Source organism: Bombina bombina, chromosome 2, assembly GCF_027579735.1.
Source record: "Bombina bombina isolate aBomBom1 chromosome 2, aBomBom1.pri, whole genome shotgun sequence".
Lineage (NCBI taxonomy): Eukaryota > Metazoa > Chordata > Amphibia > Anura > Bombinatoridae > Bombina > Bombina bombina.
In genome coordinates this window covers 1,217,617,297-1,217,689,385 of record NC_069500.1, presented here as the reverse complement: position 1 = coordinate 1,217,689,385, position 72,089 = coordinate 1,217,617,297, and the positions used below count along the sequence as shown (strand labels likewise).

General features: G+C 38.2%; 1 protein-coding gene across 2 annotated transcripts; it reads left to right on the top strand.

The window, feature by feature from the left end:
- Positions 1–13,164: 13,164 nt before the first annotated feature.
- SRD5A3 (steroid 5 alpha-reductase 3) lies at positions 13,165–56,936 on the top strand. 2 transcript variants are annotated; one of them, XM_053703960.1, is made up of 5 exons: positions 13,165–13,435; positions 16,971–17,122; positions 43,148–43,336; positions 52,419–52,547; positions 56,657–56,936. In XM_053703960.1, exons 1-5 carry the CDS (start codon positions 13,221–13,223, stop codon positions 56,914–56,916), a joined length of 945 nt encoding a protein of 314 aa, XP_053559935.1. In that variant the 5' UTR covers positions 13,165–13,220; the 3' UTR covers positions 56,917–56,936. The 2 variants fall into 2 exon arrangements, with proteins under 2 accessions (XP_053559935.1, XP_053559936.1); XM_053703961.1 differs by lacking the exon at positions 52,419–52,547.
- Positions 56,937–72,089: the final 15,153 nt, after the last annotated feature.

Sequence of the window (72,089 nt, the reverse complement as noted above, 5' to 3'; positions counted from 1 at the left end):
AAGAAAAAAAAGACTTTATTATGTGAGTGTAAGGGCTAATAGTCGGTACCCACCTCTGTAACAGAGGCAGACCAGGATTCATCTATGATAGCTGAGAACTTTGAAATCTCGCAGCAGGATCACTTTTATGTATACTCTAAAATGTTCCCTATTCTTCCTATCATCATAGTGAATTCCTTATCCAAATCTAGGTATAAGGTCAAATTTTATAGTCAAGGTCTAGACTGGTGACGTGGAAGTAGTCACCACTAGTTAAGACAGGCCATAACACTACACCATACAACATGCAGCCACACCAAACCACAACTAAAAAAAAAAAAAAAAAAAAAAAAAGGGGGAGGGAAATGACTAGAGAGAGGGGGATTTTTATTCACCGCTCTCTATCTCCAGTTACCAAATGCCAAGAAGAACTATTTCTGAGTTCTTAAATGGGAAAATCAAGAAATCAATTTCCCTTTTTTGAAATGTTTTTATAAAAAATGCCCATTTATTAAAAAATGTTCTTATATACGATTCTTTGTCAATATTTGTATCTTTTTGTTCTAGTATGCATTGTTTTTTTAGATAATTCTTGACTTCGATAATGGTTGGCAAAGTTCTCATTTTCCATTTTTTACAGATCAAGTATCTAGAGGCCAAAATAGAGAGATTTACTAGTTTTTCATTGCTCCGAGCGCTACTGTTAATATTTAAACATAGAATAATTTGATATAATGATAGAGTAGTTATTTCAATTTTCAGGACATTTTTAAGCCAGTATTCCAATTTATTCCAAAATCTTCTAATCTTGGGGCACTGCCAGAACATATGTATCAAATCTGCTGCAGGGCAGTAACATTTGGGGCATTTATTGAATTGTTGGTTATGCACTCTGAGGCCTCTCTCCGGGGTGAAATAAGCCCTATGAAGGAGCCTAAGATGCGCCTCTCGCCAGGTAGCCGAAATGGTGGTAGATGCGACTTTATTAATCGATAACTGAAGAGTTTTTGATACAATATTACTTTGAGGTATTAGAGAGGTCCAGACCGTTGCCAACCCTTCCAGAATAGGGGTGGCTTTACTGGCACTGAGTATGCGATAACACGGAGCAATAGACATAAAGTCATTTTTGGCTAAAGTTAGCCAATTTTCCATCTTACCCAGCGCCCAGCACCAGTCAGCTTCTCTAACTAGTTCAGCGGTATAATGTCTTATTTGCAAATATGCAAAGAAATCTTTATTAACAAGATTAAATTCAGTCTTCAATTCCTCAAAAGACTTAATACACTTTCTTTCGCTATCTATCAGAGAGGAGATCTTAACCAGGCCGTTGTTGTGCCATCGATTAAAGACAGCGGAATTTATCCCTGCTTGGAATTGTGGGTTTCCTGTCATGGGAAGATAATTTGAAGCAATACTGGTTATTGCCAAGAGTTTAGTTACTTTCCACCATGCTTTTATAGGATTATATATAGTTTTAAATCTTTTGATTTTCTCTGGAAGCTTCTTTGGCAGACAATGGATTAAAGCCACTGGAAAATATGGTTCACAGATATTAAGTTCAAGTTTATTATTAAGAATATAATTCTTAGTGAAGATCCAGTCCATTATTATACGTGCTAAGAAGCTGAGATTATAAAATCTAATGTTTGGCACTGCTATGCCTCCATACTCCCTTGGTGCAGTAAATTTGGTAAAAGATATCTTGGATCTTTTCCCTTGCCATATAAATTGTATGAGTGCAGTATTAATTGAGCGAATATCTTTTTCCAACAAGATTAAAGGGACGTTCTGCAGAATGTAGAGGAGCTTAGGAAGAAGAGTCATTTTAAACAATTCTGATCGGCCAGAGATAGATAATGGTAGATGCTGCCAATCCTTTAATTTCTCTTTAATGGTAATTAGTATAGGGGATATATTCAGCTTATATAAGTCTCTAAAGTTAGTCGGTATATGAATCCCAAGATACTTAAAGGAATCGGAGACCTCTTTAAATGGGGTATTTATGATAGAGCTATTATTTTTCCTCAACCAGAAAATCTCAGATTTTGATTTATTCACTTTGTATCCTGAGAAAGAGCTAAAGTGGTCAGTTATTTGAAGAAGTCTTGGTATGTTAAGCTTTGTGTTAGATAGATAGATCAAAAGATCGTCGGCATATAGTCCAATCTTTATCTCATAGTTCCGCATTTTTATGCCATCAAGAGATTCCCTTAGCATGATTGCGAGAGGCTCAATAGCTATATCAAAAAGAAGCGGAGAGAGAGGGCAACCCTGGCGCGTCCCCCTGTCCATTGGGATCGGGGATGAAACAGTGTCATTTATTATCAATCTTGTTTGAGATTGATTATGCAGATTATCTAGAAATATAGGGAAGTTTCCTTTAAGTCCGAAGTTTGTTAGAGATGTTAATATATGATTAAATGTCACTGAGTCAAACGCCTTTTCTGCGTCAATTGAAAGAATGGCTAAGTCCAGGGTGTCCTCTCCCCCCGCTTCAGAAGAGGGGAGGTTCTGGATATAATCCAGGGTAACAAGAAGTTCTCTATTTTTTGCTGCAGAGTTTCGCTTATTAAGAAAACCGGCTTGATCTGTATGAATTATTTTGGGTAAGATGGTCTGTAGCCTATTTGCTAAAATAGAAGACATAATTTTATAATCAGAATTCAATAGAGCGATTGGCCTATATGACTCTTTTTGCAGTGGATCCTTCCCTTCTTTTAAGATCAAAGTTGTAAATGACGAAGAGAAGGAGGATGAGACCGATTTGCCGTTAAGATAAATATCATTGAAAAGATTACTCAAATAAGGTATTATTTCAGGTGATAGAATTTTATAGACTTCATTCGGAAGTCCGTCCGGGCCCGCTGCTTTATTGAGAGAGAGGTTAAAGATTACTTTCTCTATTTCTTCTCTTGAGATAGGAGAGTTAAGGCTAATTATCTCATCGGCCGAGACTATCGGATAAGTGATTTTGCTCCAGAACTCTGAAGCAATCGCAGCATCATATCCTCTACATGTGTATATATCTCGAGAATATTCTATGAATAGATCAGATATTTCTTCTGGTTTCATTACTTGCTTCCCATTGTGTGCGAGTCTTTCTATCCTTGGTTTGTTTCCTTCGTTTTTAACTAATCTGGCTAGCATTTTTCCAGATTTGTTGCCAAATCTGTATAATTTGGCTTGAAATCTAAGTTCTCTGTAGGTTTCTTGGGCCAGTAAGAAGGTATCTCTAGTATTTTTAGCACGGATATATTTTGCCCAGTTTAAGGGAGTTTTTTCAAGTAGGAAGTGGTTGTATGAGTTAACCAGAGAGTTGCACATTTCCCTTTCTCTCAGCTTAATCTTTTTAGCAGCGTAGGCCAAGATTTCTCCTCTAAGCACAGCCTTTGCAGCCTCCCAGAATATTTCTGGGCGCTGCACATAATCTTTGTTAAAATTAGCATATTCAGTGAACTTGTTTCTGATCCAATTCTTAAATTTTAAGTCTGTAGTGAGATGGTAAGGAAAAAAAAATCGCGATGTTTTGGGCTTAAGATGATCAAGATATAATTCGAGGGAGATGGGACCGTGATCAGATAAGAGAATAGGCATTATTCCTGCTTTAACTTTTGTTATAGGTAGGTGTTCATCGATTAAAAATAAGTCGATCCTGGAAAGGGTTTTGTGAGCTTTAGAGAGGCAGGTATAGTTCTGGACTTCCGGATTTTGGACTCTCCAAATATCACGAATTGCAAGATTATGTTTAATTTTCTTAAGTATTTTAGAGTCTAAATTGTCTTTTTTCTGCTTTAGGTGTTTAGCCTTATTTCTGAGTCGATCGAGGGGGCATTGTGGTGCCATGTTAAAATCACCCCCTACGATTAAATGGCCTTCACTAAATAACAAGAGTTTTGATTGAATTAGGTTCCAGAAATCTGGATCAGAGGTGTTTGGGCCATACACATTACAAAGAGTGTAGATTACTTGGGCAAGCTTAAGTTTTACCAGAATATATCTCCCCCCAGGATCAGCCTCAGAGTGCAAAACCTTCACCTCAGATCTTTTCCCAATTAAAATAGCCACAACTCTTTTTTTCCCTACACTTGGTGTTACAAGAACTTCCTTAACCCATTGTGCCTTTAATTTTAGAGATTCTTCTAAGTTTAAATGGGTTTCTTGGAGGAAACCGATATCGGCGTGGACCTTTCGTAGATGGGCGAGTATCGCCTTTCGTTTAATGGGGGTCGAAATGCCTCCGACATTCCATGATACTATTTTCAATTTATTTATCTCTTGTGGCATTTACAGAGACAGGGAGGGAACAAGAGTGAGAGAAAGAAGAGAAAGAAAAAAAACAAAAAAAAAAACACAAAAAAACACAAAAAACACAAAAACAAAAAACAAAAAACAAAAAAAACAACCTATGCCCATTCATACAATCAAGCAAACCATCCCCGACCCAGGGGGATTCCCAAGTCGTAAGACTTGTCCTTCCTTCAATTGTGGGTATCATCTTCTAGTGGAGTTAGGAGTTTACTGTCTGAAAAAAGCTCTCAGCCATCTGGGCATCCTCAAAAAAGTGTACTATATTATTCACTACAACTCTGAGTTTAAAAGGGTAAATTAAAGTCGCACAATGTCCGTTTTGTATGAACTTAGTGCAAATGGGAGCTAGCTCTCTTCTTTTAGATGCTGTGTGGGCTGAAAAATCTTGGAAAATCAGAATCGTTACGTTATCTATGAGGAGTGGTTGGCTTTTGCGATAGTATTGTAGTATCATGTTTCTGTCCTGAAAATTAAGTAGCCTCGCTATAATAGGTCTCGGACGGTTGGTATTTTTAGTGCCTAAGCGAGGATTGCCTACTCTATGTGCTCTTTCCACTATAATTGGATGATAAGTTGGGGGAATTTTTAAGGCTTTAATAAGTGTGTCTGATATGAAAAAAGTTAGATTGTCATATTGCTTGTCCTCTGGAAGGCCTATTATGCGTATGTTATTTCTTCTGGAGCGATTTTCTAGATCCTCCAGTCTGTCATAGATTTTTTGGATATTGCTACTTGATGCCTCAATCTTTGAACTATGAACTGTTATTAGATCTTCCAGATCTGACACTCGTTGTTCTGCTTCCTGAATTCTATTGGAAAATTGTTTGATCTCTTGAGATAGTGACAGAATATCTGTCAGAATATCTTGTTTGATCTCTGTCCTGAGGGCTTCAAACTTAGGAGCAAGCATCTGATATATTAGTAACCAGAGTCTGTAAGGTAATAGATTCAGGAATGGCTACCCTGTGAGGTGAAGTTGGTAATATCTCAGCAGCAAGTTCATGAGTGTTCTTAGATTTCTTGTCCCTTTGCCTGGCTGCCATGTTTGGGGACAGTGTCTTGGATGAAGTGGAAAGAAATTTGTCCATACGCTACGTGAGTGTGTGTAAGCGTAAGGAGAAGAGCGCTAATTAACACGCTTATTAATGAAGTGAAAAAAAAAAAGGGGGGGGGGGAGGGTGAATGCGAAGATCCCGGGGGGGGTTAAATCCGGGAAAATGAGAAAGTGAGGAAGTGGTGGTGAAGGAACGTGTGAGGAAGAAGGGAGAGAAAGAAACAAGGCAGTCAGGAAATTAATTACATGAATGTTCTATAGAACAGAACAGTGAGATTAAAAACTACTTTGTGCGTGGTCTACCCTTGAACTGCTCTATTGGTATCTATTAAGGTATATTGTAGTTATTTATTTTCTAAATGTGTGTTTTTAAGTTAAGATATTGGAATGAGAAAATTATAAAGCAGAAAAGGAGAGAGAAATAGGGGTCTAGAGTGAGGTTGAAATAGTTGTGAGTTTACTACAGATTCAAATATATGCAGTTAATAAAAAATTCAGGTGGTAAAGTGCTAAGAAATACTCAAGCTTCTGTAATGTATCTCAGGGAGACCAAAAGGGTACTTACTAAAATAAGTAAAGTCTGTATGAGGTCTCTCCCTCTTTTTCTTATAGGGAATAAATTTGTTAATTTGTTCAGCAGTTACAGTCTGGATAAGTATCTCCTACTAATTTGTTATAAAGGTAATTAGGAAAATATTTTAGCCTGGGCCTTAATTAAGTCTACTTACATTTGTGGTTAATCGGGGTCACTTTAAGTGTAGATATATATTTTCTAGCCCGTTTGTGACAGATATAAGAGAAAAAAAATAAAATACAGTCTCAAAATAGTCTAGTTTTCGTAGTTTTGTTCTCTCTCTTCCCCTGCAAATCTTTAACTACAGCTAGAGGCCAGATGTGAGGTTATATTAAGAAGGCAGAGTGATTTTAAATCAGGACAAGGCTTGTCTATTATATTATTATATTAAGTTATGTGCCCCTGTAATTTTTCCCACAGTAGAAACAAGAAAAAGAAATACTATCTTATCAAAAAAAATATGTGTGGTAGAAAACTACCTTAGATAGTGAAAAATATTAGGAGATAGTCTGTTCTGTACATTTTAAACAGATGAGATAAATCAACCATAACTATGACCAAGCACAAGGAAATTTAAACATAGACCAAATAGAAATAGAATTATAGTTCTAAAGTCACATATATTGTATGATAAGATGGCAGAGTATGGCCCTAAGTCAACAATGCAGGACATAATATTAAATTTTTGAAAGGAGAGATATAATGATTAGCAGTTCACAGTGCTTTTACAGATATTAAAAATATATTTTCTCCTCTTCCCTTTACAGTTTCAGACAAAATTAGTAAGCATGTCTAATTTATCCAAAAAAAAATAAGGGAAAGTTTTTTTCCTTCTTCTCTTTTCCTTGTAAACCAACTAGCACAGGTTACTTGAAAATTAGGATGGATATAGGGTTCTTAATGTGGACAATGCTTACAACCAAGAGGCTAATTTATTAAACATTGTATTTTAAGGGTAACAACCTTGTTGAGGCAAACAGTTCCTTTCAGTAAATTTAAACAATCTAGGACAGAAACATGAAAAACAAAAAGGCAAAAACAGAAAAGACAAAGAAAATGTCCAGTAGCTTATTATTTTATCCAAGGGGATAAAGCTTTCCCCATTAAGTGGTAAGTGAGTTGCCCATAAGGGCCAGGTTAAGTGCTGAACTGTTAATCGTTTGCATTTGTCCCTCCTTATCCCCCTTTACCAAGTTTTGGCTTAATCTGAATAATGTAATTCTATAAGACAGGGGTAAGGAGGATAATGCTGGTATTTTCAAATAGCCAAAGGAAAGGAAGAAATCATCAATATTACCCGCTGGAAATCTGAGGAACGTCCATGACCGAGGGAGACCCCCCTCTAAAGCGACCCCTCTCGCGCAGCACCGGTGGGAGAGGGGGCGCCTATTCAGGTCCGCTGAGAATGTGAACTGTCGTTCAGCTGTTAAGGATTCAGGCCAGTCCGGAAGGTGAAACTGCAGCAGGGATTTTTTTTTCGCCTGATGTCTGGGTGGTACTCCTGGAGGCGAGCAGCGGTCGGGTCCCCTCACGCAGCACCGGTGGGAGGGGACTACGCGACCGAGAGGGAAGTGCCGAGCTCCAAGCCTCTCCACCCCTCTCCTCCCTTGATGACGACCCGTGAAGGAGACCAAATCGGGCAGAGAACCCCGGGTCCGCAGACGATGCCGGATATCAGCAGCAGGAGACCTCTCCTTAACCGGACAAGTTCGTAGGGGGGTCAGTAACTCCACAGGTCTCAGAACAGCGGGGAAGGAGAACAGCGGGTAAAACTATAGTGTGGTATGCTGCTTTGGGACAAATCCTCTGGTTGTGTAAAGGAAGTTCAGCGCAGGGGAGAGACAGCAAACTCCTTTAGATATTACCCCTTAGTAAGGCAATATATGAAGAAAGGGGATAAAGTCTTATAACTGCTGCAATAAGCAGCCCAGTGCATTGGTACGGCACTGTGTAGGTTCTGGAAGCGGTGGAATTAGCTAGCCAAGCCAAAAACCAGAGGCAGTGGGTTTGAGCGCGAAAATACCGCCAAGGCTTGTAGTGGAGGAATTGCTGCACAGGTGATTCACCTGACCAAGCACCTGAGCTCCTCCTCCGGAACCTCTAGAGCCGCATCTAGGGCATGCAATTTTAAACAACTTCCCAATTTACTTTTATCACCAATTTTGCTTTGTTCTCTTGGTATTCTTAGTTGAAAGCTAAAACTAGGAGGTTCATATGCTAATTTCTTAGACCTTGAAGACTGCCTCTAATCTGAATACATTTTGACCACTAGAGGGCATTAGTTCACATGTTTCATATAGATAACATTGAGTTCATGCACGTAAAGTGACCTAGGAGTGAGCACTGATTGGCTAAACTGCATGTCTGTCAAAAGAACTGAAATAAGGGGGCAGTCAGCAGAAGCTTAGATACAAGTTAATTACAGAGTTAAAACGTGTATTATTATAACTGTGTTGGTTATGCAAAACTGGGGAATGGGTAATAAAGGGATTATCTTTCTTTTTAAACAACAAAAATTCTGGTGTTGACTGTCCCTTTAAGCTTCAAATAGCCTCTTGCACCTTTCTATATCATGCAGCAGGAACAGTAAAAAACGTTATTTAAAATGAATATTGTTTCTGGCTAGTTTGAAATGGCTGCCAAGCTCTGCCCACTGATGACATTACGATCTGGGCTGCATCTAGGCACTTTGCTGAATAGCATTGACAGTCTGCTGAATCCAACTAGTGAGCCTTTTGTGATTGGATGCCATATGCAGCCCAGATCATGATGTCATCAGTGGGCTGAGCTTGGCTACATTTCAAAGTGGCCAGAAACAATATTCATTTTAAAATAACTTTTTTACCATTCCTGCAGAATGATATAGAAAAGGTGCAGGAACCTATTTGCAGTTTAATCTAAGGTAAGACTTTAATATGACCAAGGTATAGACTGTCCCTTTAATTACAAGACATTTCTATTGTTTTGCTATAGAATACATTTCAGCCAAGACTAAACATTTTTTAAATAAAATAACATTGTGTTTGCTACAATTGTTTCTCAATTGCTAAACTCCACCCACAACTTGCCTCATTTGGTGGAGCCAATCCAAATACAAGGCTAGCCACTGTCATTATAGTATAAAGTTCTTTGTTTTGCCGTTTTTATCTGCTAAAGCCAAAAGGATGGCCAGATATGTAGGTTAACCTGCAGTGTGAATTTGAAGCTCCAAAAATAAGAACAATTTTCAGATCTAAAAACTGAAAAATAAATAATGAAAGTCTACTGCAACCATTGTTTTTCTACACTTAAAGAGTGCTTGATTGTTGCATTAAACAAAAAGCTAACCAGCGGGTTATACATAAAGGGACATTCCAGTCAAAATATAAGGTAAATACACATAGATGAACTACATATTTTAATAGAAACATAATTACAATGTGCATGTATTGGCAAAAATGCTTCTAATAAAAGTTATTACTGTTTTAGTGTTAAAGGGACAGTCAACACTTACTTTAACATGTTTTGATATTGAAAATAAAAAAAACGGAGGTCCGCCTACACTATACCCTCCTGCCTTGCCGCCTTGCTTCTGTCCTAATCAGCGTAGCTAACTACACTAATACCCGGTAAATATGGATGCCGAACTCCCCCCACCATTACGTAGCTGCCTTCTTCTTCAACTGATAAGCAAATCAGAATCCAGTCCTCGGACAGAAATTGCACGCGCGTGCAATTTCTGTCCGAGGACTGGATTCTGATTTGAAACATAGAAACATAGATATTGACGGCAGATAAGAGCCATAGGCCCAGCAAGTCTGCCCCACCTTACCTAACAGTATAAACTTATCTAGTTCGTAGGATAGCCCTATGCTTGTCCCATGCATTTTTAAAGTCCCCCACAGTGTTTGTTGCTACTACCTCTTGAGGAAGTTTATTCCATAAATCAATCACTCTTTCTGTAAAGAAGTGCTTCCTCAAATTACACCTGAATCTACTACCCTTTAGCTTGAGCTCATGACCCCTTGTTCTTGAATTTTCCATTTTATGTAAAATACCCACAGCCTCAGTTTTACTAAACCCTTTAATGTACTTGAAAGTTGCTATCATATCACCTCTTTCCCTTCTCTCCTCTAAGCTATACATATTTAGGTCATTGAGCCTATCCTGGTAAGTTTTATTTTTTAGACCATGTACCATTTTGGTAGCCCTCCTTTGCACAGATTCAAGTTTGTTAATATCCTTCTGAAGATATGGCCTCCAGAACTGCACACAATACTCAAGATGAGGCCTAACTAATGATCTATAAAGTGGCATAAGAACCTTACTATTTCTGCTGCAAATACCTCTACCAATACATCCAAGCATTCTGCTAGCCTTACTCGCTGCCTTACTACATTGTTTACTAAGTTTTAAATCATCTGAAATAATAATTCCCAAGTCCTGTTCCTTGTCTGTAACAGTCAGTAAAGTGTCATTGAGTCTGTAATTAACATTTGGATTTTTCTTCCCTAAATGCATTATTTTACACTTTGCTGTGTTAAACTTTAGATCCCAGTCGTTTGTCCAATCCTCCAATTGTTGTATATCACTTCTCATTTTGTCTACCCCCCCTGGAACATCCACTCTGTTGCAAATTTTTGTATCATCTGCAAAGAGACATACTTTCCCCTGTAGCCCTTTGCTGATATCGCAGATAAATATGTTAAACAAAACAGGCCCCAGAACTGACCCCTGAGGAACACCACTAGTAACAGCCCCCTCTGCTGAATGAACTCCATTTACTAAGACACTTTGTTTTCTGTCCTTAAGCCAGCATTCCACCCAGTTCACAATTTTTGAATCTAGACCAAGGAGATATAGTTTGTGAATAAGTTTATTGTGTGGGACGGTGTCAAATGCTTTGCTGAAATCTAGATATGCTACATCAACTGCTCCTCCCTTGTCTAATACTTTTGTTACATAATCAAAGAAGTCAATTAGATTAGTCTGACATGATCTCCCTGAAGTAAAACCATGCTGATTTTGGTCCTCTAAATTGTTTGTCTTTATGTAAGTCATAATTCTTTCCTTTAAGAGGCTTTCCATTAATTTCCCTACTACTGAAGTTAAACTAACTGGCCTGTAGTTGCCAGATTCTTCTCTACTGCCCTTTTTATGAAGAGGTATTACATTTGCTATTCTCCAATCATCTGGGACAGCTCCTGTTAATAGTGACTGATTAAACAGATCAGTTAATGGGACAGTTAGCACTGAACGAAGTTCTTTTAAAACCCTTGTATGAATATTATCAGGACCCACTGCCTTTGTAACATTTATTTTTGATAATGCTAACAAAACCTCATCCTCTGTAAAAAGATTACTGTTAAGCTTGTTTCTATTTTGCATAGCATTAATGTAGACATTGTATCTTCACAATCTTTAGTGAAAACAGAACAGAAGTAATCATTGAGACAGTCTGCAATCTGCTTATCTCCTTCTATTATTCTACCATCAACTGATTTCAATTTTACTATTCCTACCTTATTTTTTCTTCTTTCACTGATATATCTAAAGAATGTTTTGTCCCCATGTTTTACTGACTGTGCTATCTTCTCTTCTGCATCAGCTTTAACCTTCCTAATTAACTGCTTAGTCTTTTTTTGTTGGAGTCTCCATATTTTCATATCATCATCTGCTTGTGTGTGTCTGTAATTTTTATAAGCTATCTTTTTTGTCTTTACAGCATGTGCTACTTCTTTGGAAAACCAAATTGGTTTCCGCTTTCTTTTACTTTTACAGACATGTCTAATACAGTGTGCGGTTGCATCTAAAATGGCACCTTTCACAAATTCCCACTGTTCTTGAACCCCTGTAATAAGATTTTTCCCCTTTAAATAGTTTTTTAGGTATTCTCCCATTAATTTGCTTATCAGTTGAAGAAGAAGGCAGCTACGTAATGGTGGGGGGAGTTCGGCATCCATATTTACCGGGTATTAGTGTAGTTAGCTACTCTGATTAGGACGGAAGCAAGGCGGCAAGGCAGGAGGGTATAGTGTAGGCGGACCTCTGTTTTTTTATTTTCAATATCAAAACATGTTAAAGTAAGTGTTGACTGTCCCTTTAACATTTTTCTCTGCATGTGAAGCATAGCTAGATATTCTCAGTGCACCAGCATTTTAAATACTGCAGCTGCTCAGTGTCAGAGGGGCCTGTATCATGTCGGCAATTAACAAATTGAGTTATTACCAGATGGTACAAGCACCTTGGGCTCTCTAAGCATGTGCTATGTTTGAAATGCTGGTGCATGGTGCATACTTAAATACACTTGAATCAGCTACAGCTTTTATTAGAGGTATTGTTGGTAATACATGTATATCAAAAATGCTTCTACTCAAAACTGAAGGCATCCATGTGGATTAAAATGTTGGCTGGAATCATTGCAATATGCATTAATCATTATTTTAAAAGGATTCTACATTGTATTTCTTTTTAAAAAAAATACATTTATGCAGGGACCATTACTTACTGTTACAGCCCCACAATGAGACAATGGAGCAGCTTTCCCTTTAAAGTGGTTGCTAGGAGACATGTGCACTCCAGTCAGTTTCTAGCTCATACTCAGAAGAGGACTTTTGCTCTAAAAATAATGTAAACTTTATCTCACTATAGGCAGTGGCTACATTGAGAATTTCTAAATTCTCATTTTACAAGTTGTTGTTTTTAACAGTCTTTTTCTTTTTATGTTTATAATTTAACTTTTTTTTAACTAAAGGATTACAATTTCATATCCCTTTAACTAAATTTTACACCGTCCATCCCTTCAACGATCGTGATTGTTGGATCATTTGAGAGTAGCTCATTTTACCTGCCTCTACTTTTCTGCAGCAAAGGGGTAAAATAAACATACTCAGTTTTTTGTGTGCAGCAGATATTTGCGATAGAGTTACTAGACACCTGATATACTACACCTATGAAAAATAAAAGTGATTTTAATCACATATAAAAACCTGGCTTATTTACTGCAATTATGCTATGTTGTTACAAGCACCCGACATGAATTACACAGTACCAAATAATACAAAAAAATTCCAAACATTTTTCTTTGTGAGCACATTTATACTGGCTCTCAAGCCTGCATACGATTTCTAATGAACAGCACTTCATTCTAAAATGCTGCAAACGCCTAGTTCACACTTCAGTAATAATAACTAGCTAACAGGTATAGAATAAGGAATGGGCGTGTTTCGGGAATGTCACGTGACGTTTAATATGACGTCAGCACTGGTCTGTAATGGCTGCGCCCGGGGAACTTGTATTTTTACCTGAAGTCAGTCGCAGACCATGCAGTTATCAGTACCTGCTGGGGTGAATGTCATTTCCCTGCTCTGGGTGCTCCTAGATGCCGCTTTCCTAACCGCTTTTCTGCTGTACTTGTTTTTAGACAGCAGCCGCCAATCATTTCTTTATAGCTTGTTTCAAGATGTTATACGCTATGGGAAGACAAAAGTGGGCCTGCAACGTCCTGTTTGGCTGCATTATTTTGATGTCCCCAAGAGGTAACCATGTTCAGGGACAGTCTACTCTGGAATTCGTATTCTTTAAAAATACAGATAATCCATTTATTTCTCAGTTTTGCATAACCAACACAGTTATATTAATATACTTTTTACCTATGTGATTTCCTTGTATCTAATCCTCTGCAGACTGCCCCTTATTTGTTCTTTTGACAGACTTGCGTTTTAACCATTTCTAGTTAGAGAATTACAGCTACACCAAGAGGTTAAATACAATTTGGAATATTTGTATTACTATAGGATGGGACCGTTTTGTTTTAGCTTGTGAAATAGATGGATTATAGGTAATAAAGGAAAGTATGTTTTCAAATAAAGACTTCACTTTTTTATTAAATGTCTAGTGTGTCAGACACTTGGGGTGCCAGATTTTGACATGTCTCTATGATGGAATTGAGTTTCTGCATAATTTTGGAATTGTGGGTAACCACAGTATACATGGTAGGGTAGCAATGAACATGAGACCTTTTGGGTACTAGATAAACTGTATTGGAGTTGTGTGACAGCTACTCCAATAATCTAACAAAATAATATTAAGTGAATTAACTTATAACTAGGTAGTGTCAGCTACAGTGCATTCAGAAAGTATGCAAACCCCTTTCACATTTTGTTATGTTGCAGCCTTATTCTAAAATGGTTTTAAAAAAAAAAAAAAATCCACATCAATATACACACCATACCCCATAATGACAAACCAAAAAACAGATTTTTTGGTAACATATTTATTAAAGTGACAGTCTACATATATTTTTGTTTAAAAAGATAGAAGATTTTAATCCACTCTCTCATCCTTTCCCGCCTCGACTACTGCAACTCCGTCCTCTCTGGTCTACCTAGCTGCCACATAGCTCCTTTACAATCCATTATGAATGCCTCTGCCAGGCTCATCTTCCTTACACGTCGATCTTCATCTGCTGCACCTCTCTGCCAATCCCTTCACTGGCTTCCTCTTGCCTCTAGGATTAAACACAAAATCCTCACTCTGACATATAAAGCTCTCAACTGCACTGCTCCCCCTACATTTCAGAACTTGTCTCCAGATACTCTCCCTCCCGTCCCCTTCGATCAGCTCAGGATCTCCTCCTCTCTTGTTACTTCCTCACATTCCCGTTTACAGGACTTCTCCAGACTGGCCCCCATCTTGTGGAACTCCCTGCCTTGCTCCACAAGACTCTCCCCTAGTTTTAACAGCTTCAAGCGCTCCCTAAAAACTCTACTATTCAGGGATGCTTACAACCAACACTAACCTTTCCTAACTCCATTGCTTTCCACTTGAACCCCTTAGAATGTAAGCCTATGAGCCCAGCTGTTTGCAGATCGCCTTCATAAGAGCCGACTTCAACAGTGAAACTCTCGGCAGGGCCCTCTACCCACTTGATCCCTGCAAAAGCTATCCTGTATATTGACTATGTTTACAGCGCTGTGGAATCTGTTGGCCCTCTACAAATACCTGATAATAATAATAGATATTCCCTTTATTACCCATTCTTTAGTTTTGCATAACCAACACAGTTAAATTAATATACGTTTTACCTCTGTGATTACCTTGTATCTAAGCTTAAGCAGACTGCCCCTTATTTCTGTTCTTTTGATAGACTTGCATTTTAGCCAATCAGTGGCCTCTCATAAGTAACTCCACAGACGTGAGTACAATGTTATCTATATGGCACATATGAACTAGCTCTGTCTAGTTGTGAAAAACTGTCAAATGCATTCAGATAAGAAATTAGCATATGAGCCTACCTAGGTTTAGCTTTCAACTAAGAATACCAAGAGAACAAAGCACATTTGATGATAAAAGTAAGTTGGAAAGTTGTTTAAAATTACATGTTCTATCTGAATCATGAAAGTCTTGGCTGTGTGCTTAGGGTCATTGTCCTGTTGGCCTAGTTTGAGGTCCTGAGCGCTCTGCTCCAGGTTTTCATTAAGGATATTTCTGTATTGTTTTGCATTCAGCTTTCCCTCAACCCTGACCAGTCTCCCAGAGCATTCTGTCTGGCCACTCCACCATCAAGCCCAGGTCGGTTGAGTGTTGCATCTCCACATATGATTATTGGAGCTCAACCAGAGTGACCATTGGGTTCTTGGTCACCTCTCTTACCAAAGGTGTGCAGGGAGGAACATGCATTGTGGACATTGCATGAATAGTGTCTCTGGAAAGAACTGTTAATGAGCCTCCCTGTACACCCTGCATCACGTGTAACTCATAACTGTACAGAAAAATACGGAAGAGGTGGCAGCCCTATAACCGGGGAACACAGGGATGCAAAATGTGTGATTTTTTTTTATTTTTATTTTTTTAGAGATGTGGGTTTGAAACTCTTGTCTGTCGTACTGTTAAGGAACAGTTAAAGTGAAGGTAAACTTTGATTAAATGAAAGCCCGGTTTTTAAAAAAACTATTAAAAACAGGGGCACTTTCATTCATCAAAGTTTAGAAAGCAGCCATTTTGTTTAAAAAAACTTACCTTTCTACTTTTCACAGCCGGAGCAGCTTCCCCCACCCGAATATCCTCTCTTCACACGTCAGCAATGACTAATCCGGCTTCCTCCAATCACGGCATGGCCTCAGTCAATGACTCCCCTGGGGGGAAAGCCGTGATTAGAGGATCTCCGGGCTGCTTTAACTTCTTTTTCTGTTTATAATCTACATTTGAGGAGCCTTTTATGTCTTTTTAACTACTATGTTGGACTAGCATGAAATGTATTAAAAGGACATAAACCCAACATTTTTCTTTCAAGATTCAGATAGAGCATGCGTTTTTAAACAAATTTCCATTTTATTTTTATTTAATTTTCTTTGTTCTCTTGGTTTCCTTTGTTGAAAAGCATACCTAGGTAGGCTAAGGAGCAGCAAAGCACTACTGGGAGTTAGCTACTGATTAGTGACTGCATATAAAAGCCTCTTGTGATTGGTTCACCTGCTAGCCCCCAGTAGTGCATTGCTGCTCCTTCAACAAAGGATACCAAGAGAATGAATAACATTTTATGTGTCTTTAAAAAATCCTGGTGGGGGGAGAGTAGTGAAATGTAGATCTAGTGCAAGTGTATGTGTGCTTTTGTTAAAATAGTTTACTGTTTCTTTAGTCTAAAATTGTCCATACCTGAAAAAGCCACCAGTTGACACCTGCTTGGTTTGTTGGTATTGGTATATTTATGTTTAGTATTTTTCTGATAATGTGTTTTGCCCTTGTATACAGCTTTGGAATAGGCATAAACCATAATAAGAGATATGCATGTTATACCCCAGGGTTTTCTGACATTCTGGTACAGAATCCCTTAAACATAATATTTAGATTTCACGAAGATATTTATAAACACAAATGAATGCAACTGAAAAATATTATAGAATTTATTGTAAAAAATGCTTTGATTGCTAGTTGAACTTAGACTCATGCTATTTGTGAATTATAATATTTATGATCTTAAATGGGCACTTAGTCTATTTAAACAAAAAAAGCTATAGGCTTTTCGTATAGTGTAGTAAATCCTTTAACCAATTGTAATTTTTCTCTTCACAGATGGTTTTCACATTTCTATTATGTGTCTGTGATCTGGAATGGTTCTTTACTTTGGTTCTTCCTTCGAGCATTGTTGCTAGGTCATCCTGTTCCTGATTGGTTAAGATTACTGCTTTATTATCTTAATGTGCATCCTAAAGAACATATCCTGGGTGAGTCAATACAACAGAAAAAAGAAGCAACTCCTGCCTTGGATACATTTAAAAAAGGGACATTTTTCTTGCATGGTCCAGAGTACAAAAAAGAAACAACATTTTGACCCTATACCAGGTCCTTAGTCATTCCTGCATGTATACATACAAAGCTGTCTTTTCTTTTTCTTTTTTTTTTTTTTAAATATATTTTTATTGAATTTTTTAACATAACAAAAAAAGGAGTAAAACATATTCATATAAGACACAAAAAAAAACCCAATCACACACAAAAAAAAAAAAAAAAAAAAGGCAACACAGATACCTTGGTTGTTACCGTTAACATAATAACTAAAACATGATTTATCAACAAGGATCATCCCAGGTTTAAATAATATCCCTAATAATAATAAAAAAAAAAACATAACAACCATATATTACAATACCCTACAAACAGTATTACAATATTACTAAGGTAAGAAAATCTGCAAGAAACACTTTACACTGTGTTTGATTACATGACTATAACTAACATAATCATCCGCTCCATATCGTAATCATACTTCTGAATTTTGACATGGTTCATTCTTACATAAACACCAGAGGGAAGAGAAAAAAAAAAAAAAGAAGGGAATTGCCCCACCTGTCTCCCAAAAAACCAGACCCAGCTCGTAAACATGATTCAAAAGCAATATCCTTACAGATCTTTAATAACTATTAGTATACTTCTCTGTATAGTGAGATCCATGACGCTGGAAATTCACCTAATAACACTAATTCTGCAAAGCTATCAGAGCTCAGAAAGGGATTCAATATGGATCTTTGAAGTTGACAAGGGTATGTTTTAATGATAGGGAGCCATCTTGCTAGAAATTTTTAATTTTTTTTTTTCTCCTGTTAATTGCATATGAAAGGATATGATTTGGTTTTGTACTTCTCTAATAAAGAGTGAAAAACTAGGGGCTGTTTTTCCCTTCCACGCTTTCAATATCAGATACCTAGTCAATAAGATTATTGTATTTAATATATTTTCATGTAGGGGTTGATTATCTGAATGATTTTTAAGAAATATGATCTCTTCTAAACCAAGAGGGATGTCCACCCTATAGGTTTTATTGAGCCAGAAGATAACTTTTTTCCAGAATTGATTGATCTTTGGACAGCGTCCAAACATATGCAAGATATCTGCTTTTGGGTGCATACAACGTGGGCAGAGAAATGTTTGCAATGGGAACATTCTTTTTAATCTAGCTGGAGTATAATAATAATAATTCAATAGTTTCGTATGCGATTCTTTCCAATTTATTGATATCTTACATTTACCTAAAGCCAAAAAGCTTGTCCTTATTTTTTCAGGGTTCATGTCGGTAAAATAAGGTATCCAGATATTGCATATTTTATCTAAGGAAATTTGACTTTGTTTAGCCAGCATTATATCATATATTAGTGAGATTGACGAGGTTCCCCCTGAGAATTTTTGGATATATGTTCTAATATCAGACCATGCACCATTTCTTTCCAGAACCCAGCGCTTACTATCAACAAAATGTCGTATTTGAAAATAAGCAAACAGACTATTTCTAGGCAGATCAAATTGCGTTACAAGCGACTCAAATGAATGTGTCAAGCCAGAGTCTAATAGAATTTGATAGACAAATTTCAAACCCTTCTCCTCCCAGGTTTTAAATACTGCCTGGCTAATTCCAGGAATAAATTCCGCATTACCTCTAACTGGAAGATATTCGGATACCCTATGATTTGCTCCAATTAGATGGCAAAATTTGCGCCATGCTATCACTACATTGTTAATAGAAATTAGATTACGTACATTTTTTGGAATTTCATCCATAGGATTATGTAGAATAGCTTTCAGTAAATAAGGATAAATCATATAACTTTCAAGGTCAATTGACGAAAACCAATTAGTTTCTGCTAACCAATCAAATGCAATTTTAACCAAGGCGGCCAAATTATAAAGACTAATATTGGGTAATGCCAAACCCGCCATATTGCGTTTTTGAGTTAATTTATTGAGAGAGATACGTGGTTTCCTACCCTGCCAGATAAATTTACTAAACATAGCATTTATTTTATTAATATCCGATTTTTTTAAAAGCAGAGGGAGATTCTGTAAGGGATATAGGAGTTGTGGGAAAATAATAGTTTTTACTAGGCTAACTCTTGCTGTTATAGACAGCGGGAAAGCTGTCCAAATTTCTAGGTTTGTCTTGATCTTTTGTATAAGCATTTGATAGTTTAGATTATACCAATTCTGAGGATTTTTATGTAGGTATAGACCTAGATATATAAGAGTATCAACAACTTTAAATGGAATTTCCCGCATACTATATCTAGTCTTCTGAAGCCACATTAATTCACTTTTAGTGTAATTTATTTTATATCCTGAAAAGGTGCTAAAAAGATTTAAACATGTTAAAATTAGGGGTATTACCTGCGGAGTATTATATAAAAAAATAATAATATCATCTGCATATAAAAGAATTTTTAATGCAGGTGTCACTATAGGGGTCCCTATACATACCTGTCTTAACCAGATGGCCAGAGGTTCAAGAGCGATATTAAAAAGTAAAGGGGAGAGTGGACAGCCCTGTCTCGTACCTTTTCTTAGTGAGATTGCCTTAGTTAATGATCCGTTAATTAAGAGGAAGGATATTGGATTCTTATATAGATTATGTATAAAATGAACAAAATGATTTTTAAATCCAAATCTTTCCAGTGCTTTGAAAAGGTACTCCCATTCGATTGAATCAAAGGCCTTCTCGGCATCAAGTGTTAGTAAAGCTGTATCAAATTTTGTTTGTTTCCCTGTATTCCATATATAATCTAAGAAAGTTATAACTTTACGTATGTTTTTTGATGATTTTCTTGATGCCATGAAGCCCGTTTGGTCCAGATGAATGATTTTATCAAGACAGTTCATTAATCTGGCAAAACATAAAAGAGACAGATGCGCCACATGGCCCAATATTGTTTGTTCAGCGGGGTAGATATATTCTAGTGGTATCAATATTAACTCACAATCTAGGGAGCACTCCAGTTAGTGCAGCAGGAGCAGTCTGGGATTAATCACAGTCACCCAGCAGACCGACCTCTAGGGCAAAATGGTATGGTTCTGTGATGGAGATACAAGCAAAAACAAAAGTGCCTATATGGCCTAGTACTGTTTGAACCAGAGGATGGTGTTATGTATATTTGAAAATATACTCACAATTTGTATAGCATCTTCATTGATGCTAATCAGGCAGGAAGGGATCAATGCAGTCACCCAACAGACTATGGCAGGTTTTCACAGCAGGCAGAGCAGCAGAGCTCTCAAGGATCAGGTTAGGTCCAAATGATACACAATAGCAAGTGTTTAAATAAAAAGTTGATACTTTACTTGATAAAACAAATAAAAACAAGCGACGCGTTTCTCAGCACACAGGCTGTTTCCTCAGGCTTATAAAAATGTAACTAAAACACTTGCTATTTATAACAAACAATTGTAACAACCTAATTAGGCACACATGTTTAGGGGAGTGACAGAGAGCAAGCCACTATGGTAACATCCTATCACAATTTACTATGATGGGTGGTGAATATGATATTAACATAACATAACCTTCTAATACAATAAAAATCCTCAGAGATCATACATGTTTTATCTCTTATTAATATATCAAATACACACAAATTAGGAGATCCTATTGGGCACCACCTGACCTAGTGGCGATTTTATGATTCCCTATCCGATTTTAATGATGTTCCTTATATAAGTTTATTTTATTATATTAGGCCATGTAAGCTAAGGGAATTTGTAATTGTCATTAAGAAATTTTACCTTGATCTTGTGTAACTGTCGATGTTTGTTTGTGTTTAATTCCTTATCGGCGTTCCCTAATGGAGTCTGCGCATGCGTGTGCGCTCATCTATTGGTCATTACATGGCAAGAGCGCATGCGTGTAATGGAGTAGGCACATTGGGTCTAGCCAATGAAGAAGAGTCCAGCCTTGGGCCAATCAAATGGTGATATCCCATCATGTGATGTGCCCAATTTCGTCACTAGAATGTGTATTATAGATCGGAGCAGCGGATAGCAGGTCCACTCCATAACATTGGAGGCGGAACTGTTAAAGACAGTCTGTCAGATAATAGTTAACACTAAAGTCCATGCGTTCATGTAGGGCTAAAATGTACAGGTCAAAGAAATATAATCCATGATATTCAGTGACTACTATATTTATCGAGTCACTGATCACATGACAAACTCATAATAGCAACCAGTCAGCGATATTGTAACCAATCAAATTAATAAATAACTGTTGTATGTCGGTAGGGAACAGAGTCTGTAAAGAGGTGTCAGATGTTGTTGATATAAATATTAGAGAGCGACACACGCTCACTATAGGCTCCAAATTATTGGGCATAATACAATGTTAGATTAGCATGTTTGTTCCTAACCATCAAACTCGATGACAGCATTAATGGCAGTTTAATTCTTAGAATTCAGAATGCTATTAAACTATAGTGTGGACATGAGTGAAGTGAAGTGTATAATGAGTGTTTATAGCAAGTGAAAATTGTAACTCAAATGACCTTTCCTAAATAAATGCGAATCATGTAAGTATTCCCTAAGTAGTGAGCTACGTTTTTTAAGAATTGTATAAGACATATTAGAACAGAGTTGTTTAAATAGCAGGTGTAAACATATTATAAAAAATATTATAAAAATGGGTTATTCCTAATAAATATTAGGAACACTACAGTGATAATAGTGACTAAAATGAACCATATAGATTCTCATGGTGCCATAGTGTAAGGACATACTAATAAGTGATGGAGACTAGAGTGTATAGATGTAACTAGAGTTGGTAATAGTAACTATAGTGAAGTGTTCGAACCAATGTAGGTAAGCTATAAGCTAATAGGTGTTAAGTGTTAGTGTTTTGTTAACACCCTTCTAATGAATATTATAATGCTAAAATATAAATGCACCCACAATCAGTTAATTTTGTACATAATAATTTATGGAAAACCTAATAATAGGTGAAAACATATGTGAATTGTGTGTCAAAAAATAAGCTATTATAGTGAAAAAATAAAAAAACAGAATAAAAAAGTAAAAGAATAAAAAAGTAAGGATAGGGAAAACCCTATTAGATTAATTGGTAAGTTGAGACCTAGAAATCTAAAGGCCAGGATTGTCAAACTTGCATTAATAGAGAAGAAATTGGTCCTATTTGGGCAGTTCCAGCTATATCTTGAGCCTGAATAGATTACTGGGTTCACATAGTCAGATATTAAATGCAGCTAAATCTACACATTCGTTAAGCCCATCTGGTGCCAACGTGTGTAATTTATGTATCCAGTAAGTCTCTCTACGACGCAAACTGAGAAATGGATTATGACTATTTCGAGAAATTTGCTCAATGGGTATTATTGATAGTGTTTTCGTACTGCCTTTGTGTGCAAAAGCACAATGTCTCGAAAGGCTGTGCTTCAGATATTTTCTTTTAATGTTGTAAGTGTGTTCACTCCAGCGTTTCTTAATAGCGCGACTCGTTCGCCCTACATATTGAGCCCCACATTGGCAACTCACCAAATAAATGACATAGGTTGATTCACAAGATAGCCTCTTATTAATTTTGAAATGTTCTCCTGTCTGATGGGAGGAAAAGAGATTAGTGCCACTTTTAACAATTTTGCACATATTACATTTGCGCTTCATGCACTTGAAAATTCCATTTTGAGGGACAAAATTGCCCAAAAAGGTCTTTCTTTGGCCTATTCGATGGTTAGAGGTGACGGCCTTATCTCTTACGATCTTGCTAGGGGCTAGTTTGTTTTTAAGGGTGGGTGCCCTTCTATAAACTATCCTAGGCTTGGACGGGATGAATTTTCTAAGATGTGGATCATCACAAATGATGGGCCAATGTCTTGTTATGATTTTCTGAATCTCGCGATAGTTACTGTTAAAGCCAGTAATGAATGGCGGTGTCTTGTTATACTTTTCAATAGTTCTTTCCCTTGTTTTATTTATTTGGTTCTTGTCTGATATAAGATAGGTGTTCCTGTCATCCTGTAGTGCTCTAAGGTATCCTTTTTGGATAAGATCCAAAGGATAACCTTTTTCTAAGAATCTATCCTTCAGAATCAGTGATTGCCTTTTGTAACTTTCTACGGTGCTACAGTTTCGTCTTATCCTTCTAAACTGCCCATAGGGCACGTTTCTCTTCCAACTCATATAGTGGTTGCTGGTGAAATTTAGGAAACTGTTGCAATCGACTTTTTTGAAAAAAGTTTCTGACATAATTGTACCATCACTAGCGAAAGATAGTGATAGATCCAAGAATTCAATCTTATTAGATTGGATATTGGAAGTAAATTCCAAATCAAATTCATTGGCATTAAGTGATGAAGTAAATATGACAGCCTCCTCATGACTCCCCCTATACAAGATAAGTAGGTCATCTATATAACGGCCATAGAACACCAGACTCGCACCCATAGGAGACCCATAAATGTGGGTCTCCTCAAATTTGCCCATATATAAATTGGCAAAACTGGGTGCGAATCTGGTGCCCATGGCCGTACCCTTTACCTGGAGATAGTGTAGTCCCTGATATAAAAAGTAATTATGATGAAGTATGAAGTGAATTATTTCGCTAATAAATTGTTGTTGTCTGGGCGGCATGTAAATATCAGTGGCTAGGTATGATTGGATGACCGTTAGTCCTTTATCGTGTGGAATGTTGGAGTAAAGTGAGCTTACATCACTGGTAATCCACCAAAGCTTGTTGTCAGTTTTCTTAATACCTAGATTATTTAGTTTATTTAGCAGATCTGTAGAATCCCTAATGAATGAGGGTAAATTTATAACGTGTTTTTGTAAAAAAGAGTCAACATAAGCGGAAAGGTGGTCAGTCAGACTATCTATACCTGCCACAATTGGGCGGCCTGGGGGGTGAGATGTATTTTTATGAATCTTGGGCAAGTGGTAGTAAAATGCTACACAGGGATTTTTAGGATAAAGATATTCTTTTTCCTTCTTGGATATAATGCCCTCATCAAATCCTTCTTTAAGAAGTGAGTAAAGTTGTTTTTGGTATATGGGGGTAGGATCTTTCGCTAAGAGTTTATAATAACTCTCATCTTTCAAGATTTTATCAGCTTCTAAAATATAGTCAGATCTATTTTGGAGGACAATACCCCCACCCTTGTCCGCCTGGCGTATTATGATGTCTGAATTTGATGAAAGTATTTCAAGAGCTTGGCGTTCACCAGGACTTAAATTGTGTCTGTATTTGGTTTTTTTTAGACAATTTTTCTAAATCTTTGAGTACCATTGATTGAAAAATGCTGATGTGCGAGTTTCTCACACGAGGGGGATTAAAATTTGATTTGGGCTTAAAGTCTGTTTGTATATATTTCTCATTGAGTTGTTGTAATAATGTATCAGGATCAAAAGAGACCACACCATCTCTCAGATGTTTGTCCATAGAATCCAAAACAATGGGTAGACTATCAGTATTTTTTAAACGTTTTTCTGCAAAATATTTTTGTAGGGAAAGCTTTCTAGTGAAGCTGTTGATGTCCACAAACAGTTGGAACATGTTGGGACCATTAGTAGGGCTGAAGGATAACCCTTTTCCTAATACTCTGATTTCGTCATCAGATAATGTATGATCTGACAAATTAAAAATTCCCTTTTTATATTTTAATAACTTCTCTTTTTTGGAGGTTGAGGATTTTCCTCTATTTCCTCGTTTGTGTGTATCCTTTTTTGTCTTGGTGGTCGAGGGGACATGGACCAATGTTCTACACGGGGGTCTGGGCCCATCTCTAAAAAAGGAATATTATTGTGTTCATTGTTAGTAGATGTACCTGGAGTATTAGGGGACTGATAATTATCAGAATTTAGTGGCTGGAATCTATTCGTAGATTCGAATGATCTATTAGAGGGTCTAGAAGGATTGGAGTTATCAAGGCCTCTAGGATCATTAGTGAAGACTCTTTCTTTCATAGCGGATCTTTCGTTATATGTGTCAGTAATCGTATTGAATGGTCTATCAATATGTTTGTGGTTTCTAAACCTGTTTGAGGGGTATCCATTATTTTCATAAAATCTCTGATGATTGCCATCATTATGTTTGTGTGTCCTATTAAAATCAGGATGAAATGAGGGTGTAATACACATCAATGTGTATTACTGCCCTTAGGGGGCGCCTCCTATAGCCTAACAACTAAACATATGTTCAAACAATATCAGTTAACTAAATTAATACTTATAAGAGATATATATATATACAGAAACATACATATATATAAAAGTGTACCAACATAAAGTCCAGTAAGTGATATAGATATAGTCCCAATCAGTGGTAAGTCCAAAAAAAACAGTAGTAGGCAGCTCTCGGTCTTAGGATGGTCTTCCTGAAAGATGGGTAACTAGAAAAAAAGAAAACACAGAGGCGCCAAACATGGCCTAGTATAGCCAGATACCAGATATAACAATTAACAGGGTAGCAATTGGATACTCACAAAGGAGACGCACCCAATGGTGCTATTGAAGCAGACTGGAGCCTCTCAGTGGTCCAGCTCACTGATGTGTCTCACGTATCAGTTGTGGTCCTTGGTGATGGTGATTAACAGGTTCCTGAGTGAACAAAAAATATGCAAACCATAGCCCAGTAACGTTTGTACAAGTGAATGGCAATCTGAGCAATCCTACTTACAAGATCCAAAGCACCTGCAGGTGCATACACTGCAAACTGGAACCAAACAGTCGCCCAGTAGACTGATCCCTCCAGGTGAAAGCAGATTAACTCTCAGGTGCCAATCAAAGTTTGAGCAGCATGTAAATGATATAAAGATTGTCCAAAAAGCAAGTGTATTTCTGTAAAAATCTTTATTAAAATGCGACGCGTTTCTCAGCTATAACAAGCTGTTTCATCAGGCTAAAAAATTATAAAAACACATTCAGAATACACTTGCTTTATACAAAACTAAACCTACTAATTAGCCAATCAGATGGCTCCAACCTTGATGGTCATTAAGTGTTAGCACCTGTCTGCTAGAAGGTTGGTATGGCAACCAACAGCCCAAACATAATTTAGTACAGATACCAAACTTCAGCAGACCATACTAGTGACCAAATCATCGTTTGTGTGCATCAAAATAAATCATCATTGTGTATTGATGATAATAAAAAACATAAGCAAAACACTGTTAAGAACAGGAACACATTTCCTATAAAATTGTACTTCATGAAATATAAATAAACAAACTAATACATATAATGATATGTTTCCCATACCTATTCAGTCTACATAAATCGTGCTTTTATAATTTCAGCCTTAACTTCCTCTTAAAAAATGTTAAATTAAATATGCGACTTAATAACAAGTTAAGGACAGGCAAAGCAATGCTGTCAAACTTATTGTTAACTAATGTTGCAAACCCAAGTGTTCGTTAATACGACTCCTGCTTCCTGATGTCAAATAGCACAATAGCTGATTCTTCAAAAATAAATGGGTGGAATTTGTTTGACGAAAATCTTGTGGACACGTATCATCAAAAACCTTTTTCAAGACAGTTGATTGCAACAGTTTTCTCCACTTTGAGAGCAACCACTATAAATGTTGGAAAATGAATGTCCCTTACGGACAATTTAGACGGATTAGGAGAAATTGTTCATCAATTGATGATTATGACACACAGGCCAAAATTATTGGCGAGAGATTTCTTGAAAAAGGCTATCCACCAGACCTGATATCCAGGGAGATGGATAGGGTCAGGAAAGAAGATAGGTCGAATTACTTCATTAATAAAGCTGGAAACCAGACTGTCTTCAAGGATACTAATCCCCCCCTCTTCATTACCAGATATAATTCTAACCACCTTGCAGTAAATAAAATTCTCAAGAAACATTGGTCTATCCTCACCAATGATCCTACCCTTAAGCAACTTTTGGGTGACAAACCCAAGGTAGTTTATAGGAGGGCACCAACCCTAAAAACAGCTCTAGCGCCGAGCAAAATTGTCAGGGACAAATACACCAACAATAATTTATTCCCAGGCATTCCACGGGACATTAATAAACAGAAACTTATGGTATCAAAATGTTTTAGAAAACGTTGTGGTATGTGCAGTTTCATAACACACAGAGTATCATCGTTCACATCTTTTGTTACATCAAATGTCAGATACAATCGAAAAAATGAATATCATAAAAAAATGTATTAAATAATAAATAATGAAATATAATGCCACAACATATAGTGTGACACTTTATTCAACAAGTGAGCGACACTTGATATTAGTTGTAACAGTTCAGATTACTTAGTGGAAAGTCACTGTGTGGAGAACAGATATTATAGAGGCAGCAATCTGTAGAGAATCCGGCCGGGATCCCAAGAAGATGATCTACAAAACATAAAAGAGACAGATGCGCCACATGGCCCAATATTGTTTGTTCAGCGGGGTAGATATATTCTAGTGGTATCAATATTAACTCACAATCTAGGGAGCACTCCAGTTAGTGCAGCAGGAGCAGTCTGGGATTAATCACAGTCACCCAGCAGACCGACCTCTAGGGCAAAAGTGTCACACTATATGTTGTGGCATTATATTTCATTATTTATTATTTAATACATTTTTTTATGATATTCATTTTTTCGATTGTATCTGACATTTGATTGTTCTGATCTGATTGCTAGAAATCTGTATATAATAGGATTACACCTTACCACTGTTACAATTGCAATTTAGGGCGCCCCCTACTCTTATAGAATAATTGTGCGAATACACCTAGGTGTGTTTTGCCATAGGCCTTTTAGGGGTAGTCGACCTTGCTAATTATGCTGTCTGCTATTGAAAGATCCAATAAGAGGAAAAACAATAATAGTTTGGGCACCACTGCACACCAAACTGGGAATGAAAATGATTCTGACCCCTCCATGTACACTTTATTTACTAAATTAGAGAACTCATTGAAGTCTGAGCATAGACACTGGTGGGATTTTGAAACATTACAAAAGTATAAAAACAAAAAATTGATACCTAGAGGATTGAGAGTCTTTAAGAATTGTTCTTTTAAAGACAACAGTAATATCCTCAAAGAATGGGAAGATGCCCTCAGTGTCTGTGCTAACACTTTTATAGATATTCTGATCAAACATAGGAAACATTTGTATAATGAGGCTGGTATAGAAATAGATAATATACAACAGAATCTAGAAAAATTTGTGAATCACACTGAATTTGAGGGATTAAGAAAGTCAGCATATGACCAAGCTGAGGAATACCAGAACGAAATTATAAAAAGGAAAAATAAAAAACTAATAAGAGATGAGGGTGATTACGCCAAAGGTGAAATATACACCTATAACCGGAAAAATGGGACAAATACCAATAGTTCCATGAAACCATCCAATTATCCACCAAGGTTTACTCCTAGGAGACAGGATGTTAATAACTTCAACAATAGATCAACCCACAATCAGGGAGATAGATACTATGACTCACCTAGGTTCACTCCCAGGAGACATGATAACAATAACTACAACAATAGATGGTCTCACAATCAGGGAGATAGACACCCTGATCCACATATGGACAGACAATATAGGCACAGATTTCCTGAAGTTGACATGGCCAAAGACGGTACACATAACTCTTCTGATAATCAACAATATCAACAAAGAGGTCACCATAGAAACCATCAACCTCATAATAACACCAATTCCAACTATGACACTTATCGTGAAAATAAACACCAATATCATCAACTTAACAATCCCCATACATATAACTCTTGGGATAGATCAAATGATTTTAATAGGACACACAAACATAATGATGGCAATCATCAGAGATTTTATGAAAATAATGGATACCCCTCAAACAGGTTTAGAAACCACAAACATATTGATAGACCATTCAATACGATTACTGACACATATAACGAAAGATCCGCTATGAAAGAAAGAGTCTTCACTAATGATCCTAGAGGCCTTGATAACTCCAATCCTTCTAGACCCTCTAATAGATCATTCGAATCTACGAATAGATTCCAGCCACTAAATTCTGATAATTATCAGTCCCCTAATACTCCAGGTACATCTACTAACAATGAACACAATAATATTCCTTTTTTAGAGATGGGCCCAGACCCCCGTGTAGAACATTGGTCCATGTCCCCTCGACCACCAAGACAAAAAAGGATACACACAAACGAGGAAATAGAGGAAAATCCTCAACCTCCAAAAAAGAGAAGTTATTAAAATATAAAAAGGGAATTTTTAATTTGTCAGATCATACATTATCTGATGACGAAATCAGAGTATTAGGAAAAGGGTTATCCTTCAGCCCTACTAATGGTCCCAACATGTTCCAACTGTTTGTGGACATCAACAGCTTCACTAGAAAGCTTTCCCTACAAAAATATTTTGCAGAAAAACGTTTAAAAAATACTGATAGTCTACCCATTGTTTTGGATTCTATGGACAAACATCTGAGAGATGGTGTGGTCTCTTTTGATCCTGATACATTATTACAACAACTCAATGAGAAATATATACAAACAGACTTTAAGCCCAAATCAAATTTTAATCCCCCTCGTGTGAGAAACTCGCACATCAGCATTTTTCAATCAATGGTACTCAAAGATTTAGAAAAATTGTCTAAAAAAACCAAATACAGACACAATTTAAGTCCTGGTGAACGCCAAGCTCTTGAAATACTTTCATCAAATTCAGACATCATAATACGCCAGGCGGACAAGGGTGGGGGTATTGTCCTCCAAAATAGATCTGACTATATTTTAGAAGCTGATAAAATCTTGAAAGATGAGAGTTATTATAAACTCTTAGCGAAAGATCCTACCCCCATATACCAAAAACAACTTTACTCACTTCTTAAAGAAGGATTTGATGAGGGCATTATATCCAAGAAGGAAAAAGAATATCTTTATCCTAAAAATCCCTGTGTAGCATTTTACTACCACTTGCCCAAGATTCATAAAAATACATCTCACCCCCCAGGCCGCCCAATTGTGGCAGGTATAGATAGTCTGACTGACCACCTTTCCGCTTATGTTGACTCTTTTTTACAAAAACACGTTATAAATTTACCCTCATTCATTAGGGATTCTACAGATCTGCTAAATAAACTAAATAATCTAGGTATTAAGAAAACTGACAACAAGCTTTGGTGGATTACCAGTGATGTAAGCTCACTTTACTCCAACATTCCACACGATAAAGGACTAACGGTCATCCAATCATACCTAGCCACTGATATTTACATGCCGCCCAGACAACAACAATTTATTAGCGAAATAATTCACTTCATACTTCATCATAATTACTTTTTATATCAGGGACTACACTATCTCCAGGTAAAGGGTACGGCCATGGGCACCAGATTCGCACCCAGTTTTGCCAATTTATATATGGGCAAATTTGAGGAGACCCACATTTATGGGTCTCCTATGGGTGCGAGTCTGGTGTTCTATGGCCGTTATATAGATGACCTACTTATCTTGTATAGGGGGAGTCATGAGGAGGCTGTCATATTTACTTCATCACTTAATGCCAATGAATTTGATTTGGAATTTACTTCCAATATCCAATCTAATAAGATTGAATTCTTGGATCTATCACTATCTTTCGCTAGTGATGGTACAATTATGTCAGAAACTTTTTTCAAAAAAGTCGATTGCAACAGTTTCCTAAATTTCACCAGCAACCACTATATGAGTTGGAAGAGAAACGTGCCCTATGGGCAGTTTAGAAGGATAAGACGAAACTGTAGCACCGTAGAAAGTTACAAAAGGCAATCACTGATTCTGAAGGATAGATTCTTAGAAAAAGGTTATCCTTTGGATCTTATCCAAAAAGGATACCTTAGAGCACTACAGGATGACAGGAACACCTATCTTATATCAGACAAGAACCAAATAAATAAAACAAGGGAAAGAACTATTGAAAAGTATAACAAGACACCGCCATTCATTACTGGCTTTAACAGTAACTATCGCGAGATTCAGAAAATCATAACAAGACATTGGCCCATCATTTGTGATGATCCACATCTTAGAAAATTCATCCCGTCCAAGCCTAGGATAGTTTATAGAAGGGCACCCACCCTTAAAAACAAACTAGCCCCTAGCAAGATCGTAAGAGATAAGGCCGTCACCTCTAACCATCGAATAGGCCAAAGAAAGACCTTTTTGGGCAATTTTGTCCCTCAAAATGGAATTTTCAAGTGCATGAAGCACAAATGTAATATGTGCAAAATTGTTAAAAGTGGCACTAATCTCTTTTCCTCCCATCAGACAGGAGAACATTTCAAAATTAATAAGAGGCTATCTTGTGAATCAACCTATGTCATTTATTTGGTGAGTTGCCAATGTGGGGCTCAATATGTAGGGCGAACGAGTCGCGCTATTAAGAAACGCTGGAGTGAACACACTTACAACATTAAAAGAAAATATCTGAAGCACAGCCTTTCGAGACATTGTGCTTTTGCACACAAAGGCAGTACGAAAACACTATCAATTATACCCATTGAGCAAATTTCTCGAAATAGTCATAATCCATTTCTCAGTTTGCGTCGTAGAGAGACTTACTGGATACATAAATTACACACGTTGGCACCAGATGGGCTTAACGAATGTGTAGATTTAGCTGCATTTAATATCTGACTATGTGAACCCAGTAATCTATTCAGGCTCAAGATATAGCTGGAACTGCCCAAATAGGACCAATTTCTTCTCTATTAATGCAAGTTTGACAATCCTGGCCTTTAGATTTCTATGTCTCAACTTACCAATTAATCTAATAGGGTTTTCCCTATCCTTACTTTTTTATTCTTTTACTTTTTTATTCTGTTTTTTTATTTTTTCACTATAATAGCTTATTTTTGACACACAATTCACATATGTTTTCACCTATTATTAGGTTTTCCATAAATTATTATGTACAAAATTAACTGATTGTGGGTGCATTTATATTTTAGCATTATAATATTCATTAGAAGGGTGTTAACAAAACACTAACACTTAACACCTATTAGCTTATAGCTTACCTACATTGGTTCGAACACTTCACTATAGTTACTATTACCAACTCTAGTTACATCTATACACTCTAGTCTCCATCACTTATTAGTATGTCCTTACACTATGGCACCATGAGAATCTATATGGTTCATTTTAGTCACTATTATCACTGTAGTGTTCCTAATATTTATTAGGAATAACCCATTTTTATAATATTTTTTATAATATGTTTACACCTGCTATTTAAACAACTCTGTTCTAATATGTCTTATACAATTCTTAAAAAACGTAGCTCACTACTTAGGGAATACTTACATGATTCGCATTTATTTAGGAAAGGTCATTTGAGTTACAATTTTCACTTGCTATAAACACTCATTATACACTTCACTTCACTCATGTCCACACTATAGTTTAATAGCATTCTGAATTCTAAGAATTAAACTGCCATTAATGCTGTCATCGAGTTTGATGGTTAGGAACAAACATGCTAATCTAACATTGTATTATGCCCAATAATTTGGAGCCTATAGTGAGCGTGTGTCGCTCTCTAATATTTATATCAACAACATCTGACACCTCTTTACAGACTCTGTTCCCTACCGACATACAACAGTTATTTATTAATTTGATTGGTTACAATATCGCTGACTGGTTGCTATTATGAGTTTGTCATGTGATCAGTGACTCGATAAATATAGTAGTCACTGAATATCATGGATTATATTTCTTTGACCTGTACATTTTAGCCCTACATGAACGCATGGACTTTAGTGTTAACTATTATCTGACAGACTGTCTTTAACAGTTCCGCCTCCAATGTTATGGAGTGGACCTGCTATCCGCTGCTCCGATCTATAATACACATTCTAGTGACGAAATTGGGCACATCACATGATGGGATATCACCATTTGATTGGCCCAAGGCTGGACTCTTCTTCATTGGCTAGACCCAATGTGCCTACTCCATTACACGCATGCGCTCTTGCCATGTAATGACCAATAGATGAGCGCACACGCATGCGCAGACTCCATTAGGGAACGCCGATAAGGAATTAAACACAAACAAACATCGACAGTTACACAAGATCAAGGTAAAATTTCTTAATGACAATTACAAATTCCCTTAGCTTACATGGCCTAATATAATAAAATAAACTTATATAAGGAACATCATTAAAATCGGATAGGGAATCATAAAATCGCCACTAGGTCAGGTGGTGCCCAATAGGATCTCCTAATTTGTGTGTATTTGATATATTAATAAGAGATAAAACATGTATGATCTCTGAGGATTTTTATTGTATTAGAAGGTTATGTTATGTTAATATCATATTCACCACCCATCATAGTAAATTGTGATAGGATGTTACCATAGTGGCTTGCTCTCTGTCACTCCCCTAAACATGTGTGCCTAATTAGGTTGTTACAATTGTTTGTTATAAATAGCAAGTGTTTTAGTTACATTTTTATAAGCCTGAGGAAACAGCCTGTGTGCTGAGAAACGCGTCGCTTGTTTTTATTTGTTTTATCAAGTAAAGTATCAACTTTTTATTTAAACACTTGCTATTGTGTATCATTTGGACCTAACCTGATCCTTGAGAGCTCTGCTGCTCTGCCTGCTGTGAAAACCTGCCATAGTCTGTTGGGTGACTGCATTGATCCCTTCCTGCCTGATTAGCATCAATGAAGATGCTATACAAATTGTGAGTATATTTTCAAATATACATAACACCATCCTCTGGTTCAAACAGTACTAGGCCATATAGGCACTTTTGTTTTTGCTTGTATCTCCATCACAGAACCATACCATTTTGCCCTAGAGGTCGGTCTGCTGGGTGACTGTGATTAATCCCAGACTGCTCCTGCTGCACTAACTGGAGTGCTCCCTAGATTGTGAGTTAATATTGATACCACTAGAATATATCTACCCCGCTGAACAAACAATATTGGGCCATGTGGCGCATCTGTCTCTTTTATGTTTTGTAGATCATCTTCTTGGGATCCCGGCCGGATTCTCTACAGATTGCTGCCTCTATAATATCTGTTCTCCACACAGTGACTTTCCACTAAGTAATCTGAACTGTTACAACTAATATCAAGTGTCGCTCACTTGTTGAATAAAGTGTCACACTATATGTTGTGGCATTATATTTCATTATTTATTATTTAATACATTTTTTTTATGATATTCATTTTTTCGATTGTATCTGACATTTGATTGTTCTGATCTGATTGCTAGAAATCTGTATATAATAGGATTACACCTTACCACTGTTACAATTGCAATTTAGGGCGCCCCCTACTCTTATAGAATCATTAATCTGGCAGCCACAATTGATGTTAGAATTTTATAGTCTGCATTTAAGACCGATATTGGTCTATATGATGCTAGATCTTCCATGTTTTTACCTTTTTTTGGTATTAACGTAATATTTGCCGCTGAGAAATAAACAGATATTGGGGTATTATGTACAAAGTAACTATTAAAAAGTTTTTCTAATATAGGGCTGACCTCTTCTACCAAGATTTTCAAGTATTCCACCGGTAGACAGTCTGGACCTGCTGCCTTATTCAAATTAGCCTCGTTAATTGCCTTGACTATCTCTTGTAGAGTAATGGGTGCATTCAGGGCTGTCAGTTGTTCCTCTGCGATTTGAGGTATTGTAACTTGTGACCAGAAGTTTTCTTGGTTAAAATTATCACCACTAGAGTTAGTATAAAGTTGCTGATAATAATTAAAAAATAACTTGCTGATATCTCTAGAATCTGTACACCTCTGGTCACCATCTTTAATCGCTAATATAAAATTTTTCTTCTTTCTATTTTTAATTATACTGGCCAGGTATTTGGCCGAGCAGCCATGAAATCCTTTAAACTTTATATTAATCTTTTGCTCTTCTTCCTGGGATTTTTGTTTTAATACGATATCCCTTTCCTGTCTAGCTTTATTGTAGTTCCCCCAGTTTATATCTGAAGGATTATTATAGAACTTCTTATAATCGTTTTTGACCTGATTGGATAATTGTCTTTCCCTGGCAAGTGATTTCTTTTTCCTAGTACTTACATATGATTTAATTTCTCCCCTTAGCACCGATTTAGATGCTTCCCAAAAAGTTTCAACTTTATTAAGATATGCAAGGTTGTACGTACAGTAGTCTTTCCACTTCTGTTTCAACCAATAGGAAAACCTGGTGTTATTATATAGATAACGTGGGAAGGGGATGGTTTGACTTTCAGATTTAGACCTAGTCCCAGTCTGAAAAGACAATGAGATGATCGCATGGTCTGATACTATAATATCATTTATCTGGGGTTCAATCTTCATTATAGAAAGAGATTCAGCTACCAGTAAAAAATCAATTCTCGAAAGATTTATGTGATTTAGATTCACATGTAAAAGTATGTAAGTCAGGGTTTTTAATACGCCATATATCATAAAGCTTAAGTTTAGAGCAAAAACCTTTAAAATATTTAGCACATTTATTGTGCTCTTTCATATTTTTTTTTAGTAAATCTTTCTGCTTCTGGAAATAAAGACATATTGAAATCACCCCCTACAATCAAATTAGCTGATGCAAATGGGAATAATTTGATCTTAATTTTTTCCCAAAATTCTTCCGAAAATTTATTTGGGGCATAGATATTACAGAGCACTAGCTTAACCGTATTAACGTGGATCTGTATAATCCTATACCTTGCATCTTTATCTAGTTCAATCTTACTGATCTCATATGTTAAATTTTTATTTAATAAAATAGCGACTCCGAACTTTCTATTTACACACGGAGTGGCCAACACCTCACCGACCCATTTAGATTTTAATTTAGAGATTTCAGATTCCTTTAAATGCGTTTCCTGTAAGAAAACAATACTTGGATTATATTTGCCTAACTCTCAGATAATAAGTTTGCGCTTGATCGGTGAGATGATGCCACCCACATTCCATGAGAGTATGTTTAAATCATCTAGCATGGTAACCTCTTCTTTTTATTTCTCTCCATTTTTTCCTCTTCCTAGGGAGAGTTAGTACTAGAGTTACAGTGTCTATCTGAAAGACAGGGAGAAATAGCAAAAGAAAGAGCAAAGATAGAGAGAGAGGAAAAAAAAAAAAAAACCCAGATAACACAAAACATAAAGGGACCCCCCCCCCCCCCCTGGATACCGAAAAAAATATATACATATTATCTTACATAAAAAGAAAAGATACACACATGATAAAGTTTCTTTAACATTAGCTCCTACTATATTTATAACGTTTTGCATATAGTCTGTGTCTTGAGAAACTCTATCTCTACCTGATTTACTATTTATTTAGAGTTTATAAATTCTTTTGCCTCATTAACATCACTTAATGTATGCCTATTACCATTCTCTTCAACAATGATTTTAGCTGGATATATCATACGGGCTTTTAGGCCTTTTTGAATCATTAATGTACATATGGGAGCCATGCTCTTCCTTTTTTGAGACGTCTCCGTAGAAAAATCTTGAAATAACAGGATATTTTTTCCCCCCATAGTGAGTGAATCTATTTTTCTGAATGATTTTAAAATTTCTAATTTGTCTTGATACCTTAATAATTTGAAAATACACATTCTAGGTCTTGAATTGTTTTCAATAGGTCTCCTAGGGCCTATTCTATGGGCTCTTTCAATAGGGAGAGGGAGGCGGTGAGCAGGGAATCCTAGCGCCAGAGGCAGCGTTTTACTAGTAAATTCTATTAGGTCCATATAGTCTTGGGTTTCTGGCAGTCCAACTATTCTAATGTTGTTACGTCTGGAGCGATCTTCCAGATCCTCCAGACGAGCTTGCATATTTTGGATTTTAGATATTTGTGTAGTTAAAACTGATTCTTGCGAATTGACTAGATCCTCTAGGTCTGAAACTCTATTCTCCACCTCTGTCATCCTATTGGCAAACTGTTTCACCTCAGAGTTTAGTGCAACTAGTTCAGAAGAAATACCAGTTTTTTTTTTGTTTTTGTTTTTTTAAATTATGTCAAATTGTGGGGAGAAAAGATTGCTTAGCTGCGCTACCAGGGTTTGCATGTCAAAGGGGGGTAGAGGTGTTTCAATGGAATCAGAACTAGTATCAGTGACCTTAGCTCTCTTATCTTTAGCTTTGGCAGGCATTGTGGGAGAATGATGTTTTACCTGAGTGACAAATTTTTCCATTTAAGTGTGTGCAAAAGAAAAGAAAAAGAAAAATAATAATAGAAAAAAAGAAAGTGATTGTGATGTGGAAGATAGTGAGAAACTAAAAAAACACAAAAGACCACCTATCAGTGGATAACAGTTTTTCCTTTTTTTTTTTTTTCTTTTAAATTAGTGTGAAAGGTAGTGGGGTGTTACTATCCCCTAAGGGATTATACTGGGGTGCTAGTGTGTAGGTATTACTGAGTAATTGTTAGGCCTGCCTCCAGTTATTTTTAAATTTTCAGTAACCAGTTTCACCTATACCAAAACTGAGCCCTTTGATTATATCTTTAATTTACAAATCTTTCGGTTTGAGGGAGTTTAGTTATGCTTTCAAAGCTGAAATTTTAAGCTTGCCCCTTTTCCCTTCTTTCTCTATTTCTCTCCCCCTTTCCTCTTTTACTTTATCCTTTAATGTACTGGGATACCCATCAAGACACAGAATATTATACAATATAGCCCAGATTACAAAATAAATCGCCTAGCGCTGTTCCTAGTTTAATATCCCAGATTATATCAGGTTACAGCACAAAGATCCTAATTAAATAGGATATACCCTTGAGCGGGTTAATACCTATAACAGAAGAGTCCTGAAAAGAGAGAGACCATGTAATAGGAACAAAATACAAAGATCAATAGCATTCACCTCATACAATATATTGTTGCAGCTATAACCAAAAAATTTTTTTTTTTTTTTAAAAGAGCCTACTAACAATATCCCATATATTAGCCCCAGCTATAGCTAATAAAAATATCAGACAGTCAGCTTTAGTGATGTTGTCCCACAGAACGGTACCATCAAAAACCCTTTTGTATTATATGCAGAGCAGTAATGAGTATCCTAGATCAATGTGAATTTTAAATGAAAGCTAGCGATACTTGTATCTAAAGATAAAAATTAACAGGTAGAGACAAGCTAAGCATAAATTATGACAAGCATAAGCCTTTATCAAGCACACAGTCAGATTTCAAGCCGGGCTCTTACCACCACGATTTCCAGGCATTATCTAACATAGCGAGTCCGGCAACAAACTTATGCCTCTAATTTATGCTGGCAATGTGTAGGGATCTTCTCCTCTTGCCTTACAATTTCCCACAGAACCAGCAGACCACCAGTAAGCCTATCGCTGTGGCAGATCCAGGGAGTTGCCATCTGTTCTCGATGCAAGTTCGACTCAGCTCAGGGCAATTTCTACTATTCCAGCCCTCAAAGGACACCAGCGAGTGCCTGCAAACCGGACCAACCGCGGGGCTCCTCTCCTCCAATGCGGTCACCCAGCTGAGCGGGTGCACAGAACACTATCCTTGCTTGACTGTGAATTCTTGATGCAGGTCCCACCCAGCACAGCTCCTGCTGTTCCAGTCTTTGAAGGATACCAGCGGGTACCTGCAGTCCGGTCCCAGCCGTATGCCTCCTCTCACAGTGCGGTCACTTAACTGAGCAAGTGCCCCGCCAGATGCCGTCTGAATCCAGGGGGACAAGGGGGTCTTTATCCGCCACAGCTAGCACAAGAGCCAACCCACCAAAGATCCACTGTAGTAGGTAGATAGAGGCCGGTTCAGCAACCACTGCTAACCCTTATTCACGGCCAATTTGCAGGTGCGGGAGCTTCAGAGCAAAAAATGTTGGATTTGAGAATAGCGGTACCGGCCTCGAGAGACTTCCGTTGGGGGAGGTGCTGTGCAGATAATCTGCACACAGGTGTTGTGAGAGGACGCTACTCCATCGCTCCCCGCTCCTAGCCACTTGTCCTGGAGTGCTTACCAGGAGTATTGTGTGGCGCTCTGCGAGGCTACGGCCCGCCTGAGTCTGGAGTCTCTTATAGCTGAACTAGCTAGCGAGTCAATCGCAAGGAACTTTTAAACTTCTTCTGGGGAATTACCCCGCAAGCTGCTCCCGGGAAAAGAAAAGGGAACAAAGCTGTCTTTTTCTACACCCACATCCTATTACACAATATCTAAACATATATATACAAAAATTAAAAGCAAAAGATTGCATAGTACAACTCTATCCACATTATCAAAAAAAATAGTTGCAGAATTACTCTACTAAATTGTATCTGAACAGAAGCTTTAAACAAAATTGTTATCTAAATAGAGCCCAGTCAAAATCCTTATTGAGGGCTTTTGGGTCCAATGTTTCTAATTTCTTAATCCAATAAATTTCCCTCACTTTTAAAAGATGTTCCCTGTCTCCTCCTCTTCTGGGACAATCAACTCTTTCAATAAATTGGAAGTGTAACTGGCTGATATTGTGTCCTGCTTCCAATAAGTGGGAGGAGACAGGGGCATCCTATATTGGATTTGTGTTCCGTAATTTGTTCTCTTCTCTACAGGACCCACCTACATCATTCTTGTCCGTGTAGTTTGAATTATGTAGATGAGTCCTGTAGAGAAGAAAGAGAACAAATTACGGAACACAAATCCAATATAAGATGCAGGAATAAGGATGCCCCTGTCTCCTCCAACTTCTTGTAAGCAGGACACAATATCAGCCAGTTACACTTCCAAATTATTGAAAGAGTTGATTGTCCCAGAAGAGGAGGAGAGAGGTAACATGATTTAACCTTTTAACGCCGTTGGGACGTTTCATGCCGTCTTAACTGCGCTGGGCTTTAGCACCGTTGGGACGGCATGGAACGTCCTAGCCTTTTAGCTGTCCTGAAGCCAATGGCGCTTCCAGAATGCGAATGCCATCATTGAACTCTCGCGATCACGTGCACAATTGCGGTATTTCAATTTGTTTACATCGGAACTTTTTTCCAAAGTAGACAAATTAACCCTGTCATCAACGGGTTAAAAGTGAGGGAAATGTATTGGATTAACAAATTAGAAACATTGGTCCCAAAAGGCTTCAATAAGGTTTTTGATTGGGCTTTATTTAGGTAACAATTTTGCTTAAAGAAAAACATGTGTTTTAGATACAACTTTGCTGAGTATTGAGGAATTCTGCAACTATTTTTTTGATATTGTGGCTAGAGTTGTGCCATGTTATGTTTTTGTTTTTTATTTTTGTATATATTTAGATTGTGTGTTTATAATGTTACATAAAATACCCAATAGATCCTGGTTTCTCAATGGCCCCTGCTGGTGGGCCCCGACCTGACATGCCCCCGCTTCATGGGGAAAAAAAGAAAAGAAAAAAGAAGATACTGTCTCACACTATATCCCTAATATGACTAGGACTCCCAAAAAAAAAACTAATCTCCCTAAGGGTTAATAAAGAAACATAAAGCCTACTCACATTATAACCCTAATATGGCTAGGACTCCCCCAAAAATCCTAATCTCCCTAAGGGTTAATAAAGAAACATAAAGCCCACCATTTAAAGGGCACCATCCTATGTATATACACAATTTATTTTCATCACTGATTTTGTCCCCTATATTTTTGGGAATTAAAAAGGATTAATAGCACTTGGACACTCTTTTTCTCTCTCTTTTTCATATTTTGCTGATATATTTTTTTCTCGCCCAATTGCTTTTAGATTTTTTCATATTTTATAGATATCTTATATTTCTAACCACTTGGTCCATCTTAGACTAATATAATAGTTACATATTTTATGTGTAGAGGATCCGGATCCTGATTATTGATTTAGTGTAATATTTTTTTTTTTTTTATATAGTATTAAGAATAAACTCATTCTCTAACTCACACTTAGTACTTGTTTTATAGATTATTGTATGCTAAATTATTTAATCTAATTTACTATTTGATATAACTTAATACCCACATTTGAAGTCCACACTTACTAGTCATCAGGTATTACCTATTAATTTATATATACTGCATAGTAGATACCCTATTGCTACCCTTAGCGCTGCTAATTCTTGCTTTATGCTCCCGCTTCATGCTCTGACAGGCCTGCCGCTCCACACATAAGGAATGCCAGGCAGGCCTGTCGGAGTGCCATTGCACATGTGCGCTGTGCATACGTAGCAGCAGTTCAGTGGTAGGACAAGGAGCAGGGAACAAGGAGCAGATGAGATTGGACCTGGACACTGCAGGTAAGTAACTCATACCATTCCACTGACACCAATGAAAGTACATATTTTCTTCCCTCTCTGTCACTAAAATATACACACACACACACACACACTACCTGGAGACATCTGGCTACAATTTACCAGGTCTTAAAGGGCCACTAAACCCAAAATCTTTCTTTCATGATTCAGATAGAGAATAGAAATTTAAACAACATTACAATTAACTTCCATAATTTTATTTTGCTTCATTTTTTAAATATCCTTATTTGAATAAAAAGCAATGTACATGGTGAGCCAATCACATGATGCTTCTATGTGCAGCTAGTGAGCATTTCTAGATATGCTTTTCATCAAAGAATATCAAGAGAATCAAACAAATTAGATAATATAAGTAAATAAGAAAGATGTTTAACATTGCATTCTCTTTCTAAATCATAAAAGAAAAAATGTGGGTGGCATGTCCCTTAAGGTCACTTGGGTTGAGAACCATTGCAATAGATGGCATTTCCCATTAAAGAAAATGAAACATGAAAAATGACCACTAGGTGGTGATATTGTGTAATAGGATGTTAAGGAATGCTTACTTCTTTGTGAAAGTATAAAAGACAGCATTGTATGTTTACTTGCAGACATCACTGTTTCTTTTTTGTACTTTGGACCATGCAAGAAAAATAAAGGTCACTTTTTAAATGTATCCAAGGCTGGAGTTGCTTCTTTCTCTGATTATTCCTGTGGAGGTGGCTGACCCTGAACTTTCTGCCTGGAGGTTGAACAAAAATAGTGCCCTATACCTTAAAATTTATAAGTAATGACAACATCGGTGTTTAATTAGAATAAATGGTGTTGCCTTTATTTTACAACTATATTTCTTAATAATTACTTTTTAGTAATATATTTAGATCAGTACTCAACAAATCAGGTGGGGCATATATTACCACCACACTTATTTATTTTATATATTGGTAAATGTATTAGTTTGAGCTTTTTAGACTAAGCTGGCACTAAAGCAGATATTAATGTGGAGGTTCAAAGGGACAAAATGCAATAATTAAAGGGACATTCCAGCCAAAATTCGAATCCACGTGGATGCATTTCAGTTTTGTAAAGAAGCATTTTTGTAATGTACATGTATTAGCAAAAGTGCTTCTAATAAAAGCTATAGCTTTTTCAAATGTGTATTTAAGTATGCACCGTGCACCAACATTTTAAACACAGCACTTGCTCAGAGAGCCTGAGGTGCTTGTACTGTCTGGTGCTGACTCAATTTGTTAATTGCTGACATGATATAAGCCCCACTGGCGGTCTGGGCAGCTGCAGTATTTAAAATGCTGGTGCACTGAGAATATCTAGCTATGCTTCACATGCGCGTGCAGAGAAAAATGTTAACACTAAAACATTGATAACTTTTACTAGAAGCATTTTTGCCAATACATGTATAATGCAGATGTGTTTCTATTCAAAGATGTAATTCATCTCTGTGCATTTAAATTTTGACCGGAATGTCCCTTTAAACTTTCATGGTTCACATAGACAAATGTCATATTACAAGACTTTTCGGTTTACTTTGCTTATCAAATACATAGGTAGGAGCAGCAATGCACTACTGGGAGCTACTTGGTGAGCACATATATGCCTCTTGTCTTTGGCTCACACGATGTCCAGCTAGCTCACAGTAGTGCCTTGTTGTACATATATGCAAGCAACAATGCAATAATAAAATGCTTTAACACATTAAAGCATTTTGTACTTGTATATTCCTTTTATTTTTTGGTAAAAATCATCTTTTCTTCTTTAGGGGGAGAGCTTTCAGTAGTCTTAGCCCTTACCCTTGTGTGGCTTCTCAGTGTAAGACGGTTGATGGAATGTGTCTTTGTTAGCGTCTTTTCAGATGGCGTCATGCACCTTGTGCAGTATTGCTTCGGCCTGGGATATTACCTGCTGATTGGAGTAACTATAATCAGCCAGTGTTCGTTGAGTAATACGGGTATGGCTTTTTTTTTTCTCCTTTATGTATAGTTAATACGTATACTGGTGTACAGCCACTATCCAAGTCATGTATATGAAATGTAAATGGTTCCACTCTAAGCAACACATCTATAATATTAATGATAGGCACTTTTTAATATTAAGGGCAGGCACTTTTTTTTTGTTTTGTTAAATGTGACTTAAAGGGACATGAAACTTCAATTTTTTTCTTTCTGATTCAGACAGAGCATGTGGTTTTAAACAACTTTCCAATTTACTTCTATTATCAAATTTGCTTTGCTCTTTTGCTATCCTTTGTTGAAGCAGCAGCATTGCACTTCTAGGAGCTTAACATATCTACTGAACCAATGACAAGAAACATTTGTGTGCAGCCACCAATCAGCAGCTATTTCCCAGTAGTGCATTGCTTCTCCTGAACCTACCTAGATAAACTTTTCAACTAAGGATACCAAGAGAATGAAGCAGATTAAATAATAGAAGTAAATTGAGAATTTGTTTAAAATGACATGCTGTATCTGAATAACAAAAGAATAAATGTAAGTTTCATGTCAATTTAAAAAAAGATCTGTCCTTCCAGAATGCGTCCAGCATACCATGCATCTTAGCTCAGTCTAGTGTGATCTCCCCTCTTGTGACACAGAGTTCATAAGACCTTACATGACTCTGATAACAACATTCTTAAATAGACCAATTCATTTCAATAATATACATTATTTTGGCAACTAAGAGCTGTATTTCAAAAGGTTAGCATAAGCGTTTGTTAGTACATTTAGCCACCAATCCGCAAACGCTACTCAGGTGCGTGCACGGGTAGGGAGCGGGTGTGAACCGATACACTGCAGAAAAAGATTTTACAAAAATAAAAATTATCTAAGGGATCTGTGGGGGGGGGGCAAGCTACACTACAGAAAAAATATAAAAAAATATATATTTTATTGTAAACTGGGTACTGGCAGACAGCTGCCAGTACCCAAGATGGCTACTAATAAGTTAGAGTGGGAGGGTTAGAGAGCTGTTTGAGGGGGGATCAGGGAGGTTGGGGGCTAAGGGGGGAACCTACAGAGCAGCATATGTAAATATGCTTATTTTAAAAAAAAATCAAAGATAGCTTTTATTTTAGTACTGGCAGACTTTCTGCCAGTACTTAACATGGCGGGGACAATTGTGGGGGAGGGAAGAGAGCTGTTTGGGAGGGATCAGGGGTGTAATGTGTCAGGTGGGAGGCTGATCTCTACACTAAAGCTAAAATTAACCCTGCAAGCTCCCTACATGCTACCTAATTAACCCCTTCACTGCTAGCCATAATGCACGTGTGATGCTTTTTGGTAATTAGAAGGTTGCTAAATGTCGCTGCGCAATGCCAAAGCCATATATATCTGCTATTTCTGAACAAAGGGGATCCCAGAGAAGCATTTACAACCATTTGTGCCATAATTGCACAAGCTGTTTGTAAATGATTTCAGTGAGAAACCTAAAGTTTGTGAAAAATTTATTTTTATTTGATCGCATTTGGCGGTGAAATGGTGGCATGAAATATACCAAAATGGACCTAGATCAATACTTTGGGTTGTCTACTTCACTACACTAAAGCTAAAATTAACCCTACAAGCTCTCTAACCCCTGCACTGCTGGGCATAATACGCATGTGGTGCGCAGCGGCATTTAGCAGCCTTCTAATTACCAAAAAGCAACGCCAAAGCCATATATGTCTGCTATTTCTGAATAATTGCACAAGCTGTTTGTAAATGATTTCAGTGAGAAACCTAAAATTGTGAAAAATTTAACTTTTTTTTTTTTATTATTTGATCGCATTTGGCGGTGAAATGGTGGCATGAAATATACCAAAATGGGCCTAGATCAATACTTGGGGTTGTCTACTACACTAAAGCTAAAATTAACCCTACAAGCTCCCTAATTAACCCCTTCACTGCTGGGCATAATACACGTGGGGTGCACAGTGGCATTTAGCGGCCTTCTAATTACCAAAAAGCAACTCCAAAGCCATATATGTCTGCTATTTCTGAACAAAGGGGATCCCAGAGAAGCATTTACAACCATTTGTGCCATAATTGCACAAGCTGTTTGTAAATAATTTCAGTGAGAAACCTAAAGTTTGTGAAAAAGTGAACAATTTATTTTTATTTGATCGCATTTGGCGGTGAAATGGTGGCATGAAATATACCAAAATGGGCCTAGATCAATACTTTAGGTTGTCTTCTAAAAAAAATATATACATGTCAAGGGATATTTAGGGATTCCTGAAAGATATCAGTGTCCCAATGTAACTAGCGCTAATTTTGAAAAAAAAGTGGTTTGGAAATAGCAAAGTGCTACTTGTATTTATTGCCCTATAACTTGCAAAGAACATGTAAACATTGGGTATTTCTAAACTCAGGACAAAATTTGGAAACTATTTAGTATGGGTGTTTTTTGGTGGTTGTAGATGTGTAACAGATTTTGGGGGTCAAAGTTATAAAAAGTGTGTTTTGTTTTTTTTTTCGTTTTTTTCCTCATATTTTATCATATTTTTTTTTTATAGTAAATTAAAAGATATGATGAAAATAATGGTATCTTTAGAAAGTCCATTTAATGGCGAGAAAAACGGTATATAATGTGTGGGTACAGTAAATGAGTAAGAGGAAAATTACAGCTAAACACACAAACACAGCAAAAATGTAAAAATAGCCTTGGTCCCAAACAGACAGAAAATGGAAAAGTGCTGTGGTCATTAAGGGGTTAAATTGACATCAGACACTAAATACATTTTATAAGCATTATATTAAGGTTTTTCCCCGCCTCCCTCTAGTTATTCTGCCATGTTGAAATCTAGCTTCACTGCATTTGAGCGCTGATGTGTTTGCACATGTGTAGCAACTCTCCCTCAGATAGCTGAAGGTAACTTGAGTTCCAATATGGCGGCACCCATGATTAGAAGGAGGTGCATGAAATGTTCTTAGTGTTTAGTGTCTCTATAAAGCATCAACGGATATAAATACTGAGCTAATACATTGCATTAGGATACTTTAAAGCAGATTTTTTATATTACAGTTCATTGTTTAGATACATTTGAAGAATAGAAAGGATGATGATCAAAATGAATATAATCTAGTGATATTTATGAGTTCTTTTCTTCTGTTAAGTGTGATCAGTCCACGGGTCATCATTACTTCTGGGATATTAACTGCTCCCCTACAGGAAGTGCAAGAGGATTCACCCAGCAGAGCTGCATATAGCTCCTCCCCTCTACGTCACTCCCAGTCATTCTCTTGCACCCAGCAACTAGATAGGTCGTGTGAGAGGACTATGGTGATTATACTTAGTTTTATATCTTCAATCAAAAGTTTGTTATTTTAAAATAGCACCGGAGTGTGTTATTACCTCTCTGGCAGAGTTTGAGGAAGAATCTACCAGAGTTTTGCTATGATTTTAGCCGGAGTAGTTAAGATCATATTGCTGTTCTCGGCCATCTGAGGAGTGAGGTAAACTTCAGATCAGGGGACAGCGGGCAGATGAATCTGCATAGAGGTATGTAGCAGTTTTTATTTTCTGACAATGGAATTGATGAGAAAATCCTGCCATACCGATATAATGTCATGTATGTATACTTTACACTTCAGTATTCTGGGAGAATGGTACTTCACTAGAATTACACTGTAAGAAAGACATAAAGCTGTTTAATAACTAGAGATTATGTTTAACGTTTTTGCTGGAATGTAAAATCGTTTTCATTTGCTGAGGTACTGAGTGAATAAATGTTTGGGCACCATTTTTCCACTTGGCAGTTGCTTAAATCTGTTTTTTCTGTCAGTTTCTGTTCTCCCTCACTGCTGTGTGTGTGGGGGAGGGGCGCTTTTACTATGCATCAAATATTTCAGTCAGCAACTCATTGTATTCCCTGCATGATCTGGTTCATCTCTACAGAGCTCAGGGGTCTTCAAAACTTATTTTGAGGGAGGTAATTTCTCTCAGCAGAGCTGTGAGAATTATAGTTTGACTGAAATAAAAACTTTTATTCTGTAATTTGTTTCCTGCTTTCAGAAATTGTTATCTTTGCTAATGGGATTAAACCTTTGCTAAAGTTGTGTTGTTTACAAGGATTGAGGCTATAACTGTTTCAATTTATTAATTTTTAACTGTCATAGATCTTCTGTGCTTCTTAAAGGCACAGTACGTTTTAATATTATTCTATTTGAATTGTATTTCCAAGTTGCAAGTTTATTTGCTAGTGTGTTAAACATGTCTGATTCAGAAGATGATACCTGTGTCATTTGTTGCAATGCCAAAGTGGAGCCCAATAGAAATTTATGTACTAACTGTATTGATGCTACTTTAAATAAAAATCAATGTGTACAAATTGAACAAATTTCACCAAACAACGAGGGGAGAGTTATGCCGACTAACTCGCCTCACGTGTCAGTACCTACATCTCCCGCTCAGAGGGAGGTGCGTGATATTGTAGCGCCGAGTACAGCTGGGCGGCCATTACAAATCACATTACAGGATATGGCTACTGTTATGACTGAAGTTTTGGCTAAATTACCAGAACTAAAAGGTAAGCGTGATCACTCTGGGGTGAGAACAGAGTGCGCTGATAATATTAGGGCCATGTCAGACACTGCGTCACAGGTGGCAGAACATGAGGACGGAGAACTTCATTCTGTGGGTGACGGTTCTGATCCAAACAGACTGGATTCAGATATTTCAAATTTTAAATTTAAACTGGAAAACCTCCGTGTATTACTAGGGGAGGTGTTAGCGGCTCTGAATGATTGTAACACAGTTGCAATACCAGAGAAAATGTGTAGGTTGGATAAATATTTTGCGGTACCGACGAGTACTGAGGTTTTTCCTATACCTAAGAGACTTACTGAAATTGTTACTAAGGAGTGGGATAGACCCGGTGTGCCGTTCTCACCCCCTCCGATATTTAGAAAAATGTTTCCAATAGACGCCACCACAAGGGACTTATGGCAAACGGTCCCTAAGGTGGAGGGAGCAGTTTCTACTTTAGCTAAGCGTACCACTATCCCGGTGGAGGATAGCTGTGCTTTTTCAGAACCAATGGATAAAAAGTTAGAGGGTTACCTTAAGAAAATGTTTGTTCAACAAGGTTTTATATTGCAACCCCTTGCATGCATTGCGCCGATCACGGCTGCAGCGGCATTCTGGATTGAGTCTCTGGAAGAGAACATTGGTTCAGCTACTCTGGACGACATTACGGACAGGCTTAGAGTCCTTAAACTAGCTAATTCATTCATTTCGGAGGCCGTAGTACATCTTACTAAACTTACGGCGAAGAATTCAGGATTCGCCATTCAGGCACGCAGGGCGCTGTGGCTAAAATCCTGGTCAGCTGATGTTACTTCTAAGTCTAAATTGCTTAATATACCTTTCAAAGGGCAGACCTTATTCGGGCCCGGGTTGAAAGAGATTATCGCTGACATTACAGGAGGTAAAGGCCATGCCCTGCCTCAGGACAAAGCCAAAGCCAAGACTAGACAGTCTAGTTTTCGTTCCTTTCGTAATTTCAAAGCAGGAGCAGCATCAACTTCCTCTGCACCAAAACAGGAAGGAGCTGTTGCTCGCTACAGACAAGGCTGGAAACCTAACCAGTCCTGGAACAAGGGCAAGCAGACTAGGAAACCTGCTGCTGCCCCCAAAACAGCATGAATTGAGGGCCCCCGATCCGGGATCGGATCTAGTGGGGGGCAGACTTTCTCTCTTCGCCCAGGCTTGGGCAAGAGATGTTCAGGATCCCTGGGCGCTAGAGATAATATCTCAGGGATACCTTCTGGACTTCAAATACTCTCCTCCAAGAGAGAGATTTCATCTGTCAAGATTGTCAACAATCCAGACAAAGAAAGAGGCTTTTCTACGCTGCGTACAAGAGCTCTTGTTAATGGGAGTAATCCATCCAGTTCCACGATCGGAACAGGGACAGGGGTTTTACTCAAATCTGTTTGTGGTTCCCAAAAAAGAGGGAACTTTCAGACCAATCCTGGACTTAAAGATCCTAAACAAATTCCTAAGAGTTCCATCGTTCAAGATGGAGACTATTCGGACAATTTTACCTATGATCCAAGAGGGTCAGTACATGACCACTGTAGATTTAAAAGATGCTTACCTGCACATACCGATTCACAAAGATCATTACCGGTACCTAAGGTTTGCCTTCCTAGACAGGCATTACCAGTTTGTGGCTCTTCCATTCGGATTGGGTACAGCGCCAAGAATCTTCACAAAGGTTCTGGGTGCTCTTCTGGCGGTACTAAGACCGCGGGGAATCTCGGTAGCTCCATACCTAGACGACATTCTGATACAAGCTTCAAGCTTTCAAACTGCCAAATCTCATACAGAGTTAGTGCTGGCATTTCTAAGGTCACATGGATGGAAGGTGAACGAAAAGAAAAGTTCACTCGTTCCACTCACAAGAGTTCCCTTCCTGGGGACTCTTATAGATTCTGTAGAAATGAAGATTTACCTGACAGAGGACAGGCTATCAAGACTTCAAAGTGCTTGCCGCACTCTTCATTCCATTCAACACCCGTCAGTGGCTCAATGTATGGAGGTAATCGGCTTAATGGTAGCGGCAATGGACATAGTACCCTTTGCACGCTTACACCTCAGACCACTGCAACTGTGCATGCTAGGTCAGTGGAATGGGGATTACTCAGACTTATCCCCTTCTCTGAATCTGGATCAAGAGACCAGAAATTCTCTTCTATGGTGGCTTTCTCGGCCACACCTGTCCAGGGGGATGCCATTCAGCAGACCAGACTGGACAATTGTAACAACAGACGCCAGCCTTCTAGGTTGGGGTGCCGTCTGGAATTCCCTGAAGGCTCAGGGACTATGGAGTCAGGAGGAGAGTCTCCTGCCAATAAACATTCTGGAATTGAGAGCAGTTCTCAATGCCCTCCTGGCTTGGCCCCAGTTGACAACTCGGAGGTTCATCAGGTTTCAGTCGGACAACATCACGACTGTAGCTTACATCAACCATCAGGGAGGGACAAGAAGCTCCCTAGCTATGATGGAAGTATCAAAGATAATTCGCTGGGCAGAGTCTCACTCTTGCCACCTGTCAGCAATCCACATCCCGGGAGTGGAGAACTGGGAGGCGGATTTCTTAAGTCGTCAGACTTTTCATCCGGGGGAGTGGGAACTTCATCCGGAGGTCTTTGCCCAAATACTTCGAGGTTGGGGCAAACCAGAGATAGATCTCATGGCGTCTCGACAGAACGCCAAGCTTCCTCGTTACGGGTCCAGATCCAGGGATCCAGGAGCAGTCCTGATAGATGCTCTGACAGCACCTTGGGACTTCAGGATGGCTTACGTGTTTCCACCCTTCCCGTTGCTTCCTCGATTGATAGCCAGAATCAAACAAGAGAGAGCATCAGTGATTCTAATAGCACCTGCGTGGCCACGCAGGACTTGGTATGCAGACCTGGTGGACATGTCATCCTGTCCGCCTTGGTCTCTACCTCTGAAACAGGACCTTCTGATACAGGGTCCCTTCAAACATCAAAATCTAACTTCTCTGAAGCTGACTGCTTGGAAATTGAACGCTTAATTTTATCAAGACGTGGGTTTTCTGAGTCAGTTATTAGTACCTTAATACAGACTAGGAAACCTGTTACCAGAAAGATTTACCATAAGATATGGCGTAAATACCTACATTGGTGTGAATCCAAAGGTTACTCTTGGAGTAAGGTTAGGATTCCTAGGATATTGTCTTTTCTACAAGAAGGTTTAGAAAAGGGTTTTTCTGCTAGTTCATTAAAGGGACAGATCTCAGCTCTGTCCATTCTGTTACACAAACGTCTGTCAGAAGTTCCTGACGTCCAGGCTTTTTGTCAGGCTTTGGCCAGGATTAAGCCTGTGTTTAAAACTGTTGCTCCACCATGGAGTTTAAACCTTGTTCTTAATGTTTTACAGGGCGTTCCGTTTGAACCCCTTCATTCCATTGATATAAAGTTGTTATCTTGGAAAGTTCTATTTTTAATGGCTATTTCCTCGGCTCGAAGAGTCTCTGAATTATCAGCCTTACATTGTGATTCTCCTTATTTGATTTTTCATTCGGATAAGGTAGTCCTGCGTACTAAACCTGGGTTCTTACCTAAGGTAGTTACTAACAGGAATATCAATCAAGAGATTGTTGTTCCTTCTTTATGCCCAAATCCTTCTTCAAAGAAGGAACGTCTACTGCACAACCTGGATGTAGTCCGGGCTCTAAAATTTTACTTGCAGGCAACTAAGGAATTCCGACAAACGTCTTCTCTGTTTGTCATTTACTCTGGGCAGAGGAGAGGTCAAAAAGCTTCCGCTACCTCTCTTTCTTTTTGGCTTCGTAGCATAATTCGTTTAGCTTATGAGACTGCTGGACAGCAGCCCCCTGAAAGAATTACAGCTCATTCTACTAGAGCTGTGGCTTCCACTTGGGCCTTCAAGAATGAGGCCTCTGTTGAACAGATTTGCAAGGCTGCAACTTGGTCTTCGCTTCATACTTTTTCCAAATTTTACAAATTTGACACCTTTGCTTCATCTGAGGCTATTTTTGGGAGAAAGGTTCTTCAGGCAGTGGTTCCTTCTGTATAAAGAGTCTGCCTATCCCTCCCGTCATCCGTGTACTTTTGCTTTGGTATTGGTATCCCAGAAGTAATGATGACCCGTGGACTGATCACACTTAACAGAAGAAAACATAATTTATGCTTACCTGATAAATTCCTTTCTTCTGTAGTGTGATCAGTCCACGGCCCGCCCTGTTTTTAAGGCAGGTAAATATTTTTTAATTTATACTCCAGTCACCACTTCACCCTTGGCTTTTCCTTTCTCGTTGGTCCTTGGTCGAATGACTGGGAGTGACGTAGAGGGGAGGAGCTATATGCAGCTCTGCTGGGTGAATCCTCTTGCACTTCCTGTAGGGGAGCAGTTAATATCCCAGAAGTAATGATGACCCGTGGACTGATCACACTACAGAAGAAAGGAATTTATCAGGTAAGCATAAATTATGTTTTTGTTGTCACATATGGAACCTGACTCTGTGTGTGTGTGTGTTGTTTTCCATTGCTTTATTTGGTCAGTACCAGCTGAAGATCTCCTAATGCAGGCAGACTGGTACCACGTTCTTGGAGTAATGCTGTACATTTGGGCTTCTGCTCTTCAACACAGGTGTCATGTGATGCTTGCTAACCTAAGAAAAAGCAAAATGGGTGAGATTATTTTATATATAAGGATGGATTTTAAAAAAAAAAGCATATATATTCATACCAAGCATACTATATGTGAAACTAATATAACATTAAGATAGTGTTAGAGCAATTGTCTTCATTTGACACACAAGTATGTGAAAATGATAGAGTAGACCACAATAAAAAAAAAATATGTTGAAGACCTCAGTTTTGAAAATGCTCTTAAAGGGACATTATATACTACTTTTTTTTTTTTCTTTGCATAAATGTTTTGTAGATCTATTTATATAGCCCATAAAGTTTTTTTGTATTTTTTTTTTAATCAATAGTTTTGCTTATTTTTAAATAACATTGCTTTGATTTTCAGACTCCTAACCAAGCCCCAAAGTTTTAGGAGAATACCGACGTATACCTACTCCAGCTTGCTTTTGTTTTTGTAAAGGGTCTTTTCATATGCAAAGAAAGGGGTAGTGTCTGATATTTCCCACTTGCAGTGGGTGTTCCAGTAACTTTTTAAACAGAGTTAAACTGGAAGCTTCTAAGTAAATTTTTAATCAGTTTTATACTGGATTTTTATATCGGTATCTGTGCATATTATTCTTTATAGTAGCGTCTTTTACATTCAGTTATATTAAAACTGGTGTATACGGTCCTTTTAAAGGTATGTAGAATCAAGATTAAATGCTGCAACACTATGTGTTTAACTACATATTTAATCCCTTTGCGGGAGTTAAAGTGCTTCTCAGGAGCTGCAGAGTACTTCTGGTCCAGAGTGGAAACTGCTGCTATTCCAATCAGCAGCACTAGCTGCATGGCCAAGCTGTGCGACTATTGCTGCTGATTGGATCAGGGGCAGTTTCCACTCTGGACTAACAGTTCTCTGTTGCTCCTGAGCAGTACTTTAACTATGTGTTTAACCAATTTGCACGGGTTAAACACGTAGGGGCCAATTTATTAAAGTGCGAGCAGCCATGATATGATGTAGAATATCATGTCCGCCGCACAACGATAAATGTCGCTGTCGGCATTTATCATTGCACAAGCAGTTCTTGTGCAATGCCGCCCCCTGTAGATTCGCGGCCAATTGGCTGCTAGCAGGAGGTGTCAATCAGCCCAATCGTAGGATCGGGTTTATTGATGTCCGCAGCCTCAGAGCAGGTCGGACAAGTTATGGAGCAGCGGTATTTAGACCGCTGCTTCATAATTGCTGTTTCCGGTAAGCCTGTAGGCTCGCGCAGCAACAGGGGCATCAAGCTCCATTCAGAGCTTGATAATTCGGCCCCATAGAGTTGCTGCATCACTAGTGATACAATTACTTGCTATAACAAATTTAGAGCATGGCCCTTTAATTCAAAAAGATCAAATGTTTAATAATAACTTTCCAATTTACTTCTGTTTCAAATGTATTTTTGTCTTGATATTTTGTTGTAACGTAGCTCGTTTCCATGACATTATATCTGTAGTTGCAAAATCAGTAGTGGAAAACACACCCGGAATGTAGGATTTGTATTAACCATGAGCGACTCTTCTGTGCATTTCCTAAACACTTTAATTCATAAAAAAAAAATAATCCTCTCCCCATTATATTTAGGACATTGCCCAAAAGTCAGTTCACTTGGGTAAAAGAGTGGCAGATCCCCAAAAATGTGAGCAAAGGTTAAAAGAGATGGCAGGAAGATTTAAGACAAGGGGTTATCCTGAGGATTTGATTAATATACCAATGAATACAGTTAAACACAATTTAGATGTTAGAAGAACAAAAAAGGAGAAAAGACAGATGAAGAGATTGATCTTAGTTATGAGATATAACAGTAATAAAATGATGCGGATATTAAAGCAATGCTACCCCTGTGTAGGTGCATTTGTTGTTTACCCTATGCCGGCTTATAAAAGGAACATGAATTTAAAAGATTCATTAATTCTGATATTGGGATTAACAAATACACCGTACATTGATATATTGGTGCACCAAGAACGGGGTGTTTTTCTTGTTTAGGATGTTGTAATTGTAACCCAACAGTAAATGGGGATTTTTTTTTATCACCTTTCAAATGGACATATTTTAAAATCAAATAATATTTAAAGGGACAGTATACACCAATTTTCCTATAACTGCATGTAATAGACACTACTATAAAGAAGAATTGCACAGTTACTGATCTTAAAATAAAGTATAAAACATTTTAAAAACTTACTTAGAAGTTCCCACTGTTGATGAGGTTAGACTGGGACACCCAGTGAAAGGGGCTGAGAAAACATGAAGAGTAGACACACCTCCTCTTAAACCCCCCCCCTCCCCTTTCCTGCAAATGAAAAGACAGATTTTACAAACAGGAGCCACAGGAAACTGTAGACTTAAGTATAGATCTTGGTTAGTCTGAAAATCAGCACAATATTACTTAAAAATAAGCAAAACTATTCATTTTTACAAAAACACTCCCAGTTGGGGAAAGAATTATTGAACATAACGTCAAAAAATAGGGATGTCTTTATCTTACTTGGACCCTGGGATAAAGAAGAGCATGCATGTGTCTTTAGTATATAGCAGCAGTATAGCAAGCATTGCTGCCATATAGTGCTTAAGACAGATACACACGTCTGAGCATACTTCAATATGCTCTCATGCAGAGGAGCTACATTTATCAAAAGATATCATTTGGAAACTTTTTTTTATTAAATTGCTTGCTGTGTCTGAATCATAAATTATGTCCCTTTATAGGGATAGTCTAGTAAAAATTAAATTTACATGATTCAGATAGAGCATGCAATTTTAAACAACTTTCTAATCTACTCCTTTTATCAATTTTTCTTTGTTCTTTTGGTATCTTTATTTGAAAATGATAGACTATAAGCTTATGAGCCAGCCCATTTTTGGTTCAGCACCTGGGTAGCGCTTGCTGATTGGTGGCTACATTTATACATCAATCGGCAAGCTCCACCCAGGTGCTGAACAAAAATGGGCTGGCTTCTAAGCATACATTCAAATAAAGATAGCAAGAGAACGAAGAAAATTTGATAATGGTAGTAAATTAGAAAGTTCCTTAAAATTTCATGCTCTATCTGAATCATGAAAGTTTAATTTTGACTTGACTATACCTTTAAAGGGACGTGAAACCCATGATTCAGATAGAGAATAATTTTTAAAAAAAAATTCCAATGTATTTCTATTATTAAATTTGCTTTGTTCTTTTGTTATTCTTTGTTGAAGAGATATCTAGATCGGTAGCATGCACATGTCTGGAGCACTACATGGCAGGAAATAGTGCTGCCATCTAGTGCTCTTGCTAATGTATAACATTGTTGCAGAACTGCTGCCATACAGTACTGCAGATATGTGCACACTCCTGAACTTACTTTCCTGCAAAGGATAACAAGAAAACGAAGAAAATGTGATAATCAAAGTAAATTGGAAAGTTGTTAAAAATAGTCTGAATCATGAAAGAAAAATGTTGGGTTCTATGTCCCTTTAAGTTATAAATTGCCTGGACACATTTTTACTGTGGGATATTAATATTTTTATCATGAATTATGTCCTAAGTTACCGGTCTCTGATATATGTAAGAACCTTTAACGGATTCCAGAGTTAATTGATTTTAAATTAGGTTTTCTTTTATCAATCTTGTCAATATCTGTGTTCAACAACTCTCATGCTATGAAAATCTTATTTCTCCATTTATTTTCAAATGCTTAATGTTCTATGTCAGCCATAGATGTACACAGACAGGTCTCTATTGTAAAATCTGTTCCCATTGCGCACTCTGCTCTTTTCTTTTATTCCAGTTGATGATCGTTGTTACCCAGGAACATATCATTATCCGTACCCAGTTGTGCTCTGTAATCCTCTATCAGGCAAATACTGTGCTGGGGCCATTCTATAGCTTTCTTCTTCCTCTGCCCACCAGCTGACCTGTCGGATTAGCCTTGTCTCTCCCATGCATGCTGCTTCCCTGTCTCCCACACGCTCTGTTCTTTTCACTTTCCACTAATCATATATTGCACTAAACACATTCAAGTATATTGTGTTAACGTAAAAAAAAGTGTGCACTCTAAGTTTCCTGTAAGATTTAGTTCAATGACTGATTTACCTTTTTTGAGATTGTGAAATGACTTTTTGTCCTTTTGTATTCCAGGTACAGTTATAACCATGAACTATGCAGTACCTAGTGGAGACTGGTTTGACAAAGTATCCTGCCCGCATTATTTTGCAGAACTTCTGATCTATATATCTATAGCAATAGTACTTGGAATATGGAGCACTACATGGTGGCTAGTGGTGATCTATGTTTTATTTAGCCAGGCATTGGCAGCAGCTTTGTGTCATGAGTTTTATCATGAAAAGTTTGACTCTTACCCTGTACAGAGAAAAGCATTTATACCATTTGTATTTTAATTAAAAATATTTATAATCTCCATTGTAGCTGGGGTTTTTTTATTAACCTGTTTCTCATTAGGCTTAAAGGGACATAAAAGTCAAAATAGTTCAGCGAGAGCCCGTATTTAAAAATACTTTTCTGTTATCTTAATTTCTTGGTATCCTTTTGTTGAAATGCATTCCTAGGTATGCAAATAAACAGCAATGCATTAATGAGAATTAGCTGGTTATTGGTGGCTGCCCATATATGCCTCTTGTCATTGGCTCAACAGATGTGTTAGCTAGGTGTCAGCAGTTCAGGACCATAGGTAAGGTTGCTTCACTATTGGACACAATATTATACTTGCCTCATGCCACAGGTTTCTAGTTGTACCCAGAACCCTCTTGTGATATTACAGCTAGGTAGACATCTAGACTGTGATGCCAACTTGTCACTCATATATTGGGCACAAGAACTCTTATTGGAGAGGAAGAATCTGCTTTTATTAAAGAGACGTTGAACCCTCTGAAAAAGTTTCTCTAGAAATTCATTTATAACTGTACATAACTGGCATCAGCAGAGGAGGGTAAGGTAAGATGACAAACCTTAACCTATGAAAACCTAGGTTACAACATTATTGAGCACATTATGCTATGGAGACTTCAATATTTAAGCAACTAATACAATTTTGAATACTGTATCACATTGTATGCATAATATTCTCAGGCCAATCTTTTGTTTTATATCATTATGTCTAACATTTACTTAGTTTAACGTTGTAAAAAAACATACCACTTGCTTTTTCATTAAAAGTTTGAAGTAAATGACAAATAATGCAATTTCTAAGTTGAAATAGCGTATATGTTTTCAGGTAATCCTCCAGCTGGTGTTGGCAAAGAACTGACCATTATGAATTGTTAGCTGATGCTCAGTAATGCCTAAAGGAATCAAAGATTAAAAAAAAGAACATAAATACCCCTTCATGCTGGGTGCGAGGCTGGCCTCCAAATCGACAAGACGTGTGTTACAGCTCCAATAGACCTAAATTTTGTTAGTTTATCTTATTACATTTCAATTCACATTTTGAACCTCAGCGAGAAACCTATTCGAGAATACTCGGGACCATCTTTGAAGCAAAGACTGAGCCTTAATCCCAAACCTATGATCTTTACTAAAGCCACGAGAACGCTGACACTGTGCACAACACATTAAGGCCACAGCCATTTGTTAGAAATACTTGATAGACCTCAAGAACAAATGCTGCCGTATGCCCATTGGGAAGCTGAGAGAAGCCTATTTACCAAACATCGTGGTTACAGCCTGTTTGATAGACCTCATGGCGGAAACCTACCAACAAGGCGAGTCTACGGGGAAACAAACCGTGATGGCCGCAGACCGATTGTATCGGAGATATTGAAACCTTTGACAGATCATCTCAACAATTTTGAATTAAGATATGTGGCACTATATCTGGGGACAAAGAACATTTAGAGCATACTGTAAAGCACCCGAAAACTGCATGCCGTAACTTGATTTTCAGTGAAGTAATGAGTGATAGCTACAACACGGGAGATAGGCTTGATTCCCCAAACCACAAGGCCGCTAAATATGCCTTAACCAGATTGCTGCCCGCAACAAATTACGAAACTCTCTACTTCCTGCCCTTGAAGGCTATCGCACCTACATATCTAAGCTGAACGATGCACAAAAAATATAGAGGCTGGAGACCGGTCTACTGAGACGAAGGATGCGGGACTCTGCCGTCGGATCAGGGCTTTTGCAGATGACGCACCTCTCTTGGAGGCTACTAATTCACAGCTGTCTTAAAAGCTTGGGCGGATAGCTTTTTGGCTGTACAGTGCTTCGGATGTGCAGGGCCGCCATCAGGGGGTGAAAGGGGTGACTCCTGTCAGGGGGTCCCATGAGGCAAGCACAACAATTATTTTAAAAAAAATTGGCAGCCACCAGAGGGCGCTACAGCAGAGTGCTATTGAGCATGGGAAATGTCATTACAAGGAGTAAAGCATTAGCATTTTATAGAATTTCCTAAACCACTATGCACAGTGTGAGACAGAGTTGGCACTTCAGTTTGTACAGTGCGTGCCTTAGTCAGACGGCAGATCACTTTCATTTGCAGAGGATGTAGGACTTACTAAGTAAATGTTTTTTATTTCTTTGTGCAATTTCGGATTGTAAATTCAGTGTGGTAGTTGTATGGTGGGGCCAGGGGTCCATAAAAACAAATAATTTTTTTAGCAATATGCAGCAGTGTATTTATGATTATTTGACAATGCTGTAGAAATTCTATATTTAAAACCATGCAGAATTGTTTCCTTCTCAATACACAAATGGTAGGTGCCCTTTTGGCAGATATGATTTTTTTTTTTTTATATATATATATATATTATATTAAATACATTCCAGTTTACTGCCCCTTTATGCAAGGACTTTCCAGATGCCAGGAAGCATTTTATCTAAGATTTTTACATCTGCATAAAATGTTATACTCTTAGGCTAAGATTGCTCAGTGTTTGAAATGAGACAGGTTAACTTAACTATTCAGTTTACACCACAGCTGACTTAATTTTGAAATACATACAAACAAATCCTGCATTTAACCAGATCTAATGGTATGCAACAGAGTACCACAGCTTATGGTTCCACCAAGACCATATAGAGTACTGCATTTTCAAAATCCATAAGTACAGCTGACAGATGGGAACATTTGTACACCAGATTTGAAGTGGTGCTCTTGGTTGGGGATAAAAAACAAACAAACATATATCAACCTTTCAAAAGTACTTTTCACTATCTACCTGTTCTGACAGATCATTAATGTACAATTTTAAATTCACAGAAGTTTTTTTGTTTGCACATTTACAAATATGATTCTTTAAAAAGTGATCTCTTAATTTATACTATATATTTATTTATTTTTATCATGCATGTCACACACTGTTGATTTAGGGGATGGCAATATGCAGAAATTTTATCTCCTATGAGTGTTTCTGTGTTTATGTATTTGAGCTTTTGTTAGTGTCTCTAAGTGTGTGTGTGTGTGTGTATTTTTTTTTCTGTGGGTCTCTCTGTGAGGGAGTGTGTGTGTCTTTTGTGCATTTTCTGTGGATGTCTCTGTAAAGGTGTGTGTCTATGTCTTTGTGTGTTTTCTGTGGATGTCTCTGTGAGGGTGTGTGTGTGTGCATGTATGTCTGTTTTCTGTGGATATTTCTGTGAGGGTGTGTGTGGGTATCTGAGGGTTTATTTAGCTGTTAATGTCACATTGAGTGGAGTGTGATTTTGCTTTGAGAAGGTGCAATATCTCTGTCGAGAAGGGGAAATCCTGATATTTATTCCGTTTTCGATGGAGCCTCCTGGTCTCAAGGGTGGTAAGTCACCTCAGTCAGACTGAGGTTATAGAGATGCAGGAGGTTTTTTAGATAATTTGAAGTCGCTTATTTGTTTAGTTTTGTTGGGTTGGTTTGTTTGAATCATGCTAATTTAGAGTCAGATGGTTGGTTAGAACTCCATGAAGTCCTAGATTTCTCCGGTGAGGAAGAAGAATTTTATCCCTTGAAGTTACGAAAGGAACGAAAATTATAATTCTGTCGACTCTTCTTGTCTGTGACGGTAAAGAGTATAACATTTTATGCAGTCTTGGATCAAGTGGGGGGCAGGCTTTCCTTTTTTCGACAGGCTTGGATCCACAATGTTCCAGTTCCTTGGGCAGTGGAAGTAGTATCCCAGGGATACAGGATAGGATTAAAGTCTTGCCCTCCCAGGGGCAGATTTATCCTGTCAAGGTTACCTGCAAACCAGGTGAAGAGAGAGGCCTTCTTAAACTGCATAAAGGATCTATTTTCCCTGGGAGTGATTGTTGCAGTTCCCGTAGGGGAACAGGGTCAAGGATTCTATTCAAACCTTTTTGTGGTTCCCAAAAAGGAGGGAACTTTCCGACCCATTTTAGACTATTTGTTCCATTCTACCCTTGGTTCAGGAGGGTCAGTTCATGACTACCATAGACCTGAAGGGTGCGTATCTTCATGTTCTCATTCACAGGACACATCACCAATTCCTGAGGTTTGCCTTTCTAGACAAACACTTCCAGTTTGTTGCCCTTCCCTCTGGCCTTGCTACGGCTCCTCAGATCTTTACAAAGGTTCTAGGGGCCCTTTTGGTGGTGGTCAGATCTCAAGGAATAGCTGTGGCGCCATACCTGGACGACATCTTGGTTCAGGCGCCATCTCTTCAGTTAGCAAGATCTCATACAGAGATGTTGTCTATTCTACGTTAATACGAGTGGAAAATAAATCTGGAAAAGAGTTCTCTGGTGCCAGACACCAGTGTTTGTTTCTTAGGAGCAATCATAGATTCTCTGTTAACGAAATTTTGTCTGACGGATGTCAGAAAAGCCAAACTTCTTGCCTTTCTCTTCAGTCCTCTATCCGTCAATCAGTGGCTCAGTGTATGGAAGTAATTGGTCTGATGGTTGCTTCCATGGACTTTATTCATTTTGCTCAGTTCCATCTGAGACCCCCTACATTTATGCATGCTCAGACAATGGAACGGAGACCACTCTGATCTATCGCAGAGGATAGTTCTAGATCCCCTAACAAGATAATCTCTATCTTGGTGGATTTCGTAGGACCAATTGTCTCAGGGTGTACATGCTTCCTGAGACTATCATGGGTTATAGTGACCACGGACGTCAGCCTAGCAAGTTGGGGAGCAGTTTGGGGGTTCTTTAAAAGCTCAGGGTCTTTGGACTTGAGGAGTATTCTCTCCCTATAAACATCCTAGAGTTTAGAGCAATCTTCAGTACCTTAACAGTCTGGCCTCAACTAGCCTTTGTACGGTTTATCAGATTCCAATCGGACAACATCACCTCAGTGGCATACATCAACCACCAGAGAGGAACTCTGAGTTCGTTACCCATGAAGGAGGTGACTTGCATTCTACAGTGGGTGGAGTCTCACGATGGTCTCCTCTCTGCCATCCACATCCCAGGGGGGATGGACAACTGGGAGGCGGATTTTCTGAGCAGACAGACCTTTCATCCCGGGGAGTGGGCTCTCCATCCGGAGATAATCGCAATGATAACCCTCAGGTGGGGGGGGTTCAAGAGTTGGATCTGATGGCATTGCATCTAAATGCCAAGCTTCCAAGGTACGGATCAAGAGATCCTCAAGCCGCTCTGATCAACGCTCTGGTGGTGCCTTGGAACTTCAATCTTGCTTACCCGTTTTCTCTCCTTCCATGAGTCATAGCTCGTAACAAGCAGGAGAGGGCGTCTGTGATTCTAATAGCTCCTGTTTGGCCTCGTAGGATCTGGTTCGCGGATCTGGTGAAGAGGTTATTTCTTCCCCCTTGGAGGTTGCCTTTGAGGACGGACCTATTTCAGGGTCCCTTCCTCCATCCAAATCTAGATTCTTTGAAGCTGACTGCGTGGCGATTGAATGCCTAGTCTTGGCTAGGCGTGGTTTTTCTGAGAAGGTCATTGATACCATGCTTCAGGCTCGTAAGCCTGTTACACTTAAGATTTACCATAAGGTATGGTGTAAATACCTTTATTGTGGGAATTTAAGGGTTTCTTTTGGAGCAGGGTGAGGGTTCCTCAAATTTTGTCTTTTCTTCAGGAGGGCCTGGAGAAAGCATTATCAGTCAGCACTCTGAAGAGTCAGATTTATGCACTGTCTGTTCTTTTGCACAAACGTCTGGCAGATATGCCAGATGTTCCATCCTTTGTGCAGGCCTTTGTTAGAATCAGGCCTGTGTTTAAATCTGTTGCTCCCCCTTGGAGCCTTAATCTTGTTCTTAAAGTTCTGCAGCAGGCTCAGTTTGAGCGAATGCATTCAGTTGAAATCAAGCGGTTATCTTGGAAGGTTTTGTTTCTCCTCGCTATTTCTTCTGCTCGCAGAGTTTCCGAGCTTTCAGCTCTATAGTGTAATTCTCCTTACCTTATTTTTCATGCGGATAAGGCGGTTTTTCATACTAAGTTGGGCTTTCTTCCCAAAGTTGTATCGGATCGCAATATCAATCAGGAAATTGTTGTTCCTTCTTTTTGTCATAATCCTTCTCAGAAGAAACGTTTGTTGCAAAACCCGGACATTGTGCATGCTCTAAAATTTTACCTTCAAGCAACTAAAGATTTTCGGGGTTCATCTGCCCTATTCGTTTTCTCTGGCAAGCGTAAGAGTCAGAAGGTTACTTCTACTACTCTTTCTCTCTGACTGAGAAGTGTTATCAGGTTGGCTTATGAGACAGCTGGACAGCAGCCTCCTGAGAGAATTACGGCTCATTCCACTAGGTCTGTCTCCTCTTCCTGGGCTTTCAAAAATGAAGCTTCTGTGAAACAAATCTGCAAGGCGGCCACTTGGTCCTCATTGCATACCTTTTCCAAATTCAACAAATTTGATACTTTTGCCTCGGCTGAGGCTTTGTTTGGGAGAAAAGTTCTTCAAGCGGTGGTGCCTTCTGTTTAGGTCCTCCTGTCTTGTTCTCCCTCCCTTTTTATTCTGTGTCCTTTAGCTTGGGTATTGGTTCCCACTAGTAATTGGAATGAAATCGTGGACTCTCCATGCCATTGGAAAGAAAACAAAATTTATGCTTACCTGATAAATTTCTTTCTTTCCTGGCATGGAGAGTCCACGACCCGCCTTTAATTAAATTAAGGAAGGCAGTTTTTTTGTATACACCTCAGGCACCTCTATACCATTGTGTTATCTTCTATTTTCATTTTCCTTTGGCCGAATGACTGGGGATTATGTGTAAGGGAAGTGACACTTAACAGCTCTGCTGGGGTGTTCTTTGCCTTCTGCTGGCCAGGAGTTGAATATCCCAATAGTAATTGGAATGAAATCGTGGACTCTCTATGCCAGGAAAGAAATATATCGGGTAAGCATAAATTTTGTTTTCTTCTCTTGCTTTTATTTTCAAAATCCATTCTTTGTCCTTATATCTTAAAAATGTTATAATTGCGTTTCTCAAGATTGTTTTATTTGACATAATTTTAGATGCGGTGTGAGCCCTTTTTTCGTATAAACATCTTTCAATATATTTTTAAAAAGTTCTTGGAGGTATTCAAGGAGTTTGTCTTGTACAGACTCCAGTATCCCTTTAAATCTAATATATTTTATTATCATATTTTTTTTCTCTTGTAACTGTTTTAAGATGACATATCTTTAAAGGGACATGAACCCGAAAATTTTCTTTCATGATTCAGATAGAGAATACATTTTTAAACAACTTTCTAATATACTTCGATTATCTAATCTGTTTCATTCTCTTGGTATCATTTGTTGAAGGAGCAGCATCGCACTAATGGTTTCTAACTGAACACATGGGTGAGCCAATCGCTATATATATATATATATATATATATATATATATATATATATATATACTGCCACCAATCTACAGCTAGAACCTAGGTTCTCTGCTGCTCCTAAACTTGCCTAGATAAACCTTTCAGCAAAGGATAACAAGAGAAGGAAGCAAATTAATAGAAGTAAACTGGAAAGTTGTTTAAAATTGTATTCTCTATCTGAATCATGAAAGAGAATTTTTTTGTTTCATGTCCCTTTAAGTACTGTCACTTTTTCCTCCATTTAATCTTCTGAATCTATTTCCTATTTCAGTAATATTGTTTATAACTTCTACCAATTTGTCTCTTATATATTCTTTTAAATGTGGCAGTATCATCCTTTGTAGATAGTTTAAGATATTTTATAATATAAAGGTCTGAATTTCTCATTTACCTTTGTACTATATGCTAAGACATAGTTGAATTAGTTATTTAATAGGGTTTCTATTTCTCCAGACTACATTGTGTGAAAAAGGGAGTTTACATTTATTTATTATTTATTTTAAAAGCATTACAAATAAACCAAAGCACCAAAAAAGAAATTAAAGTATACAACAATTTAAATATAAAAAGAAAATATCAATAATATAAATTGATTTTATACATCTGATAATTATTCCTATCGAAACATATAAGCCTTTTATTTCCAATTATATTTTCACCATTCTCCCATCCTAGCTACACTTCTATTCGTTGAATTAAGCAAGAAAAAAAAAAAAGACTTCTTCTTTTACAAATTGTTTTAAAAAGATTATAATATAGAATTCGGCCATTTAATTAACAGCCTACCTTCTGAGACTGTTTGAGAGTTTTCAAACAGTTTTAATATTTGAAATTGAACAGTAAAAGGTTGATTTTGTATATACCATATTGTTCCGAGTATAATCAGTATGTTATCGACGGCAGATATTAAAATGTACCGGTATTACTTTATTTTTTATTATTGGGCTTGGCAGACTGGAAGTTACTTTCTGTGGTGGGGCAGGGGGTGCCATCTCACATTTGTGCGATTGTAGTAGTGGAGAGTGACGGAGTGAGGTCTGTAATATATATTTACATACATACTATTATAGACACTGCTTCTGAGCAGTCTCATCCTTCAGAACTTTCTTATTAAACACAACTGGATGCTCAAGGAAGGAAAAAGTCAGCTAATTTCCAAACAGACTGGATTCTTCTTTAGAGCATAATATAATAATAAAGACAAGATAATCTGATTTGGGTGGTGTGATATTGCAAGATTCAGGTACAGATTGTTGGGTTGTGTAGAATGAGCTAATCAGGAAAGTTGTCCTTAACTATTTCAATGTTCACTGCTCCAGAGGGAAAATGTAACCAATTCAAATGTCAATCCTGGTATAAGAGGTTAAAATTCTCTGCTCATATTCCTACTCCACAAAACATAAAATGGAAATAGCTTGGTGGATGACACAGACATGCTTCAGAAGGGCAGAGTCTTCACAGATCCTCAATGGTTTCATCTAACCAAGGATTCAGTCACTCTAGCCTAGGGTGTAACACTGCAGCATCCATTCATGCTCCCTGGTTAACAAATTAGTGGTCAGTGCTGATAAATTAAAGGGACATTAAACACTTTGAGATGGTAATATATAAAATGATTTTATATATATATATATATAAACAACTCTACAATACTTTCATTGTTATTTTGTCCCCCTTTTCTGTAATTCCATTCTGAATTTGTGAGCATTTCAGTTCCTGTTAGAAATGGAAGTGCAGAACACTGTTCTATTCCACACAGCCATAGGCTGCACACTCTAGTGACCTATTTATAAATAACCCTAATTGACCACAGCAGAGAAAGTAACCTACGTTACAACAGTGCAGCTCCCATTGTTTATAGACAATAAGGACTATATTACAAGTGAGGTGCAAATTGTTTCCAACAAGAGATATCGTCTTTTCATGAGCTGTTATAACAAGTTGAGAGAAATCGCGATTGTGCTATCTTCAATCCTTACCGCAATCTCAGAGCTGTTATTAACTGCTTTCCAAAACACAAAAGTGCCACAAAACACATCAAAAATACACTACAAAGTACAGTTACACTGATAGTAACACCATCTAGTAAAAAATATGTAAAAGAAATATTGCACAAAAAAGTTATAAGGGCTCAAAGATATGAGATCTCGGGTGTCAGAACACCCCCCTCCCCCCAAATGTACTTTAACATAGAGATACATACAGATACATTGCTAAAGATGTATTTGTATGTATATAGATATGTTTAACACTTTATTAAAAATGAATATTGTTTTAGTGTGTTTACTGTAAATATTTGGCATTCCAATTTTCTGCACATAGCAAAATATGTTCTATGTATTTCTTCTACAAGATACGAGTCCACGGACTTCATCCTTACTTGTGGGATATTCTCCTCCTGCTAACAGGAAGTGGCAAAGAGCACCACAGCAGAGCTGTGTATATATAGCTCCTCCCTTCCCCTCCACCCCCATGTCATTCTCTTTGCCTGTGTTATACTAGGAAGAGGTAAAGTGAGGTTTTAGTTTCTTCAATCAAGAAGTTTTTTTATTTTAAATGGTACCGGTGAGTACTATTTTCCTCAGGGGTATATGGAAGAAGATTTCTGCCCTGAGGTTGATGATCTTAGCAGCTGTAACTAAGATCCATGTTAGTTCTAACAAGACTTCTGAAGGTAACACAAGAGACGTCTTCAGTGTGGAGAACGGTTTCATGCTACAAGCAGCATTGAGGTATGTGCAGCCCTTTATTTCTGAGGAGACTTGATATATCAGAACTGGCTGGCATTTATTTCCCTGCAAGGGAATGGGGTAAGCAGTAGACCTGTTAAACAAAGGGATGTTACTAGGAGACCTATGTTTTATTTTTTCTGTTGACATATTGGGCAATCATTATAATGGGCTTTGGCATTATATGAGACACTGGGAGAGGCAGGAACTGTTTATCGGTTTTTGTTGTTGCACTAAAAATAACCGGTTTGTCGATACTGGTGTGGTGTTTGGGGTTTAAATGTTCCACTTAGTTTTTGCTTAAAACCGCTTCAGCATGCGGTTGTTTTAGGCCTACCCGAGCATCGGCCATGATGGGCGGGGCTTAATTTTGCGCGCTCAAATGCGCACTTCCTTCTGGCTGAGAAGCAGCAAGCATTAACTCCGGTTGATCCTAGACAGTGGTTCTCTTATCCAGATCGTTGGCGAGTCATTTTAAAGTACCCTGGAGGCAGGTAGGCGCCACAGCAGAGCTGTGGCGAGGTGCAGGGGCTATTTTTTGTAAAATTTGACATTTTTGTGATTTAAGTTCCTTTTAGAGGTTAATTTCTCCCCTTACTCTTGGGGTGCAATAATTTTGGAGCCATTAATGAGCTACAGTTAATTTTTAGAGCAAATTAACGTTTTTGAAGCAGTTTTGGAAAAATTGTGTGCTTTTTTAATCCTTAAAGGCGCAGTACACGTTTCTCAAAATTTGTTTAAAGCAATAAAGTGTTTAACGACTTTTGTGGTTATTACTAGTCTGTTCAACATGTCTGACATTGAGGAATCTCATTGTTCTATGTGTTTAGAAGCTATTGTGGAACCCCCTCTTACATTGTGTACCTCTTGTACTGAAAGGGCCTTACATTGTAAAAAGCATATTTTAGGTCAAGAAAGTGTGCCTAAGGATGATTCTCAGTCTGAAGAGAATCAGGATATGCCATCCAATTCTCCCCAAGTGTCACAACCTTTAACGCCCACATAAGCGACGCCAAGTACCTCTAGTGCATCTAATTCCTTTACTCTGCAGGAGATGGCTGCAATTATGTCAACTACCCTTACAGAGGTATTATCTAAATTACCAGTGTTACAGGGTAAACGCAGTAGGTCAGGTATTAATGTGAATACTGAATCCTCTGATGCCTTATTGGCTATTTCCGATGTACAGTGCTCTGAGTTGGGGGTCAGGGAATGGCTGTCTGAGGGAGAGCTTTCAGACTCAGGGAATGTGTTACCTCAGACAGATTCGGACGTTATGTCCTTTAAATTTAAGCTTGAACACCTCCGCCTGTTACTTTGGGAGGTTTTAGCGACTCTGGATGATTGTGACCCTATTGTGATACCACCAGAGAAATTGTGTAAGATGGACAAATATCTAGAGGTGCCTACTTACACTGATGTTTTTCCGGTTCCTAAAAGAATTTCGGAAATTATAAAAAAGGAATGGGATAGACCAGGTATACAGTTTTCTCCCCCTCCTAATTTTAAGAAAATGTTTCCCATATCAGACACCATTCGGGACTCGTGGCAAACGGTCCCTAAGGTGGAGGGAGCTATATCTACCCTGGCTAAGCTTACAACTATACCCATTGAGGACAGTTGTGCTTTCAAAGACCGTATGGATAAAAAGTTAGAGGGTCTTCTAAAGAAATTATTTATTCATCAGGGTTTCCTGTTATAACCTACGGCTTGCATTGTTCCAGTAACTACTACAGCAGCTTTTTGGTTTGAGGCTCTAGAAGAGTCTCTGAAGGTTGAGACTCCATTAGATGACATTTTGGATAGAATTAAGGCTCTCAAGCTAGCTAATTCTTTTATTACTGATGCCGCTTTTCAAATTGCTAAATTAGCGGCGAAAAATGCAGGATTTGCTATTCTAGCACGTAGAGCGTTATGGCTCAAATCTTGGTCTGCTGATGTGTCATCAAAAACTAAGCTTTTAGCTATTCCCTTTAAGGATAATACAACAGGTGTGGATTGATCACAGTACAACTGCTGTGCTAACCACAAACAATAACAGGTGCGCCAAATAACTAATCACTAATGAGAATCTTAATATAGAAATACCAAATTCAAACTCAATTATTTAAAATTATACCAAAATAAATGAGCAAACGTGAAATAAATACATATATAAAGTCCCTTATAGTGGGTGTTAACCCAATGTAGGTTTAGAGTATATAATAAAGTTCATCAATCCAATGGTGAGCTGCTCTCTCCAAGTTGTATGCAGATAGTAAAATGTGTCCTGAAAAACAGAAAAGAAAAGAGGCGCTCTTTGCGCAGCAAGTTCCAATAATTGAAAACCAACAGTTTGTGCTCAAAGTAATATACTCACAAACATGTATGCACATGCAGTGCAATAATAGATAGACCGAAACTTCAGAGCCGTTCGGCTGACTCCTCAATGGCGACTCGGCCAAACAATGCTGACACCCAGGTGATGGTAACGAGAGGACCCGGTTCACCAGAAGACCTCCGTGATAGACTGCAATGAACAGCTGAATTAGGGATCCAAAGGCTGTTATGGATGATCACAAAACCCACAGGAGCAAGGAAGAGTGATAAAAAGTTCAGTTTAATAAAAACATTTAAAAGTTGCTTTGCAACGCGTTTCTCGGCTGACAATGCCGTTTCATCAGGCTTTGAAGTTTTGGTCTATCTATTATTGCACTGCATGTGCATACATGTTTGTGAGTATATTACTTTGAGCACAAACGGTTGGTTTTCAATTATTGGAACTTGCTGCACAAAGAGCGCCTCTTTTCTTTTCTGTTTTTCAGGACACATTTTACTATTCCCTTTAAGGGTAAGACCCTTTTCGGGCCTGAATTGAAGGAAATCATTTCTGACATTACTGGAGGTAAAGGCCATGCCCTACCCCAGGATAAGTCTGTTAAGATGAGGGGTAAACAAAATCATTTTCGATCCTTTCGAAATTTTAAAGGAGGACCCTCTGCTTCCTCTTCCTCCACAAAGCAGGAAGGGAATTTTGCTCAATCTAAGTCAGTCTGGAGACCCAACCAGGCTTGGAATAAAGGTAAACAATCCAAGAAACCCGCTGCTGCTACAAAGACAGCATGAAGGGGTGGCCCCCGATCCGGGACCGGATCTAGTAGGGGGCAGACTCTTTCTTTGCTCAGGCTTGGGCAAGAGATGTTCAGGACCCCTGGGCGCTGGAAATCGTGACCCACGGGTATCAACTGGAATTCAAGGATTTTCTCCCAAGAGGGAGATTTCATCTTTCACGATTATCTGTAGACCAGATAAAAAGAGAGGCGTTCTTACGCTGTGTAAAAGATCTCTCTACCATGGGAGTAATTTGTCCCGTTCCAAAACAGGGACAGGGGTTTTACTCGAATCTTTTCGTGGTTCCCAAAAAAGAGGGAACTTTCAGACCCATTTTAGATCTCAAGTGTCTAAACAAGTTTCTCAGAGTCCCATCGTTAAAGATGGAGACTATTCGACAATCTTACCAATGATCCAGGAGGGTCAATATATGACTACCGTGGACTTGAAGGATGCTTACCTTCATATTCCTATCCACAAGGATCATCATCAGTTTCTAAGGTTTGCCTTCCTGGACAAACATTATCAGTTCGTGGCTCTTCCCTTCGGAAGGTTCTAGGGTCTCTTCTGGCGGTTCTCAGACCGCGAGGCATAGCAGTGGCGCCTTATCTGGACAACATTCTGATCCAGGTGTCAACTTATCATCTGTCAAAATCTCACACGGACACAGTCCTGTCCTTCCTGAGAACTCACGGTTGGAAGGTGAAAATACAAAAAAGTTCACTAGTTCCACAGACAAGGGTCCCCTTCTTGGGAACTCTGATAGACTCAGTAGACATGAAAATATTTTTGACGGAGGTCAGAAAATCAAAGATTCTAAATACTGGCCGAGCACTTCAGTCCATTCCCCGGCCATCAGTGGCTCAGTGTATGGAGGTAATTGGATTAATGGTAGCGGCAATGGACATCATTCCGTTTGCTCGCTTTCATCTCAGACCACTGCAGCTGTGCATGCTCGGACAGTGGAATGGGAACTATGCAAATTTATCTCCTCAGATAAATCTGGATCAAGATACCAGAGACTCTCTTCTTTGGTGGTTGTCGCCGGATCATCTGTCCCAGGGGACTTGTTTCCGCAGACCCTCGTGGGTCATAGTGAAAACGGATGCCAGCCTTCTGGGCTGGGGTGCAGTCTGGAATTCCCTGAAGGCTCAGGGTGTTTGGACTCTCTACTTCTCTACTTCCAATCAACATTCTGGAACTGAGGGCAATATTCAGTGCGCTTCAGGCATGGCCTCAGTTGGCTTTGGCCAAATTCATCAGATTCCAGTCGGACAACATCACAACTGTGGCATATATCAGTCATCAGGGGGGAACAAGGAGTTCCTTAGCGATTATAGAAGTATCCAAGATAATCTGATGGGCGGAGGTCCACTCTTGTTATCTGTCGACAATCTACATCCCAGGAGTAGAAAATTGGGAAGCGGATTTCTAAGTCGTCAGACTTTTCATCCGGGGGAGTGGGAACTCCATCCGGAGGTGTTTGCTTCATTGATTCACAAATGGGGCAGACCGGAACTGGATCTGATTGCATCTCGTCAGAATGCCAAGCTTCCACGTTACAGATCTAGGTCAAGGGATCCCCAGGCCGAACTGATAGATGCCTTGGCAGTGCCTTGGTCATTCAGCCTAGTTTATGTGTTTCCACAGTTTCCTCTCCTTCCACGCGTGATTGCTTGAATCAAACAGGAGAGAGCTTCAGTAATCCTGATAGCGCCTGCGTGGCCACGCAGGACTTGGTATGCGGATTTAGTGGACATGTCCTCTCTGCCACTGGAAACTTCCTTTGAGACAGGACCTTCTCATTCAAGGTCCTTTCCAACATCCAAATCTAATTTCTCTGCAGCTGACTGCGTGGAGATTGAACGCTTGATTTTATCTAAGCGAGGATTCTCTGATTCGGTCATCGATACTTTGATACAGGCTCGAAAGCCTGTCACTAGAAAAATCTATCATAAGATATGGCGTAAATATCTTTAGTGGTGTGAATCCAAGGGTTACTCATGAAGTAAAGTTAGGATTCCCAGGA

Bases quoted from the DNA above. Each gene is read 5' to 3' on its own strand.
- SRD5A3 (XM_053703960.1), top strand. From the start codon at position 13,221: ATGCAGTTATCAGTACCTGCTGGGGTGAATGTCATTTCCCTGCTCTGG. The intron at 13,436-16,970 runs GTAACCATGTTC...TTCTCTTCACAG, and splicing joins TATTTTGATGTCCCCAAGAG to ATGGTTTTCACATTTCTATT. The intron at 17,123-43,147 runs GTGAGTCAATAC...TTTCTTCTTTAG, and splicing joins TCCTAAAGAACATATCCTGG to GGGGAGAGCTTTCAGTAGTC.